This window comes from Aphelocoma coerulescens, unplaced genomic scaffold, assembly GCF_041296385.1.
Source record: "Aphelocoma coerulescens isolate FSJ_1873_10779 unplaced genomic scaffold, UR_Acoe_1.0 HiC_scaffold_143, whole genome shotgun sequence".
NCBI lineage: Eukaryota > Metazoa > Chordata > Aves > Passeriformes > Corvidae > Aphelocoma > Aphelocoma coerulescens.
Genome location: NW_027183494.1, coordinates 428375 through 499084, shown reverse-complemented (window position 1 = coordinate 499084; position 70710 = coordinate 428375). Strand labels below are relative to the sequence as shown.

The window sequence follows — 70710 nt, the reverse complement described above, 5'->3', positions numbered from 1 at the left end:
TCCAGGAACCGGCCAATCACAGCGCGCCTCTCGCCCGGCAGCCAATCATCGCTCCCTTCCGGCTCTGGCTCAGCCTGAGGGCGACCAATGGGAGGAGGGGTCAGGCCGATGCTGGCCAATGAGGAGAGGGGAGGGCGGGGCCAGGCGGGGCCACGCCCCCTGAGGGGCTGAATGGGGAGAGGCGCGGGGGGGCCGGGGGGGATTTGGGGACGATTTGGGGACAATTTGGGGACAATTTGGGGACTTTTGGGGGGCAGGAGGCGCTTGTGGGGCCCCACCCCCCCAGCCGTGACGTCATGGCCGCCCGCGGGGGGGGGAGGGGGGAATTTCGGGGCCTTCCCGTGACGTCACGGTCGGGGGGGTGTGGCCAAGGGGACCCCGCGGCACCCACGGGGAGCGGGAAGGGGACGGGGACAGCGCCGGACACGGCCGGACACGGCCGGACACCGGACAGGACACCGGACAGGACACGGCCGGACACCGGACCGGACACCGGACCGGACACGGCCGGACACCGGACAGGACACCGGACAGGACACCGGACAGGACACGGCCGGACACCGGACCGGACACGGCCGGACATGGCCGGACACCGGACCGGACACTGGACAGGACACGGCCGGACACGGCCGGACACCGGACAGGACACTGGACAGGACACCGGACCGGACACCGGACAGGACACCAGACAGGACACCGGACAGGACACGGCCGGACACCGGACAGGACACGGCCGGACACGGCCGGACACCGGACTGGACACCGGACCGGAGCCCTGGGGGACACGCGCGGGACACGAGAGACCCCCGGACACGCGTGGCCACAGCCAGAGTGACCCCCGGACACTCACGTGTGACCCCAAACACGGCTGAGCACAGCCAGAGTGACCAACAGCCAGAGTGACCAATGACCAGTGACCCACAGCCACACTGACCCACAGATCCATCCCTGACCCACAGCCAGAGTGACCCACAGTCCCCAGTGACCCACAGCCACAGTGACCTATGGCCACACTGACCCACAGCCACAGTGACCCACAGCCACACTGACCCACACTCCCCAGTGACCTGTGGCCACAGTGACCCACAGCCACAGTGACTGACAGTCCCCAGTGACCCATGGCCAGAGTGACCCACGGTCCCCAGTGACCTGTGGCCACACTGACCCACAGCCACAGTGACTGACAGTCCCCAGTGACCAACAGCCAGAGTGACCAACATCCAGCGACCCACGGCCACAGTGACCAATAACCAGTGACCCACAGCCACACTGACCCACAGCCAGACTGACCCACAGCCACACTGACCCACAGCCACAATGACCAACAGCCACACTGACCCACAGCCACAATGACCAACAGCCACAATGACCCACAGCCAGGCTGACCCATGGTCACCAGTGACCCACAGCCACACTGACCCACAGCCACACTGACCCACGGCCACACTGCCCCACGGCCACACTGACCCACAGCCACACTGACCCATGGCCACACTGCCCCACGGCCACACTGCCCCACGGTCCCCAATGACCCACAGCCACACTGCCCCACGGTCCCCAATGACCCACAGCCACACTGACCCACGGCCACAATGACCCACGGTCCCCAGTGACCCACAGTCCCCAGTGACCTGTGGCCACACTGCCCCACAGCCACACTGCCCCACGGTCCCCAGTGACCCACGGCCACAATGACCTGTGGCCACACTGCCCCACAGCCAGAGTGACCCACAGCCACAATGACCCACAGTGACCCATGGCCAGAGTGACCCACAGTCCCCAGTGACCCACAGTCCCCAGTGACCCACAGCCACACTGACCAACAGCCACACTGACCCACAGCCACAATGACCCATGGTCACCAGTGACCCACAGTCCCCAGTGACCTGTGGCCACACTGACCCACAGCCACACTGACCCACAGCCACACTGCCCCACGGCCACACTGCCCCACAGCCACACTAACCCACAGCCACACTGCCCCACAGCCACAATGACCCACGGCCACAATGACCCACGGCCACACTGACCCACGGCCAGAGTGACCCACAGCCACAATGACCCACAGTGACCCATGGCCAGAGTGACCCACAGTCCCCAGTGACCCACGGCCACACTGACCCACAGCCAGACTGACCCACGGCCACAATGACCCACAGCCACACTGCTCCACAGCCACACTGACCCACGGCCACAATGACCCACGGCCACACTGCCCCATGGTCCCCAGTGACCCACAGTCCCCAATGACCCACGGCCACACTGACCCACAGCCAGACTGACCCACAGCCACACTGCCCCACGGCCACACTGCCCCACGGCCAGACTGACCCACAGCCACACTGCCCCACAGCCAAAATGACCCACGGCCACACTGCCCCACGGCCACACTGACCCACAGCCAAAATGACCCACAGCCACACTGCCCCACAGCCACACTACCCCACGCTCTCACCCACGTGTGACCCCAAACACGCGTGACCCCCTCCCCACCCCCCCCCCCCCCAACGTGACCCCACCCGGTCACCCACGTGTGACCCGCGGTCACCCACAACGGCCGTCGCGCCCTCCCCACGCCACGGGGTGACCCCCCCACGCCACGGGGCGACCTCCCCACGCCGCGGGGTGGCCCCGTGCCCGCCGTCCCCGTGCCCGCGGCTCCCTCACCCGTCCCCGCGTGTGCCCCGGGTGCCGCTGGCCCCGCGAGTGCCGGCGCCGCGTCCCCGTCCCCGCGTGGTGACACCGCCTGAGTCACCCCGGCCCCGCGTGGGTGTCCCCTCCCCTCCCCCCCCCCCCCCCCCGGTCCTCCTCCCACGGTGACGTCAGCCGGATGCCCGTGACGGAGCTGGGGGGGGGAGGGGGAATCCCGGAGGGAGGGGAGGGTGGGGGGGAGGGCGGGGGGGGGTGACGACGACACGGGGGATGGCAGGATATTGGGGGGACACTGGTGGGGGGGGGACACGGGGGGGACACGGGGGATGGCAGGATATTGGGGGGACACTGGTGGGGGGGGGACACGGCGGGGGGACACGGGGGGGGGAACTGGGGGACACCGGGGGGAGACATGGGGGATGCCAGGATATTGGGGGGACACTGGGGGGACATGGGGGATGGCAGGATATTGGGGGGACACGGGGGGGGGCACCGGGGGGACACGGGGGGGACACGGGGGGATCCCAGGATATTGGGGGGACACGGGGGGGGGGACACGGGGGGGACACGGGGGGGACACGGGGGGGGGCACTGGGGGATATGGGGGGACACCGGGGGGGCACTGGGGGGAGACACGGGGGATGCCAGGATATTGGGGGGACACTGGTGGGGGGGGACACGGGGGGGACACGGGGGATGCCAGGATATTGGGGGGACACGGGGGGACATGGGGGACACGGGGGTGGGGGACACAGGGGATGCCGGGACACTGGGGGACACCGGGGGAGGGGACAATGGGGGGGACACGGTGGGGGACACTGGGGGGGACACAGGACACGGGACATGGCGGGACAATGGGGGGGACACGGGGGGGACACGGGGGGAGGACACGCGGGGGACACGCGGGGGACACGCGGGGGGACACGGGGGTGGGGGACACGGGGGATCCCGGGGGACACCGGGGGGGAGGACACAGGTCACAGGGGGACACGGGGGGACACGGGGGGACACTGGGGGACAGGGGGGGAAACTGGGGGACACTGGGGGGAGGACACGGGTCACATGGGGACACGGGGGGACACGGAGGGACACTGAGGGACACTGGGGGGACAGGGGGGACATGGGGGGACACGGGGGGACACTGGGGGGAGGACACGGGTCACAGGGGGACACCGGGGGACACTGGAGGACAGGGGGAGAAACTGGGGGACACTGGGGGGAGGACACGGGTCACAGGGGACACGGGGGGACACCGGGGGAGACCGGGGGACACTGGAGGACGGGGGGGGACACCAGGGGACACGAGGGGAGGACACGGGTCACAGGGGGACACGGGGGGACACGGGGGGACACTGGGGGACAGGGGGGGAAACTGGGGGGAGGACACGGGTCACAGGGGGACACTGGGGGACACTGGGGGACAGGGGGACACGGGGGGACACGGGGGGACACCAGGGGAGGACACGGGTCACATGGGGACATGGGGGGACACAGGGGGAGACCGGGGGGACACCCGGGGACACCAGGGGGAGGACACGGGTCACAGGGGGACACTGGGAGACACGGGGGTCACAGGGGGACGGGGGGGACACCGGGGCACACTGGGGGACACCCGGGGACACTGGGGGAGGACACGGGTCACAGGGGGACACTGGGGGACACTGGGGGACACTGAGGGACAGGGGGGGAAACTGGGGGACACCGCGGGGAGGACACGGGTCACATGGGGACACTGGGGGACACTTGGGGACACTGGGGGACACTGGGGGACACTGGGCGACACCGGGGGACAGGGGGGGACACTGGGGGGAGGACACGGGTCACAGGGGGACACCGGGGGACAGGGGGGACATGGGGGGACACGGGGGGACACTGGGGGGAGGACACGGGTCACAGGGGACATGGGGGGACACCGGGGGAGACCGGGGGACACTGGAGGACGGGGGGGGACACCAGGGGACACGGGGGGAGGACACGGGTCACAGGGGGACACTGGGGGACACTGGGGGACACTGGGGGACACTGGGGGACAGGGGGACACGGGGGGACACCAGGGGAGGACACGGGTCACAGGGGGACATGGGGGGACACGGGGGGAGACCGGGGGACACCCGGGGACACCGGGGGAAGGACACGGGTCACAGGGGGTCACAGGGGGACACTGGGGGAGACCGGGGGACACTGGAGGACGGGAGAGACACCAGGGGACACTGGGGGAGGACACGGGTCACAGGGGGACACTGGGGGACACTGGGGGGTCACGGGGGGACACTGGGGGACACGGGGGGAGGACACGGGTCACAGGGGGACACTGGGGGACACTGGGGGGTCACGGGGGGACACTGGGGGACACGGGGGGAGGACATGGGTCACATGGGGACACAGGGGGACACGGGGGGACACTGGGGGAACAGGGGGGTCACAGGGGGACACTGGAGGGAGGACACGGGTCACAGGGGGACACCGGGGGACACTGGAGGACAGGGGGAGAAACTGGGGGACACTGGGGGGAGGACACGGGTCACAGGGGACACGGGGGGACACCGGGGGAGACCGGGGGACACTGGAGGACGGGGGGGGACACCAGGGGACACGGGGGGAGGACACGGGTCACAGGGGGACACTGGGGGACACTGGGGGACACTGGGGGACAGGGGGACACGGGGGGACACCAGGGGAGGACACGGGTCACAGGGGGACACTGGGAGACACGGGGGTCACAGGGGGACGGGGGGGACACCGAGGGACACTGGGGGAGACCGGGGGACACTGGGGGAGGACACGGGTCACAGGGGGACACTGGGGAACACTGGGGGACACTGGGGGGACAGGGGGGTCACGGGGGGACACTGGAGGGAGGACACGGGTCACATGGGGACACTGGGGGACACTTGGGGACACTGGGGGACACTGGGCGACACCGGGGGACAGGGGGACATGGGGGGACACCAGGGGAGGACACGGGGGGACACTGGGGGACAGGGGAACACGGGGGGACGCGGGGGGGAGGACACGGGTCACAGGGGGACACGGGGGGACACCGGGGGACACGGGGGGACACCAGGAGAGGACAGGGGTCACATGGGGATGGGGGGGACACGGGGGGAGACCGGGGGACACCGGCGGGCACCGGGGGACACTGGGGGACACTGGGGGACACTGGGCGGGAGGACACACGGGTCACAGGGGGACACCGGGGGGGACACCGGGGGGGACACGGAGAGGGCACTTGGGGACGCGCGGGGACAGGCAGGGAGAGAGGGACAGACGTGGGGACACGGGGAGGGCACGGACACGCGTGGGGACATGGGGGGGGGGGGGAGAGGGACACCCGAACACCGGGACAACCCCCCCAGGGGTGACACGGGGACACCGGGGGTGACGCGAGGACAGGGAACACCTGGGGACACACCCGGTGACCCCGCGTGACCCCCGCGCGTGACAACCCCCGGCCGCTGTCCCCTCTCGGCCTGGGGACACTGCCCGGGGTGGCCCCGGGGGGTGGGGGTGGGGCAGCGGGGGGGGTGGGGGAGGGGCTGTTGAGTCACCGGTTCCGGTTCCGGTTCCGGAGGAGGCGCCCCCGGGGGTGGGGGAGGGGCGGGTGTGTGACGGGGACAGCGGCGTGACGGGGACACGCGTGGGAGGGGGGGACAGCGGGGGGGGGAGGGAACGGCCATGAGGGGGGGTGAGAGGGTGCTTGGGGTGTGACAGGCGGGTGACGCTGTCCCGGGGGGGTGTGACAGGCGGGTGACACTGTCCTCTGTGTGTGACACTGTCCCGGGGGGGTGTGACAGGCGGGTGACATTGTTCTCTGTGTGTGTGACACTGTCCTCTGTGTGTGACACTATCCTGTGTGTGTGACACTGTCCTCTGTGTGTGACACTGTCCTCTGTGTGTGACACTGTCCCGTGGGGGTGTGACAGGCGGGTGACGCTGTCCCGGGGGGGTGTGACAGGTGTGTGACACTGTCCTGGGGGGGCTACACTGTCCTGTGTGTGTGACACTGTCCCGTGTGTCTGACAGGTGTGTGACACTGTCCTCTGTGTGTGACACTGTCCCGTGGGGGTGTGAGAGGCGGGTGACATTGTCCTCTGTGTGTGTGACACTGTCCTGTGTGTGTGACACTGTCCCGTGTGTCTGACAGGGGTGTGACACTGTCCTCTGTGTGTGACAGGCAGGTGACACTGTCCTCTGTGTGTGTGACACTGTCCTGGGAGAGTGACACTGCCCCGTGGGTGTGACACTGTCCTGTGTGTCTGACAGGTGTGTGACAGGTGTGTGACACTGTCCTCTGTGTGACACTGTCCCATGGGTGTGTGACAGGTGTGTGACACTGTCCTGGGGACGTGACACTGTCCTGTAGGTGTGACACTGTCCTGTGGGTGTGACAGGTGTGTGACACTGTCCTCTGTGTGTGACACTGTCCCGTGGCGGTGTGACAGGCGGGTGACACTGTCCTGGGGGGGTGACACTGCCCCGTGGGTGTGACACTGTCTTGTGTGTCTGACAGGTGTGTGACACTGTCCTCTGTGTGTGTGTGACACTGTCCCGTGGGTGTGACAGGTGTGTGACACTGTCCTGGGGGGGTGTGACACTGTCCCATGGGGGTGTGACAGGTGTGTGACACTGTCCTGGGGGGGGTGACACTGTCTCGTGGGGGTGTGACAGGTGTGTGACACTGTCCTGGGGAGGTGACACTGTCCCATGGGGGTGTGACAGGTGTGTGACAGGTGTGTGACACTGTCCTGGGGGTGTGACAGAGGTGTGACACTGCTGTGCGTCGCTCTGCGCCTGTGCACACCCGGAGACCTGGGCAGGCGCGTGACACCGTCACACCTGGTGGCACACACACACACACCTGTCACACCTGGTGACACACACACACACCTGTCACACCTGGGCACACACACAGAGCCCTGTCACACCTGGTGACACACACACACACACTTGTCACACCTGGTGACACACACACACCTGTCACACCTGGGCACACACACAGAGCCCTGTCACACCTGGTGACACACACACACACCTGTCACACCTGGGCACACACACACAGCCCTGTCACACCTGGTGGCACACACACACACCTGTCACACCTGGTGGCACACACACACACCTGCTGACACACACACCTGTCACACCTGGGCACACACACACACCTGTCACACCTGGTGACACACACACACACCTGGCCTGGTGTCACACCCCTGTCGTACCCTGTGACACACACACCTGGTCACACACACACACACACCTGGTCACACACACACACCTGTGCACGCCCTGTCACACCTGGTCACGCACACCCGCCTGTCACAGCCTGTGACACACACACACCTGTCACACCTGGTGACACACACACACCTGGGCAGGTGTCACAGCCTGCTGTACCCTGTGACACACACACACGCCTGGTGACACACACACACACACACACACACCTGGCCAGGTATCACAGCCCCTGTCACAGCCTGTGACACACACACAGCCCTGTCACACCTGGTGGCACACACACACACACACCTGTCACACCTGGTGACACACACACACACCTGTCACACCTGGTGGCACACACACACACACACCTGTCACACCTGGTGACACACACACACACACACCTGGTGACACACACACAGCCCTGTCACACCTGGTGACACACACACACACACAGCCCTGTCACACCTGGTGACACACACACACACACCTGTCACACCTGGTGGCACACACACACACACCTGTCACACCTGGGCACACACACACAGCCCTGTCACACCTGGTCACACACACACACACAGTCCTGTCACACCTGGTGACACACACACAGCCCTGTCACAGCCTGTGACACACACACACACCTGTCACACCTGGTGACACACACACACACACCTGTCACACCTGGTCACACACACACAGCCCTGTCACAGCCTGTGACACACACACACACCTGTCACACCTGGTGACACACACACACACACCTGTCACACCTGGTGACACACACACAGCGCTGTCACACCTGGTGACACACACACACACACCTGTCACACCTGGTGGCACACACACACACACAGCCCTGTCACACCTGGTGACACACACACACACACCTGTCACACCTGGTGACACACACACACACCTGTCACACCTGGTGACACACACACACACACCTGTCACACCTGGGCACACACACACACCTGTCACACCTGGTGGCACACACACACACAGTCCTGTCACACCTGGTGACACACACACACACCTGTCACACCTGGGCACACACACACACCTGTCACACCTGGTCACACACACACACACCTGTCACACCTGGTAACACACACACACACGCCTGTCACACCTGGGCACACACACACACCTGTCACACCTGGTGGCACACACACACACCTGCTGACACACACACACCTGTCACACCTGGTGGCACACACACACACCTGCTGACACACACACACCTGTCACACCTGGTCACACACACACAGCCCTGTCACACCTGGTGACACACACACACACCTGTCACATCTGGTGACACACACACACACCTGTCACACCTGCTGACACACACACACACCTGGCCTGGTGTCACACCCCTGTTGTACCCTGTGACACACACACCTGGTCACACACACACACACCTGTGCACGCCCTGTCACACCTGTCACGCACACCCACCTGTCACAGCCTGTGACACACACACACACCTGTCACACCTGGTGACACACACACACCTGGGCAGGTGGCACAGCCTGCTGTACCCTGTGACACACACACACACGCCTGGTGACACACACACACACCTGGCCAGGTATCGCAGCCCCTGTCACAGCCTGTGACACACACACAGCCCTGTCACACCTGGTCACACACACACACACACCTGGTGGCACACACACACACACCTGTCACACCTGGTGACACACACACACACACAGCCCTGTCACACCTGGTGACACACACACACACCTGTCTCACCTGGTCACACACACACACCTGTCACACCTGGTGACACACACACACAGCCCTGTCACACCTGGTGACACACACACACACCTGTCTCACCTGGTCACACACACACACACCTGTCACACCTGGTGACACACACACTCACACTCACGCTCACAGGTGCCACACCCTGTCACACCTGAGACACACACAGTCACAGCCCTGTCACACCTGGTCACAGACACATTCACACACAGTCACACACACACTCACACTGAGACAGTCACACAGTCACACTCACAGTCACACACAGTCACACACACTCACACTCACACCCACACAGTCACACACACACACAGTCACACACACACACTGACAGTCACAGTCACACACACTCACACACACTCACACTCACAGTCACACACTCACACACACACACACACACACTGACAGTCACACACTGACAGTCACAGTCACACACTCACAGTCACACACACTGACAGTCACACACAGTCACACGCACAGTCACAGTCACACACACACTGACAGTCACACACATTCACACACACTGACACACAGTCACACACACTGACACACAGTCACACTCAGTCACTGACACATTCTCACTCACACACTCTTGCACACACACTGACACTCACAGTCACACTCACACTCACAGTCACACACTCCTACAGTCAGACACAGTCACACTCTCACAGTCACACAGTCACACACACACAGTCACACTCACACACAGTCACACATACACAGTCACACACAGTCACACTCAGTCACACACACACACACAGTCACACACTCACAGACACACACACTGACAGTCACTCTCAGTCACTTGCACACACACTGACACACAGTCACACAGTCACACACACTCAGTTACACACTCACAGTCACACACTCCTACAGTCACACACACTCACACTCACAGTCACACACACACACACTGACAGTCACAGTCACACACTCATAGACACACACTGACACATTGTCACTCACACAGACACTTACACACTGACACACTCACACTCACACACACACTCCTACAGTCACACACAGTCACACACTCACACTCACAGTCACACACTCACACACTGACAGTCACACTCACACACAGTCACAGTCACACACTCACAGACACACACTCCTACAGTCACACTCAGTCACACACTCACAGTCACACTCACAGTCACAGTCACACACACAGTCACACACTCACTCACAGTCACACACTCACTCACACTCAGTCACACTCACACACAGTCACAGTCACACACTCACAGTCACACACACACTGACACATTCTCACTCACACTCAGTCACTCTTGCACACACTCACACTGACACACTCACACAGTCACACACTCACTCACAGTCACACTCACAGTCACACACTCACAGTCACACTCACAGTCACACACTGACACATTCTCACTCACACTCAGTCACTCTTGCACACACACTGACACAGTCACACAGTCACACACTCACAGTCACACTCACACTCTCACAGTCACACAGTCACGCACACAGTCACACACTCACAGTCAGTCACACACTCCCAGTCACACTCACAGTCACACACACACAGTCACACTCACACTCAGTCACAGTCAGTCACACACTCACCCTCACACACACACACTCACAGTCACACACTCACCCTCACACACACACTCACCCTCACACACACACTCACAGTCACACTCACACTCACACTCTCACACACCCACACACACTCACCCTCACTCTCACTCACTCTCACACACACCCACTCACACTCTCACAGTCACACTCACACTGTCACTCTCACACTGTCACACAGTCACACTCACACTCTCACACTCACTCTCACACTCACTCTCACACTCACTCTCACACTGTCACACAGTCACACTCACACTCACTCTCACACTCACTCTCACACTCACTCTCACGCTGTCACTCTCACACTGTCACACAGTCACACTCACACTCACTCTCACACTCACTCTCACACTCACTCTCACGCTGTCACTCTCACACTGTCACACTGTCACACTCACACTCACTCTCACACTCACACTCACTCTCACGCTGTCACTCACACTCTCACACTGTCACTCTCACTCTCACACTCACTCTCACACTCACTCTCACACTCACTCTCACACTGTCACACTCACACACTCACTCACACTGTCACTCACACACTCACTCTCACACTCACTCTCACACTGTCACTCTCACTCACACTGTCACACTCACACTCTCAGTCACACTCTCACTCACACTCACACTCACACTCACTCTCACACTCACTCTCACACTCACACTGTCACTCTCACTCACACTCACCCCTGTGTGACACCCCCAGCACCTCCCACAACACCTGACCCTGACAGGGTGGGGGAGGGGGCGGGGCCGTGGGGGGAGGGGCCGCGGGGGGAGGGGCACTCACGTGTCCGAGGGTCCGGTGGGTCCGGTGGGGGAGGGGCTACGCGCCAGCCATGGCCGGGGGCTGGGGGAGGGGACGCGGCGTCACTGGGAGCACTGGGAGCACTGGGAAGCCCCTCCCCCCCTCCCAGCGCCATACTGGGACCAGTAGGGCCCAGTGGGAACCGGGGCTGCTGCTCCCAGTATGACCAGTGCCGGTGTTCCCAGTGCTCCCAGTATGACCAGTGCCAGTATCCCCAGTGCTCCCAGTATCCCTAGTGCTCCCAGTATGACCAGTGCCAGTGTTCCCAGTGCTCCCAGTATGACCAGTGCCGGTGTTCCCAGTTCCCAGTATCCCCAGTGCTCCCAGTATGACCAGTGCCGGTGTTCCCTGTGCTCCCAGTATGACCAGTGCCGGTGTTCCCTGTTCCCAGTGCTCCCAGTATCCCCAGTGCTCCCAGTATGACCAGTGCCGGTGTTCCCAGTATCCCCAGTATCCCCAGTGCCGGTGTTCCCAGTTCCCAGTGCTCCCAGTGCTCCCGGTATGACCAGTGCCTGTGTTCCCAGTGCTCCCAGTATGACCAGTGCCGGTGTTCCCAGTATCCCCAGTATCCCCAGTGCCGGTGTTCCCAGTTCCCAGTGCTCCCAGTGCTCCCGGTATGACCAGTGCCTGTGTTCCCAGTGCTCCCAGTATGACCAGTGCCGGTGTTCCCAGTTCCCAGTATCCCCAGTGCTCCCAGTATGACCAGTGCTGGTGTTTCCAGTGCTCCCAGTATGACCAGTGCTCCCAGTACTATCAGTGCTGGTGTTCCCAGTTCCCAGTATCCCCAGTGCTCCCAGTATGACCAGTGCTGGTGTTCCCAGTGCTCCCAGTATGACCAGTGCTCCCAGTACGACCAGTGCTGGTGTTCCCAGTGCTCCCAGTACGACCAGTGCTGGTGTTCCCAGTGCTCCCAGTATGACCAGTGCTCCCAGTATGACCAGTGCCTGTGTTCCCAGTGCTCTCAGTATCCCCAGTGCTCCCAGTATGACCAGTGCCTGTGTTTCCAGCTCCCAGTATCCCCAGCAGCTCCCAGTATGGCCCCCTCCATTCCCAGTACTCCCAGTATGACCAGTACCTGCCATCCCCAGCTCCCAGCATGACCAGTTTGCCACTCTGGCTCCCGTTTCCCAGTATAACCAGTAGCTCCCAGTAAGACCCTTCCCCATCATCCCAAGGCCCCAGTGCTCCCAGTATCTCCCACGCTCCAGTACCACCAGCGCCCACCACACCCAGCTCCCAGTGCTCCCAGTACAACCAGTAGCGGTCGCTCCCAGCCCCCAGTAACACCAGTAACTGTCATTCCCAGTACTCCCAGTATGGATTCACACAGCGTTCCCAGTACACAAACACCTTTGGGCCCAGCTCCCAGTGCTCCCAGTACAGCCCTCACCAGGCTCCCAGTGCTCCCAGTACAGCCCTTACCCAGCATTCCCAGTGTTCCCAGTGCTCCCAGTACAGCCCTTACCCAGCTCCCAGTGCTCCCAGTACAGCCCTTAAACAACTCCCAGTGCTCCCACTACAGCCCTTACCCAGCACTCCCAGTGTTCCCAGTGCTCCCAGTGCAGCTCTTACCCAGCTCCCAGTGCTCCCAGTACAGCTCTTACCCAGCTCCCAGTGCTCCCAGTGCTCCCAGCACTCCCAGTGCTCCCAGCACAGCCCTCACCCACCTCCCAGTGCTCCCAGTACAACCCTTACCCAGCTCCCAGTACTCCCAGTACTCCCAGTGCAGCCCTTACACAGCTCCCAGTGCTCCCAGCACTCCCAGTGCTCCCTGTACAACCCTTACCCAGCTCCCAGTGCTCCCAGCACTCCCAGTACAGCCCTTACCCAGCTCCCAGCACTCCCAGTGCTCCCAGTGCTCCCAGCACAGCCCTTACCCAGCTCCCAGTGCTCCCAGTGCTCCCAGTGCTCCCAGTACAGCCCTTACCCAGCTCCCAGTGCTCCCAGTGCTCCCAGTACAGCCCTTACCCAGCTCCCAGCACTCCCAGTGCTCCCAGCACAGCCTTCACCCCTGCTCCGGGCTCCCCGCCCCCAGCGTTCCCAGTGCCCCCAGCACTCCCAGTGCTCCCAGCACAGCCCACACCCAGCTCCCAGTGCTCCCAGCACAGCCCTTACCCAGCTCCCAGTGCTCCCAGTACAGCCCTTAAACAACTCCCAGTGCTCCCACTACAGCCCTTACACAGCTCCCAGTACAGCCCTTACCCAGCTCCCAGTGCTCCCAGTACAGCCCTTACCCAGCTCCCAGTGCTCCCAGTGCTCCCAGTGCAGCCCTTACCCAGCTCCCAGTGCTCCCAGTGCTCCCAGTACAGCCCTTATCCAGCTCCCAGTGCTCCCAGTACAGCCCTTACCCAGCTCCCAGCACTCCCAGTGCTCCCAGCACAGCCCTTACACAGCTCCCAGTGCTCCCAGTGCAGCCCTTACCCAGCTCCCAGTGCTCCCAGCACAGCCCTTACCCAGCTCCCAGCACTCCCAGTGCTCCCAGCACAGCCTTCACCCTTGCTCCGGGCTCCCCGCCCCCAGCGCTCCCAGTGCCCCCAGCACTCCCAGTGCTCCCAGCACAGCCCACACCCACCTCCCAGTGCTCCCAGTACAGCCCTTAAACAACTCCCAGTGCTCCCACTACAGCCCTTACACAGCTCCCAGTACAGCCCTCACCCACCTCCCAGTGCTCCCAGTGCAGCCCTCACCCTTGCTCCCAGTGCTCCCAGTGCAGCCCTTACACAGCTCCCAGTGCTCCCAGTGCTCCCAGCACAGCCCTTACCCAGCTCCCAGTGCTCCCAGTGCTCCCAGTGCTCCCAGTGCTCCCAGTGCTCCCAGTGCTCCCAGCACAGCCCTTACCCAGCTCCCAGTGCTCCCAGTGCAGCCCTTACCCAGCTCCCAGTGCTCCCAGTGCAGCCCTTACCCAGCTCCCAGTGCTCCCAGCACAGCCCTTACCCAGCTCCCAGTACTCCCAGTGCTCCCAGTACAGCCCTTACCCAGCTCCCAGCACTCCCAGTGCTACCAGCACAGCCCTTACACAGCTCCCAGTGCTCCCAGTGCAGCCCTTACCCAGCTCCCAGTGCTCCCAGTGCTCCCAGCACAGCCCTTACCCAGCTCCCAGTGCTCCCAGCACAGCCCTTACCCAGCTCCCAGTGCTCCCAGTGCAGCCCTTACCCAGCTCCCAGTGCTCCCAGTGCTCCCAGCACAGCCCTTACCCAGCTCCCAGTGCTCCCAGCACAGCCCTTACCCAGTTCCCAGTGCTCCCAGCACAGCCCTTACCCAGCTCCCAGTGCTCCCAGTACAGCCCTTACCCAGCTCCCAGTGCTCCCACTGCTCCCAGCACAGCCCTTACCCAGCTCCCAGTGCTCCCACTACAGCCCTTACCCAGCTCCCAGTGCTCCCAGTGCAGCCCTTACACAGCTCCCAGTGCTCCCAGTGCTCCCAGCACAGCCCTTACCCAGCTCCCAGCACTCCCAGTGCTCCCAGTGCAGCCCTTACCCAGCTCCCAGTGCTCCCAGTACAGCCCTTACCCAGCTCCCAGCACTCCCAGCGCTCCCAGTGCTCCCAGCACAGCCCTTACCCAGCTCCCAGTGCTCCCAGTGCTCCCAGTACAGCCCTTACCCAGCTCCCAGTGCTCCCAGTGCTCCCAGCACAGCCCTTACCCAGTTCCCAGTGCTCCCAGTGCTCCCAGTACAGCCCTTACCCAGCTCCCAGTGCTCCCAGTGCTCCCAGCACAGCCCTTACCCAGTTCCCAGTGCTCCCAGTGCAGCCCTTACCCAGCTCCCAGTGCTCCCAGTGCTCCCAGTACAGCCCTTATCCAGCTCCCAGTGCTCCCACTACAGCCCTTACACAGCTCCCAGTGCTCCCACTACAGCCCTTACACAGGTCCCAGTACAGCCCTTACCCACCTCCCAGTGCTCCCAGTACAGCCCTCACCCACCTCCCAGTGCTCCCAGTGCAGCCCTTACCCAGCTCCCAGTGCTCCCAGTGCTCCCAGTACAGCCCTTACCCAGCTCCCAGTGCTCCCAGTGCAGCCCTTACCCAGCTCCCAGTGCTCCCAGTACAGCCCTTACCCAGCTCCCAGCGCTCCCAGTGCAGCCCTTACCCAGCTCCCAGTGCTCCCAGTGCAGCCCTTACACAGCTCCCAGTGCTCCCAGTGCTCCCAGCACAGCCCTTACCCAGCTCCCAGCACTCCCAGTGCTCCCAGTGCAGCCCTTACCCAGCTCCCAGTGCTCCCAGTACAGCCCTTACCCAGCTCCCAGCACTCCCAGCGCTCCCAGTGCTCCCAGCACAGCCCTTACCCAGCTCCCAGTGCTCCCAGTGCTCCCAGTACAGCCCTTACCCAGCTCCCAGTGCTCCCAGTGCTCCCAGCACAGCCCTTACCCAGTTCCCAGTGCTCCCAGTGCTCCCAGTACAGCCCTTACCCAGCTCCCAGTGCTCCCAGTGCTCCCAGCACAGCCCTTACCCAGTTCCCAGTGCTCCCAGTGCAGCCCTTACCCAGCTCCCAGTGCTCCCAGTGCTCCCAGTACAGCCCTTATCCAGCTCCCAGTGCTCCCACTACAGCCCTTACACAGCTCCCAGTGCTCCCACTACAGCCCTTACACAGGTCCCAGTACAGCCCTTACCCACCTCCCAGTGCTCCCAGTACAGCCCTCACCCACCTCCCAGTGCTCCCAGTGCAGCCCTTACCCAGCTCCCAGTGCTCCCAGTGCTCCCAGTACAGCCCTTACCCAGCTCCCAGTGCTCCCAGTGCAGCCCTTACCCAGCTCCCAGTGCTCCCAGTACAGCCCTTACCCAGCTCCCAGCGCTCCCAGTGCAGCCCTTACCTAGCTCCCAGTGCTCCCAGTGCAGCCCTTACCCAGCTCCCAGTGCTCCCAGTGCTCCCAGTACAGCCCTTACCCAGCTCCCAGTGCTCCCAGTGCAGCCCTTACCCAGCTCCCAGTGCTCCCAGCACAGCCCTTACCCAGCTCCCAGTGCTCCCAGTACAGCCCTTACCCAGCTCCCAGTGCTCCCAGCACAGCCCTTACCCAGCTCCCAGTGCTCCCAGCACAGCCCTTACCCAGCTCCCAGTGCTCCCAGCACAGCCCTTACCCAGCTCCCAGCGCTCCCAGTGCTCCCAGCACAGCCTTCACCCTTGCTCCGGGCTCCCCGCCCCCAGCGCTCCCAGTGCCCCCAGCGCTCCCAGTGCTCCCAGTACAGCCCTTATCCAGCTCCCAGTGCTCCCAGTACAGCCCTTACCCAGCTCCCAGCGCTCCCAGTGCTCCCAGCACAGCCTTCACCCTTGCTCCGGGCTCCCCGCCCCCAGCGCTCCCAGTGCCCCCAGCGCTCCCAGTGCTCCCAGTACAGCCCTCCCAGTGCTCCCACACCCGCCTTATCAGGAGGCCGCGCCCAGCCCAGCCCAGGGCGCCCCGGGGAGGGGGGGGAGGGCAAGGGGGCCCAGGTGCATTTTGGGGGGTCCCAGGTGCGTTTTGGTGGTCCCAAGTGCATTTTTGGGGGTCTCAGGTGCATTTTTAGGGGGGTCCCAGGTGCATTTTGGGGGGGTCCAGCTCTGTTTGGGGGGTCCCAGGTGCATTTTGGGGGGGTCCCAGGTGCTTTTTGGGGGGTCCCAGGTGCATTTTTGGGGGTCTCAGGTATGTTTTGGGGGGTCCCAGGTGTTTTGGGGGGGGGTCCCAGGTGCTTTTTGGGGGGTCCCAGGTGCGCTTTGGGGGGGTCCCAGGTGCTTTTTGGGGGGTCCCAGGTGCATTTTTGGGGGGCCCAGGTGCATTTTGGGGGGGCCCAGGTGTGTTTGGGGGGGGGCCCAGCTGCATTTGGGGGTCCCAGGTGCATTTTTTGGGGGGTCCAGCTCTGTTTGGGGGGTCCCAGGTGCATTTTGGGGGGGTCCCAGGTGCATTTTGGGGGGGTCCAGCTCTGTTTGGGGGGTCCCAGGTGCATTTTTGGGGGGTCCCAGGTGCATTTTTGGGGGTCTCAGGTGCTTTTTGGGGGGTCCCAGGTGCATTTTTGGGGGGTCCCAGGTGCGTTTTGGGGGGTCCCAGGTGCGTTTTTGGGGGGTCCCAGGTGTGTTTTGGGGGGTCCCAGGTGTTTTGGGGGGGGGTCCCAGGTGCTTTTTGGGGGGTCCCAGGTGCGTTTTGGGGGGGTCCCAGGTGCATTTTTGGGGGTCTCAGGTGCTTTTTGGGGGGTCCCAGGTGCATTTTTGGGGGGTCCCAGGTGTTTTTGGGGGGGGTCCCAGGTGCATTTTTGGGGGTCCCAGCTGCATTTGGGGGTCCCAGGTGCATTTTGGGGGGTCCCAGGTGCGTTTGGGGGTCCCAGCTGCATTTGGGGGTCCCAGGTGCTTTTTGGGGGTCCCAGGTGCATTTGGGGGGGTCCCAGGTGTTTTTGGGGGGGTCCCAGGTGCATTTTGGGGGGGTCCCAGGTGCATTTGGGGGGGGGTCCCAGGTGTTTTTTGGGGGGTCCCAGGTGCATTTTGGGGGTCCCAGGTATTTTTTGGGGGGTCCAGCTCTGTTTGGGGGGTCCCAGGTGCATTTGGGGGGGGGTCCCAGCTCTGTTTGGGGGGTCCCAGCTGCATTTTGGGGGTCCCAGCTCTGTTTGGGGGGTCCCAGCTGCATTTGGGGGGGTCCCAGATTTTTTTGGGAGGTCCCAGCTATTTTTTGGGGGGTAAAGAAGGGGCTACACCCCCCCCCTGGACACCCCAAAACCCCTCAGACACCCCAAATCCTCCCTTAACGACCCCTCAACCCCCCCCGGTAGCCCCAAATCCCCCCCCGAGCCCCCCCAGACCCCCCTGAGCCCCCCCAACCACCTCAACACCCCCAAATCCTCTCCTGACACCCCAAACCCCCCCCCAAAGCCCCCCCAGACCCCCCAAATTCCCCCCAGCTCCTTCCTGACACCCCCAAACCCCTCCCCAGAGCCCCCCCCAAACCCTCCCTGAGCCCCCCCAATTCACCCCAAAGGGGTCAGGACCCCCCCAATTCACCCCAAAGGGGATTAGACCCCCCCCAATTCACCCCAAAAGGGTCAGGACCCCCCAATTCCCCCCAAAAGGGTCAGGACCCCCCCCAATTCACCCCAAAAGGGTCAGGACCCCCCCCAATTCACCCCAAAGGGATCAGACTCCCCCCAATTCACCCCAAAAGGGTCAGGACCCCCCCCCATTCACCCCAAAGGGATCAGACCCCCCCAAATTCACCCCAGAGGGATCAAGACCCCCCCAATTCACCCCAAAAGGGTCAGGACCCCCCCAAATTCACCCCAGAGGGGTCAGGACCCCCCCAATTCACCCCACGGTGGTCAGGACCCCCCCCAATTGACCCCAAAGGGGATCAGACCCCCCCAATTCACCCCAGAGGGATCAAGACCCCCCCAATTCACCCCAAAAGGGTCAGGACCCCCCCAATTCACCCCAAAGGGATCAGGGCCCCCCACAAATTCACCCCAAAGGGGTCAGGACCCCCCCAAATTCACCCCATGGGGGTCAGGACCCCCCAAATTTACCCCAAAAGGGGTCAGGACCCCCCCCAAATTCACCTGAAAAGGGTCAGGACCCCCCACAATTCACCCCAAAGGGTCAGGACCCCCTCTAATTCACCCCATGGGGGTCAGGACCCCCCCCAATTCACCCCAAAGGGAATCAGACCCCCCCCAAATTCACCCCAGAGGGGTCAAGACCCTCCCAGTTCACCCCAAAGGGGTCAAGACCCCCCCCAGATTATCCCTAAAGGGGTCAGGACCCCCCCAGTTGACCCCACGGTGGTCAGGACCCCCCCATTTCACCCCATGGGGGTCAGGACCCCCCCAAATTCACCCCAAAGGAGTCAGGACCCCCCCAAATTCACCCCATGGGGGTCAGGACCCCCCCAATTCACCCCAAAGGGGTCAGCACCCCCCCAATTCACCCCAAAGGAGTCAGGACCCCCCCAATTGACCCCAAAGGGGATTAGACCCCCCCAATTCACCCCATGGGGGTCAGGACCCCCCCTAATTCACCCCAAAGGGATCAGACCCCCCCCAATTGACCCTAAAGGGAATTAGAACCCCCCCAATTCACCCCATAGGGGTCAGGACCCCCCCAATTCACCCCAGAGGGATCAAGACCCCCCCAATTCACTCCAAAGGGATCAGGACCCCCCCAAATTCACCTGAAAAAGGTCAGGACCCCCCCAATTCACCCCAAAGGGTCAGGACCCCCCCCAATTGACCCCAAAGGGATCAGGGCCCCCCCCCCCAAATTCACCCCAAAGGGATCAGGACCCCCCCAATTCACCCCATGGGGGTCAGGACCCCCCCAAATTCACCTGAAAAGGGTCAGGACCCCCCCCTAATTCATCCCAAAGGAGTCAGGACCCCCCCCAATTCACCCCAGAGGGTCAGCACCCCCCCAAATTCACCCCAAAGGGATCAGGACCCCCCCAATTCACCCCATGGGGGTCAGGACCCCCCCAAATTCACCTGAAAAGGGTCAGCACCCCCCCAAATTCACCCCAAAGGAGTCAGGACCCCCCCAATTCACCCCACGAGGGTCAGGACCCCCCCCAAATTCACCCCAAAGAGGATCAGCACCCCCCCAATTCACCCCAAAAGGGTCAGGACCCCCCCAAATTTACCCCAAAAGGGGTCAGGACCCCCCCAGTTCACCCCAAAAGGGGTCAGGACCCCCCCAGTTGACCCCAGAGGGGTCAGGACCCCCCAATTGGCCTCACCCCAAATGACCCCCCCCCCAATCCACCCCAGGGCCATCAGAACCCCCCCAAATCACTTTTGGGAGGGGGGGGAGGAAGGGCAGACCCCCCCCCAAAATTCAAACACATCAATTTGAACTTAAATTTGACCCCCCCAAAATTCACCTGAGACCCCCCCCAATTCACCTCAGCTTTCACCCCAAAAATGGACCCCCCCCAATTTATCCCCCAATCCCAAAACCCCCCCATTTCACCTCAAATTTGACCCCCCCCCCCAAATTTTAATCACCTCCCCCCCCCCCCAATTCCCCTCGACCCCCTCCAGGTGAGAACCCCCCCCCCCCAAATTCACCTCAGTTTCCCCCCCCAGACCCCCCAAATTTCACCTCAAACCCCACCCCCCCCAGCCCAGACCCCCCCCACTTCACCTCACTTTTAACCCCCCCACCCCAAAATCGCCCCCAACAGCACCAGACCCCCCCCCAATTTCACCTCAGCTCTGAGACCCCCCCAATTTCACCTCAGCTCTGAGACCCCCACCCCAATTTCACCTCAGTTCTGACCCCCCCACCCCAATTTCACCTCAGTCCTGACCCCCCCACCCCAATTTCACCTCAGCTCTGACCCCCCCCACCCCAATTTCACCTCAGTCCTGACCCCCCCACCCCAATTTCACCTCAGCTCTGACCCCCCCCACCCCAATTTCACCTCAGCTCTGACCCCCCCCCAATTTCACCTCAGTTCTGACCCCCCACCCCAATTTCACCTCAGCTCTGACCCCCCCCCCAATTTCACCTCAGCCCTGAGACCCCCACCCCAATTTCACCTCAGCTCTGACCCCCCCCACCCCAATTTCACCTCAGTCCCCCCTCCCCCCAACCCCAGACCCCCCCCAATTCCCCCTCAGGTCCCCCCCCCCCCCCCAAAACCCCTCACTCTACCCCAGACCCCCCCTCCCCAAAATCCCCCTCAGCTTTAACCCCTCCCCCCTCCCCAAATCCCCCTCAATCCCCCTGACATCCCCCTCCCCCCCCCACCCCAACAAGGCCGGACCTCCCCCCCCAATTTACCTCAGCTCTGCCCCTCCCCCACCCCCAGACCCCCCCCATCTCCCCTCAGCCCTCACGACCCCCCCCTCCCCCCCCACCCCTCAATTTTACCTCAGTTTCCCCCTCACGACCTCACCCCCCCCAATCCCCCTCACCCCCGACCCCCCCCACCCTAAACCCCCCCTTTTACCTCAGCCCCCCCCTCATTCCCCCTCTAACCCCCCTCCCCCACCCCAACCCCCCCCCTCATTCCCCTCACGCCAAACCCCCCCCCCTCCAAATCCCCCCTCAGCTTTAACCCCCCCCCCCCCACCCAGGACCCCTCACGTCTCCCCCTCCCCACCGCGGACCCCCCCCCCCAATTCCCCTCAGCTGACACCCCCTCCCCCCCTCAGACCCCCCCCCCCCTTTCACTTCTCCCCTCACACCTCCCCCCCCCCCCCCTCTCTCTCTCTCTCTCTCTCTCCCTCAGGAGGCCGCGGCCCGGCCGCCCCGGCCGCGCTGTCCCCGCCGCTCCCCTGGCGGTACCTGCGGCGCTGCCGGTGCCGTTGTGTCCGCGGGGTGCCGGAGGGGTCCCGGCTGGTGCCGGGTGCGGGGGGGTCCCGGGGGTCCCGGGGGGTCCCGGCCCGGCCCCGGCGCTGCGGCGGCTCCGCGGCTCCGGCCTCGCTCAAACAAAGGACCCGAGAGCCGCGCGCCCCGCCCGCCCCGGCCCCGCCCCCCGGCGGGAATGGACACGCCCCCCGCCCTTGGCCACGCCCACCGCCCCTTGGCCACGCCCACCCGGGGCAAGCGCCGCCTCCTGATACGCCCACGGCGAGGCGAGGCCACGCCCACCGAGGGGGGGGAAAGGGGTTGAGGCGGTGTTTGGCCGCGCCCCCCCGGGAGGGGAATGGGAATGCCCATATATGGAGATGCCACGCCCACCGGCTCGCGACACGCCCCCCCCATCTCTCGGCGGGCGGGAGGGAGTGGGAGGGACTGGGAGGGAGTGGGAGGGACTGGGAGGGAGTGGGATGGACTGGGATGGGACTGGGAGGGAGTGGGGTGGGACTGGGAGGGACTGGGGGTGGGATGGGAGGGACTGGGGGGGACTGGGAGGGACTGGGAGGGAGTGGGATGGACTGGGATGGGACTGGGGTGGGATGGGATGGGACTGGGAGGGAGTGGGGTGGGACTGGGAGGGACTGGGGGTGGGATGGGAGGGACTGGGGGGGACTGGGAGGGACTGGGAGGGAGTGGGATGGACTGGGATGGGACTGGGGTGGGATGGGATGGGACTGGGAGGGACTGGGAGGGACTGGGATGGGACTGGGAGGGAGTGGGGCGGGATGGGATGGGACTGGGGTGGGATGGGATGGGACTGGGAGGGACTGGGAGGGACTGGGAGGGAGTGGGGTGGGACTGGGAGGGACTGGGGGTGGGATGGGAGGGACTGGGGGGGACTGGGAGGGACTGGGAGGGAGTGGGATGGACTGGGATGGGACTGGGGTGGGATGGGATGGGACTGGGAGGGACTGGGAGGGACTGGGATGGGACTGGGAGGGAGTGGGGCGGGATGGGATGGGACTGGGGTGGGATGGGATGGGACTGGGAGGGACTGGGAGGGACTGGGATGGGACTGGGATGGGACTGGGAGGGAGTGGGGTGGGACTGGGAGGGACTGGGGGTGGGATGGGAGGGACTGGGGGGGACTGGGAGGGACTGGGAGGGAGTGGGGCGGGATGGGATGGGACTGGGGTGGGATGGGATGGGACTGGGAGGGAGTGGGGTGGACTGGGGCGGGATGGGATGGGACTGGGGTGGGATGGGATGGGACTGGGAGGGACTGGGAGGGACTGGGAGGGAGTGGGGTGGGACTGGGAGGGACTGGGGGTGGGATGGGAGGGACTGGGGGGGACTGGGAGGGACTGGGAGGGACTGGGAGGGACTGGGAGGGACTGGGATGGACTGGGATGGGACTGGGGTGGGATGGGAAGGCACTGGGACAGCACTGGGATGGACTGGGATGGACTGGGAGGGATTGGGAGGGACTGGGAGGGACTGGGAGGGACTGGGGTGCGATGGGAAGGCACTGGGACAGGACTGGGAGGGACTGGGGTGGACTGGGAGGGACTGGGAGGGACTGGGAGGGACTGGGATGGGACTGGGCTGGGACTGGGAGGGACTGGGATGGACTGGGAGGGACTGGAAGGGACTGGGAGGGAGTGGGATGGACTGGGATGGGACTGGGGTGGGATGGGAAGGCACTGGGGCGGTACTGGGATGCACTGGGAGGGACTGGGGTGGGATGGGAGGCAACTGGGACAGCACTGGGATGGACTGGGATGGACTGGGAGAGACTGGGAGGGACTGGGGTGGGATGGGAAGGCACTGGGGCGGTACTGGGACAGAACTGGGATGGACTGGGATGTACTGGGAGGGACTGGGAGGGACGGGGGTGGGATGGGAAGGCACTGGGACAGCACTGGGATGGACTGGGAGGGACTGGGAGGGACTGGGATGGACTGGGAGGGACTGGGGTGGGATGGGAAGGCACTGGGGCGGTACTGGGGGGCACTGGGAGAGACTGGGGTGGGATGGGAGGCAACTGGGACAGCACTGGGATGGACTGCGAGGGACTGGGAGGGACTGGGGTGGGATGGGAAGGCACTGGGACAGCACTGGGATGGACTGGGATGGACTGGGGTGGGATGGGAGGGGAATGGGGGGATGGGGGTGGGATGGGAGGCAACTGGGATGGACTGGGGGGGGGCACTGGGAGGGACTGGGGGGGACTGGGATGGACTGGGATGGACTGGGATGGACTGGGAGGGGACTGGGGTGGGATGGGAGGGGACTGGGAGGGACTAGGATGGACTAGGATGGACTGGGAGGGACTGGGAGGGGAATGGGGGGGACGGGGGTGGGATGGGAGGCAACTGGGATGGACTGGGGGGGGCACTGGAAGGGACTGGGGGGGACTGGGATGGACTGGGAGGGACGAGGGTGGGATGGGAAGGCACTGGGACAGCACTGGGATGGACTGGGAGGGACTGGGACGGACTGGGATGTACTGGGAGGGACTGGGAGGGACGGGGGTGGGATGGGAAGGCACTGGGGTGGTACTGGGGGACACTGAGATGGACTGGGGGGGACTGGGAGGGACTGGGAAGGGATGGGAAGGCACCGGGCCGGTACTGGGGCAGTACTGGGATGGACTGGGACAGCACTGGGATGGACTGGGATGGACTGGGAGGGACGGGGGTGGGATGGGAAGGCACTGGGGTGGTACTGGGGGGCACTGGGAGGGACTGGGAGGGACTGGGATGTACTGGGAGGGACTGGGAAGGACTGGGATGAGAGAGCACTGGGAGGCGCTGGGAGCTGGAAGCACTGGGACCAGTACAGAATCACACTGGAATGTACTGGGACCAGTACAGGGCAGCACTGGGACTGGGAGGCACTAGGACCAGTATAGCCCAGTATGGGACCAGTATAACCCAGTACGGGACCAGTATAACCCAGTACGGGACCAGTACAGGGTGGCACTGGCACTGGGAGGCACTGGGACCAGTATAACCCAGTACTGGGACCAGTACAACCCAGTATGGGACCAGTATAACCCAGTATGGGGCCAGTATAACCCAATATGGGGCCAGTATAACCCAGTACAGGACCAGTATAACCCAGTATGGGACCAGTACAACCCAGTATGGGACCAGTATAACCCAGTACGGGACCAGCACAGGGCGGCACTGGGAGGCACTGGGACCAGTATCACCCAGTACAGGACCAGTACAAACCAGTACAGGACCAGTATAACCCAGTATGGGACCAGTACAACCCAGTATGGGACCAGTACAACCCAGTATGGGACCAGTATCATCCAGTACTGGGACCAGCACAACCCAGTACAGGACCAGTATAACCCAGTATGAGACCAGTATAACCCAGTACGGGAGCAGTATAAACCAGTACGGGACCAGTATAACCCAGTATGGGACCAGCATAACCCAGTAGGGGACCAGTATAGCCCAGTACGGGACCAGTACAGGGCGGCACTGGGAGGCACTGGGAGGCACTGGGACCAGTATAACCCAGTACGGGACCAGTACAACCCAGTATGGGACCAGTACAACCCAGTATGGGACCAGTATCATCCAGTACTGGGACCAGCACAACCCAGTACAGGACCAGTATAACCCAGTATGAGACCAGTATAACCCAGTACGGGACCAGTACAACCCAGTATGGGACCAGTACAACCCAGTATGGGACCAGTATCATCCAGTACTGGGACCAGCACAACCCAGTACAGGACCAGTATAACCCAGTACGGGACCAGTATAACCCAGTACGGGAGCAGTATAAACCAGTACGGGACCAGTATAACCCAGTATGGGACCAGCATAACCCAGTAGGGGACCAGTATAGCCCAGTACGGGACCAGTACAGGGTGGCACTGGGAGGCACTGGGAGGCACTGGGACCAGTATAACCCAGTACGGGACCAGTATAACCCAGTATGGGACCAGTATAACCCAGTACGGGACCAGTACAGGGCGGCACTGGCACTTGGAGGCACTGGGACCAGTATAGCCCAGTATGGGACCAGTATAACCCAGTACGGGACCAGTACAGGGCGGCACTGGAACTTGGAGGCACTGGGACCAGTATAACCCAGTACGGGACCAGTATAACCCAGTACGGGACCAGTACAGGCCGGCACTGGCACTGGGAGGCACTGGGACCAGTATAACCCAGTACAGGACCAGTATAACCCAGTATGGGACCACTATAACCCAGTACGGGACCAGTATAACCCAGTACTGGGACCAGTATAACCCAGTACGGGACCAGTATAACCCAGTACTGGGACCAGTACAACCCAATACGGGACCAGCATAGCCCAGTATGGGACCAGTATAACCCAGTACTGACACCAGTATAACCCAGTACGGGACCAGTATAACCCAGTACTGGGACCAGTACAACCCAGTACTGGGACCAGTACAACCCAATACGGGACCAGCATAACCCAGTACGGGACCAGTATAACCCAGTACTGGGACCAGTATAACCCAGTATGGGACCAGCATAACCCAGTAGGGGACCAGTATAGCCCAGTATGGGACCAGTATAACCCAGTACAGGACCAGTACAGGGCGGCACTGGGAGGCACTGGGAGGCACTGGGACCAGTATAGCCCAGTACGGGACCAGCATAACCCAGTACGGGACCAGTATAACCCAGTACTGGGACCAGTACAGCCCAGTACGGGACCAGTATAACCCAGTATGGGACCAGTATCACCCAGTACTGGGACCAGCACAACCCAGTATGGGACCAGTATAACCCAGTATGGGACCAGTATAGCCCAGTACGGGACCAGTATAACCCAGTACGGGACCAGTACAGGGCGGCACTGGCACTGGGAGGCACTGGGACCAGTATAACCCACTACGGGACCAGTATAACCCAGTATGGGACCAGTATAACCCAGTATGGGGCCAGTATAACCCAGTACGGGACCAGTATAACCCAGTATGGGACCTGTACAGGGCGGCACTGGAACTGGGAGGCACTGGGACCAGTATAACCCAGTACGGGACCAGTATAACCCAGTATAGGACCAGTATAACCCAGTATGGGACCAGTACAGGCCGGCACTGGCACTGGGAGGCACTGGGACCAGTATAACCCAGTACGGGACCAGTATAACCCAGTACGGGACCAGTATAACCCAGTATGGGGCCAGTATAACCCAGTACGGGACCAGTATAACCCAGTACGGGACCAGTACAGGCCGGCACTGGCACTGGGAGGCACTGGGACCAGTATAACCCAGTACGGGACCAGTACAGGCCGGCACTGGCACTGGGAGGCACTGGGACCAGTATAACCCAGTACAGGACCAGTATAACCCAGTACGGGACCAGTATAACCCAGTACCGGGACCAGTACAACCCAGTACCGGACCAGTACAACCCAGTACGGGACCAGTATAACCCAGTACAGGACCAGTACAACCCAGTACGGGACCAGTATAACCCAGTACCGGACCAGTATCACCCAGCGCTGGCCCTGGGATACCCTGGAACCAGCAGGGGGCGCCCTGCCACGCCGAGGGGCGGGGCCACGCTTGCCCCCCCCCCCCCCGCGCTCCAGCCAATAGCAGCGCCCCCCTCCCACCGCCAGCCAATCGGAGCGCGGCGGCTCCTCCCAAGCCCCGCCCCGCGCTCCCCCCTCCCCTCGGGCAGCGCGCGGGACCGCACGTGCCCAGCGGGGGGCGTGGCCTCGCCGCCCCTGGCCCCGCCCCCTTCGCTCTGGCCCCGCCCCCTTCGCTCTGGCCCCGCCCCCTTCGCTCTGGCCCCGCCCCCCCGGGAGGCCGCAGCCGGGGTGGGGGAGGGGCGCGGGGGGGGGCGGTTTTGAGCGCGGTGTCCCCGCGTGCCCCTGGGGGGGGGGGGAGGGGCCCCTCGGGAATTTGGGGGTTTTTGGGGAGGAAAATTTGGGGGTTTTGTGAGGGAATGTGGGGGGTTTGTGAGGGAATTTGGGGGTTTTGTGAGGAAAATTGGGGTTTTTGTGAGGAAATTTGGGTTTCTGTGAGGAAATTTGGGGTTTGAGTGAGGAAATTTGGGGGTTTTGTGAGGGATTTTTTGGGTTTGGGGAGGAAATTTGGGGTTTTTGTGAGGAAATTTGGGGTTTCTGTGAGGAAGTTTGGGGGTTTTGGGAGGAAATTTGGGATTTTATGGGGAAATTTTGGGGGATTTGTGAGGAAATTTGGGGTATTTGTGAGGAAATTTGGGGTTTTATGGGGAAATTTGGAGTTTCTGTGAGGAAATTTGGGGGTTTTGGGAGGAAATTTGGGGGTTTTGTGAGGAAAATGGGGTTTTATGTGGATATTTGGGGGTTTTGGGAGGAAATTTGGGGTTTCTTTGAGGAAATTTGGGGGTTTTGTGAGGAAATTTGGGGTTTTTTTTGAGGAAATTTGGGGGTTTTGTGAGGAATTTTGGGGGTTTTGTGAGGGAATTTGGGGGTTTTGTGACGAATTTTGGGGGTTTTGTGAGGAAAATTGGGGTTTTTATGGGGAAATTTGGGGGTTTTGTGAAGAAATGTGGGGGGGTTGTGAGGAAATGTGGGGTTTTTTGAGGAAATTTGGGGGTTTTGTGAGGAAATTTGGGGTTTTTGGGAGGAAATTTGGGGGGGTTGTGTGGGAATTTGGGGTTTCTTGAGGAAATTTGGGGGTTTTGTGAGGAAATTTTGGATTTGTGAGGAAAATTTGGGGGGTTTTAGAGGAAATTTGGGGGTTTTGTGAGGAAATTTGGGGGTTTTGTGAGGAAATTTGGGGTTTTGTGAGGGAATTTGGGGGTTTTGGGAGGAAAATTGGGGTTTTGGGAGGAAATTTGGGGTTTTTAAAGGAAATTTCGGAGTTTTGTGAGGAAATTTGGGGTTTGAGTGAGGGATTTTTTGGGTTTGGGGAGGAAATTTGGGGGTTTTGTGAGGAAATTTGGGGTTTTAATGGGGAAATTTGGGGGTTTTGTGAGGAAATTTGGGGTTTGAGTGAGGAAATTTGGGGGGTTTTGTGAGGAAATGTGGGATTTTTGTGAGGAAATTGGGGTTTGTGTGAGGAAGTTTGGGGTTTTGTGAGGGAATTTGGGGTTTCTGTGAGGAAAATTGGGGGTTTTGGGAGGGAATTTGGGGTTTTATGGGGAAATCTGGGGTTTCTGTGAGGAAATTTGGGATTTTTAGAGGAAATTTGGGGTTTTTTGAGGAAATTTGGGGTTTGCACGAGGGTCACGTGACCCTTTGCACGAGGACCCCCCCCCGGGGCTTGGGGGGGGGGGAGTCACGAGGTCACGTGGCCCCCGCGTGCGCTCCCCCCCCACACCCCACGTGACCCCCCTCAGCAACAACGGCCGAGCCGCGCTCTGATTGGCCGGCGCCTCCGTGACGTCACGGCAGGGCGCGCCGGCCCGTTGCCATGGCAACAGCGGGAGCTGAAGGGGGGGGGAGGTGGAGGCCTCGGAAAGGGGGGATTTGGACCCAAAAAAAATGACAAAAAACGGCCCCAAAATGGGGGCGGGGCACCGCAAAGAGAGCTTTTGATTCTCAAACTCCGAATCTGACCCTAAAAATGACGATTTTCGACCTAAAAATGAGGGGTTTGGTCCTAAAACCAGAGAGTTTGGCCTTAAAATCGAGGGGTTTGCCTCCCAAAAAGGAGGGGTTTGGGCCTAAAACCGGCGGGTTGCGCCTAAAAATGGGGTGTTTGACCTTGAAAATGAGGTTTTTCTACCCCCAAAAGAGCAGGAATGGGCGTGAAAATGAGGATTTCTGAGCTCAAAAGGAGCTTTTGGCCCAAAAACGAGGGATTTGTGCTAAAAACAGGGGCTAAAAATGAGTGTTTTTAACTTTAGGAGAAGGATTGGACCCTAAACTTGAGCCTCGAGCCAAAAGTGAGGCTTTCGACCCTAAAAAGGGGCTTTAGGCACCAAAAACGGGGTCTGAAATACTAAAAATGAAATTTTTTTGTCCCAAAAATGAGGTTTTAACCCTCAAAACGAAGCTTTGGTCCTAAACCGGCGGCTTTTGGCCCGAAAATTCGGGCTCGAACCCTCAAACTGCGCATTCCTACCCAAAAAGAGAAGGAAAATGAACCCTAAAAATGTGGGGTTTAACCCCAAAATGGGAATTTGGGTCCTACGAGTGAAGAGGCTGCAAAACGGCCCTCAAAAATGCCATTTCAGGCCCCGAAATTCCGATTTTTGGGGCCCAAACGAGGGATTTCAAGCCCCAAACCGGAGGTTTGCTCATTAAAAGGGGGGTTCAGGCCTCCAGAAGGAGGGAAAACGCAGCTTCGGAGCGGAAATTGAAGTTTTTAACCCCAGAAACGTGGGTTTGGACCCTGAAAGGGGGCTTTGAACCCCAAAAAATGCAGGTTTTGGTTCAAAAATGGGGATTTTTGGTGCCTTAGAATTGAAACTTTGGCGGATAAAAGTTAAACGCGGAGCTTCGAAGGCGTCGCAGGAATTGCGGATTTCACCCCAAAACGGGGCTTTTTCTCGAATGAAGGCTCGGGGGGGTCCAAAAAGAGGCATCGGGGCGCTAAAAATGACTTTTTTTCCCCCCAAAAATGAGGATTTGGGACCCTAAAATCGACCCTAAAATCAAGGCTCGGGCCTGGAGAATTCGGCCCCCAAAACCAAGGGGTTGGAGCCCAAAATGAGGAGGCCGGGAAGGGGAAATTCCGGCTTTTTTGGGGGGAAAAAAGAGGATTTTGGGGCTTTAAAGGGGGGGGGTGACAGGAGTGACACCTGGCACGTGACCCCTCCCCTCCCCCCACCTCCAGCCCCTCCCCCACTTCCGGGAAGGGAGGGGGCGCACCAGCAGCCGGCAGGGGGCGCCACACCCAGGTCTCCAAGGCAACGCCCTCCAGGGGGCGCCAAACACCCCCCTCCCCCAAGCCCCGCCCACCCCGCGTTTGATTGACAGGAAGGGGGCGGAGCCTTTGCACACAACGCTCTAATCAGCAGCGGGAGCACGCGCAGGCCACGCCCACCCCCCCCCGCGCGGGCGTCACGCAGGAAGTCCCGCCTCCCCCGTCGCCGTGACGTCACTTCCGGCACGTCGGGACGGCGGCCACCATGTTGCTGTGAGAGGGGGGGGAAAAAAGCCCCCGCCCCCTTTGCCTTTTGGGGGCGTGGCCAAAGAGCTCCACCACGCCCCCCAGGGGTGGGCGGGGCTTATGGGTGGCCAATGGGAGCGCAGCAATTCCGAGCCCCGCCCCTTTTCCCGGGGGTGACGCCTCAAAGCCGCTGAAGCTCCGCCCCCCCTGGTGAGACCACGCCCACCCCGGAGGCCACGCCCACCAAACAGGCCACGCCCCTCCCACGTGCCGGGACACGTGGCTCAGGCCACGCCCCTTGGGAGGGCCCCGCCCCCTCCGGGCCACGCCCCCCGGCCAAGCCCCACCCCTTGCTGAGGCCCCGCCCACCGGCTCCCGGCGTTCTCCCCCCCCTCCCCCCCCCCCGCGGATTCATTTTGGGGCAAATTCCTCCCTTTTTTGGGCTCCTTCACCCGCTTCGCCCCGAGGGGGGCGGGGCTTCAGGGCGGGGCGTGTCCTTCTGGGGTTTTTTTTTTGGGGGGGGGGGGTTCTCCCCTTTTTTTTGGGGTCCCGCCCCTCCCCCCCCCCTCCCCACCCCATCCTCATACCTTGTAGTAGGCGGGGGGGAGGGGCGGCGGGGGGGAGGGGCAGCTCGCGCAGGGGGTGGGCGGGGCCGTGGGGGCGGGGCCGGGCTCCCCCCGCCCCTCCCCCACCCCGCGGGGTTTTGGGGGGTCTCCGGGGGCGCCGCCGCCACCACCACAGGGCCCCCCCCGCCCCCACCAGCGCCAGCAGCGCCGCCCCTCCCCCCGCGCCCCCCAGCACCGCCCCCCCCCGCGCGGGGGGCGGGCCCGGCCCGGGCGGGCTCGTCTGATTGGCTGAGTCTGGGTGGGGGGGGGAGGGGATGGCGGAGGGGGGGTCAGGGGGGAGGGCTCAGGTGGGCAAAGCCCCCCCCCCCCCTCCCCCCCTTGCCCCTCCCCCCCACCTTTACCTGTCCCGTCCTGGTCCAGCGGCGGCTCCGCGCCGGGGCCTGGGGGGGGGGGGGGAGGGGAGGGTGAGGGGTGGGGTGGGGGAGGGGTGGGGGCGGGGTGGGGGAGGGGAGGGGTCACTCACGCTGTCCCACGCGCAGGGTGACCCTCATGGCCCGGGTCAGGCAGGCCCCGCCCTGGCGATTCTCCAGCCCCTCGGGGGTCCCGTCCGAGGTGGCTGCGGAAGGGGGGGGGGGGGAAGGAGGGGGCCGTGACGTCATTCGGTGACGTCATCGCCTCCCCCGTGACGTCAGGGCTTCCCCATGACACCCCCCGCCGCGTCAGGCGCCGATGCCGTCACAGTGACGTCACTCCCGTCCTATCCCGCTGTCGCCTCCCCACGGCATCACCCCGCTGCCGATGACATCACCACCGCGGTGACGTCACGCCGAAACGCCCTCATGACGTCACCAGGGACCACCCGCGACGACAACACCCACCCCCAACCCCCCCCCCCCCCCCCATTTCCACCTCCCCACCCCCATCACCCCCCATCCCCCCCCCCCCGGCCCCTCTCCCCCCCCCATGACGTCACCGCCCTCCCCGCCCCGCCCCCCGGCGGCGCTGACGTCACGGCTCACTGATGATGTAATAGTCGTGCTGGCGGCGGAACTCGTGTCCCCAGAGGTTGGGGCTGAACTCCTGGAACTTGATGGTGAAGCGCACGTCGCGCTGGGGGCGGTCGCAGGTGAGCAGCAGGGTGGGGGCGGGGGGCACCTGGCAGCGCCGCGCCTGCGCCCCCCCCCACCAGGTACAGCTTGTAGTACTCGTAGGCCGCGCCCCCCGGGCACACCAGGTCCAGGCGGTCGCCGATCTGAGGGTACAGCACGTAGCCACCGGCCGCCAGGAAACTGCCAGGGGGGTGACGGTGTCACGGGGTGTGTGTGACAGTGGGGGTGTGTGTGTGTGACACTGGGTGTGTGTGTGTGTGTGACACTGGGGGGGGTGTGTGTGTGTGACACTGTGTGTGTGTGTGACACTGGGTGTGTGTGACACTGGGTGTGTGTGACACTGGGTGCGTGACACTGTGTGTGTGTGTGTGTGACATTGTGTGTGTGTGAAACTGTGTGTGTGTGTGTGACACTGTGTGTGTGACTGTGTGACACTGGGTGTGTGTGTGACATTGTGTGTGTGTGAAACTGTGTGTGTGTGTGACACTGTGTGCGTGACACTGGGTGTGTGACACTGAGGGTACAGCACGTAGCCACCGGCCGCCAGGAAACTGCCAGGGGGGTGACGGTGTCACGGGGTGTGTGTGACAGTGGGGGTGTGTGTGTGTGTGACACTGGGGGGGTGTGTGACACTGGGTGTGTGACACTGGGTGTGTGTGTGTGTGTGTGACAGTGTGTGTGTGTGTGACACTGGGTGTGTGTGACACTGTGTGTGTGTGACACTGGGTGTGTGTGACACGGGGTGTGTGACACTGGGTGTGTGTGACACTGGGTGTGTGACACTGAGGGTACAGCACGTAGCCACCGGCCGCCAGGAAACTGCGAGGGGTGTGACGGTGTGTGACACTGTGTGTGTGTGTGTGTGACACTGTGTGTGTGTGTGACAGTGTGTGTGTGTGACAGTGTGTGTGTGTGTGTGACACTGGGTGTGTGTGTGACACTGGGTGTGTGACACTGTGTGTGTGTGTGACACTGGGTGTGTGTGTGACACTGGGTGTGTGACACTGTGTGTGTGTGACACTGTGTGTGTGTGACACTGTGTGTGTGACACTGTGTGTGTGTGTGTGTGACAGTGTGTGTGTGACACTGTGTGTGTGTGTGTGACAGTGTGTGTGTGTGTGACACTGGGTGTGTGACACTGTGTCTGTGTGTGACACTGTGTGTGTGACACTGTGTGTGTGACACTGTGTGTGTGTGTGACACTGTGTGTGTGTGACACTGTGTGTGTGTGTGACACTGTGTGTGTGTGACACTGGGTGTGTGTGTGTGTGACACTGGGTGTGTGACACTGGGTGTGTGTGACACTGTGTGTGACTGTGTGTGTGTGACACTGGGTGTGTGTGTGACACTGGGTGTGTGACACTGAGGGTACAGCACGTAGCCACCGGCCGCCAGGAAACTGCGAGGGGTGTGACGGTGTGTGACACTGTGTGTGTGTGTGTGTGACAGTGTGTGTGTGTGACAGTGTGTGTGTGTGTGTGACAGTGTGTGTGTGTGTGTGTGTGACACTGGGTGTGTGACACTGGGTGTGTGTGACACTGTGTGTGTGTGTGTGTGACAGTGTGTGTGTGTGTGACACTGTGTGTGTGACACTGTGTGTGTGTGACACTGTGTGTGTGTGTGACAGTGTGTGTGTGACACTGTGTGTGTGTGTGTGACACTGGGTGTGTGTGTGACACTGGGTGTGTGACACTGTGTGTGTGTGTGACACTGTGTGTGTGTGTGACAGTGTGTGTGTGTGTGTGACACTGGGTGTGTGTGTGTGTGTGACACTGGGTGTGTGTGTGTGACACTGGGTGTGTGACACTGTGTGTGTGTGACACGGTGTGTGTGTGACACGGTGTGTGTGTGACACTGTGTGTGTGTGACACTGTGTGTGTGACACTGTGTGTGTGTGTGTGTGACAGTGTGTGTGTGACACTGTGTGTGTGTGTGTGTGACACTGTGTGTGTGTGTGTGACAGTGTGTGTGTGTGTGACACTGGGTGTGTGACACTGTGTGTGTGTGTGACACTGTGTGTGTGTGACACTGGGTGTGTGTGTGACAGTGTGTGTGTGTGACACTGGGTGTGTGTGTGTGACAGTGTGTCTGTGTGTGACACTGTGTGTGTGACACTGTGTGTGTGTGTGACACTGTGTGTGTGTGACACTGGGTGTGTGTGTGACAGTGTGTGTGTGTGTGTGACACTGGGTGTGTGACACTGTGTGTGTGACACTGCGTGTGTGTGTGTGACACACAGGGATGTGTGACACTGTGTGTGTGTGTGTGACACACGGGGATGTGTGACACTGTGTGTGTGACTGTGTGTGTGACACTGTGTGTGTGTGTGTGTGACACACGGGGATGTGTGACACTGTCCCAGGCTGGGTGACACAGCGGGGGTGACACAGTGACGCGTCGACACAGCAGGGACGTGTGACACCATCACCACGACAGGAGTGACACCGTGTGACACCGCAGGAGGGTGACACAGTACCAGACTTGGGGACACGGTGACACCCCCGTCAGGCACCCCGGCTCCCCCCCGCGGGGTTGGGCAGCCGTTGTTGTCACCGTGGCAACGGCGCCGCTGCGCCTCCCCCACCCGCTCTGTGGGGGGCCGGGGGGGGGGGGAGGGGACGCAGCAGGGGGGACCCGGGGCCAGGGGCACCCAAGGGGGGGAGAGCGTCTGGCTGTGGCTGTCACCGTGTGATTGTCACCCTGTGATTGCCACCGTGTGCCTGTCACCAGGTGATTGTCACCCTGTGGCTGTCACCGTGTGATTGTCACCCTGTGATTGTCACTGTGTGCCTGTCACCAGGTGATTGTCACCATGTGCCTGTCACTCTGTGGTTGTGGCTGTGACCCTGTGATTGTCACCCTGTGATTGTCACTCTGTGATTGTCACCGTGTGGCTCTGGCTGTCACCCTGTGATTGTCACCCTGCGATTGTCACTCTGCGATTGTCACTGTGTGCCTGTCACCATGTGATTGTCACCATGTGGCTGTCACCGTGTGATTGTCACCGTGTGATTGTCACCCTGTGATTGTCACCATGTGGCTGTCACCGTGTGGCTGTCACCGTGTGATTGTCACCCTGTGATTGTCACCCTGTGATTGTCACCGTGTGGCTCTGGCTGTCACCCTGCAATTGTCACCCTGTGATTGTCACCCTGTGATTGTCACCGTGTGGCTGTCACCATCACACACCCCGGGTGTCACCCAGTGCCGCCTCCCCGTGACGGTGCCACAGCCGCTCAGTGTGTCACCCACCCCCGCCGTGTCACCCTCACTGTGACAGCGTCACGCTCAGTGTCACACACAGCCATGCTGTTACAGTGTCACCCTCATGGTGTCACCCGGTGTCACCCACAGTGTCACCCACACAGCCACGGTGTCACGGTGTCACCCTCACGGTGTCACCCTCACTGTGTCACCCACAGTGTCACCCACACAGCCACGGTGTCACAGTGTCACCCACACAGCCGCGGTGTCACGGTGTCACCCTCACAGTGTCACCCTCACGGTGTCACCCACAGAGCCATGGTGTCATGGTGTCACCCACAGTGTCACCCACACAGCTGCCGTGTCACAGTGCCACCCTCACGGTGTCACCCTCATGGTGTCACCCACAGTGTCACCCACACAGCCACAGTGTCACTGTGTCACCTTCACGGTGTCACCCGGTGTCACCCACAGTGTCACCCACACAGCTGCAGTGTCACAGTGTCACCCTCACGGTGTCACCCTCATGGTGTCACCCACAGTGTCACCCACACGGTGTCACCCACAGTGTCACCCACAGAGCCACGGTGTCACAGTGCCACCCTCACGGTGTCACCCACAGTGTCACCCACACAGCCGCGGTGTCACGGTGTCACCCTCACAGTGTCACCCTCACGGTGTCACCCACAGAGCCATGGTGTCATGGTGTCACCCACAGTGTCACCCACACAGCTGCAGTGTCACAGTGCCACCCTCACGGTGTCACCCGGTGTCACCCACAGTGTCCCACACACAGCCACAGTGTCACCCTCACGGTGTCACCCACAGTGTCACCCACACAGCCACAGTGTCACTGTGTCACCCTCACGGTGTCACCCGGTGTCACCCACAGTGTCACCCACACAGCCATGGTGTGATGGTGTCACCCTCACGGTGTCACCCACACAGCTGCAGTGTCACTGTGTCACCCTCACGGTGTCACCCTCATGGTGTCACCCACAGTGTCACCCACACAGCCGCGGTGTCACGGTGTCACCCTCACAGTGTCACCCTCACGGTGTCACCCACAGTGTCACCCACAGAGCCATGGTGTCATGGTGTCACCCACAGTGTCACCCACACAGCTGCAGTGTCACGGTGTCACCCTCACGGTGTCACCCACAGTGTCCCACACACAGCCACAGTGTCACCCTCACGGTGTCACCTACAGTGTCACCCACACAGCCACGGTGTCACTGTGTCACCCTCACGGTGTCACCTGGTGTTACCCACAGTGTCACCCACACAGCCGTGGTGTCACGGTGTCACCCACAGTGTCACCCACACAGCCACAGTGTCACTGTGTCACCCTCACGGTGTCACCCGGTGTCACCCACAGTGTCCCACACACAGCCACGGTGTCACCCTCACGGTGTCACCCAGTGTCACACACGGCTCTGTCGTGTCACCCCTGCAGTGTCACCTCTCAGAGTGTCACCCGCTGTCACCCCTCCTCCCGGTGTCCCTCCCCCCACGTGTCACCCCCACCCTCCCGGTGTCACCCACACACCAACAGCGTCAGCGTCACACCCGGTGTCACCCACACACCAACAGCGTCACACCCGGTGTCACACACGCACGCACCGGTGTCACCCCCGTGTCCCCATCCCCCAGTGTGGCCCGGGGGGGGGGGTGACAACACCCCCAACACCCCCCAAGACCCCCTCAGAGCCCCCCCCGACTCCCTCCAGACCCCCCCAAAAGCCCCCCCGGACCCCCCCAAACCCCCGGGGTCCCCCCGGGTCCCCTCTGCCCCCAGGACCCCCCCCCACCCTCTCAAGACTCCCCCGACCCCCCCCCTCCCCTCAGCCCCCCCTGAACCCCCCAGACCCCCCCAGATCCCTCAAGACCCCCCCAGAACCCCCCAGATCCCTCAAGACCCCCCCCCAGAACTCCCCAATCCCCTCGAGACCCCCGGTTCCTCAAGACCCCCCAGACCCCCCCGTCAGACCCCCCAACCCCCTCAGCCCCCCAAGACCCCCCACTCCCTCCCAACCCCCCGGACCCCCAAAATCCCTTCCCCTCCAGACCCCCCCAACCCCTCCCCCACACCCCCTGCTCCCCCAAGCCCTGCGAACCCCCAAATCCCCTCAAGACCCCCCGAGACCCCCTCAGCCCCCTGGGTCCCCCCAAGACCCCCCGCTCCCTCCCAACCCCCCGGACCCCCAACTCCCCTTCTCCCCCAGACACCCCCCAACCCCCCTCAGCCCCCCCAGACCCCCCACTCCCCCCAACCCCCTCGACCCCCTGCTCCCCCCCAGCCCTGCGAACCCCCAAATTTCCTCAAGACCCCCTCAATCCCCTCCCCCCCCAACTCCCCTTCTCCCCCAGACCCTCCCCCCGACCCCCTCAGCCCCCCCAAGACCCCCCGCTCCTCCCCAACTCTCCTTCTCCCGCAGAACCCCTGCTCCCCCCAGCGCCCCCAACCCCCTCAGCCCCCCCAAGACCCCCCACTCCCCCCCAACCCCTCCAAGACCCCCCAGAACCCCGCTCCCCCAACCCCCCCACTCCCCCCCAACCCCCTCAGCCCCCCCAAGACCCCCCACTCCCCCCCAACCGCCTCAGCCCCCAAGACCCCCGGCTCCCCCCAGCCCCTCCAAGAACCCCCAGACCCCCCGCTCCCCTCAGCCCCCCAAGACCCCCCACTCCCCCCGACCCCCTCAGGCCCCCCACTCCTCCCCAACTCCTCTTCTCCCCCAGACCCCCCGCTCCCCCCCAACCCCCTCAGCCCCCCCAAGACCCCCGGCTCTCCCCAGTCCCCCCAAGACTCCCCCAAGACCCCCCGCTTTCCCCCAACCCCCTAAGCCCCCCCAAGACCCCCCGCTCCCCCCAGCCCCCCCAGCCCCCCTCAGCCCCCCCACTCCCCCCTCCCCGGCCCCCCCCCCGCGCTCACCGCCGGTTCCCCGTGTGCCAGACCACCGGCTCCAGGCTCAGCCCCGCGGCCCCCGCGCCCAGCACGGCCACGAGCAGCGCCGCCGCCCTTCCCGCCATCGCCCCCCAGCCCCCGGGGGCTGCAGACCCCGGCCCCGGCCCCGGGCAGCGGCGGGACCCCCGCCCGCACTCCCGGCCCCGACCCCCGGCCCGGCCCGGACTCGAACCCGGGTCCCCGCGGGGCCGCCCCGGCTGCGACCGCGACGGCTGCGGGGGGGGGGGGCGGGGCTTGGGAGGGGCGTGGCCACGGAGGGGGGCGTGGCTTGGAGAGGAGGGGGCGTGGTCACCGGTGGGTGGGGTGGTCGGGGGGCGTGGCCACGGGTGGGTGTGGTCGTGGTTGGGAATAGGAATGGGCGTGGCTTGGAGTTTAAAAGGGGGCGTGGTCTGTGGTGGGCGTGGCCTTTGGAGGGCGTGGCAGTCAAGGGGGCGTGGCCTGGAGTCAATTAACGGGCTAAAAGAGGGCGTGGCCACCAGGAGGGGGCGTGGCCACCGTTACCCCCCACCACCTGACCAAGGGGGTGGGCGTGGTCACCGCGATGGACGTGGCCACAGGAAAGGGGGCGTGGCCCCAGGAAAGGGGGCGTGGCCAGCAGCAGCACCCCACCGCGGCCACGGTGACGTCACACCCCGCCGTTGCCATGGCGACGGTGAAGCTGCTTAGGAACAGACCCCGCCCCCTTTTTTTGGGTGGGGGGGGTCGCTCTTAAAGGGGCAACGCCGGAATTGGAGGGTGGGGACCACCCCGGGGGGGGGGGGTGGGGAAGATTTTGGGGGTGCGGGGGGCGAGGGGGGGGTGGGGCAGCTCTGCTCTGCACCCCCGCCCGCGATGGCCACACGGGTGACAGAGGGTGACAGTCACAAGGTCTTTAGTACAACCGGGGCCTGCGGGTGACAGCCGGGGGTCCCCAGTGGGGCTGGGACCCCCCGAGGGGTCAGCGCTGGTGTCCCCAGTGCCGCTCTCGGTGTCCCCAGTGTCCCTCTCGATGTCCCCAGTGTCCCTCTCGGTGTCCCCAGTGCCACTCTCGGTGTCCCCAGTGGGGCTGTGACCCCCCGAGGGGTCAGCGCTGGCATCCCCAGTGTCGCTCTCGGTGTCCCCAGTGTCCCTCTCGGTGTCCCCAGTGTCGCTCTTGGTGTCCCCAGTGGGGCTGGGACCCCCCGAGGGGTCAGCACCGGTGTCCCCAGTGTCACTCTCGATGTCCCCAGTGTTCCTCTCGATGTCCCCAGTATCGCTCTCGGTGTCCCCAGTGTCCCTCCCGGTGTCCCCAGTGTCGCTCTCGGTGTCCTCAGTGCCACTCTCTGTGTCCCCAGTGTCGCTCTTGGTGTCCCCAGTGGGGCTGTGACCCCCCGAGGGGTCAGTGCTGGTGTCCCCAGTGCCGCTCTCGGTGTCCCCAGTGTCGCTCTCGGTGTCCCCAGTGCCACTCTCGGTGTCCCCAGTGGGGCTGGGACCCCCCGAGCGGTCAGCGCTGGTGTCCCCAGTGTCCCTCCCGGTGTCCCCAGTGTCCCTCCCGGTGTCCCCAGGGGTGACCGTCACCGTCCCTGGGCTGGGTCACAATCGGCGTCCCCAGCGCCGTCACCCCTGGCTGAGGTGGGGGGGCTGATTCCGCTGTCCCCGGGGAGGTGACACTGGGGGCTCCCATAGAGGTGACACTCGGTGGTCTTGGTGTTCCCCAGGAGGTGACACTCAGTGCCCCCAGGAGGTGACACTCGGTGATCTTGGTGTCCCTGAGGAGGTGCCAATCAGTGCCCCCCAGGAAGGTGACACCCGGTGGTCTCGGCACCCTCCAGGAGGTGACACTCAGGGGTCTCGGTGCCCCTCGGGAGGTGACACTCGGTGCCCCCCTGGAAGTGACACTCGGGGGTCTGGGTGTCCCAGGGGGTGTCCCAGCTGTTGTCCCCGGGCAGGTGACACTCGGTGGTCTCCGTGCCCCCCTGGAGGTGACACCCGGGGGTCTGGGTGTCCCCGGGGTGGTCCCAGCTGTTGTCCCCAGGGAGGTGACACTCGGTGCCCCCCCAGAGATGACACTCGGTGGTGTCCCAGCTGTTGTCCCTGGGGTGGTCACACTCGGTGGTCTCGGTGCTCCCATAGAGGTGACACTCGGGGGTCTTGGTGCCCCTTGGGAGGTGACACTCGGTGTCCCCGGGGAGGTGACACCCGCTGGTCTCAGTGCTCCCCAGGGGTGTCCCAGCTGTTGTCCCTGGGCGGGTGACACCCGGTGGTCTCGGTGTCCCCAGGGAGGTGACACCCAGGGGTCTCGGTGCCCCTCGGGAGGTGACACTCAGTGTCCCCAGGCAGGTGACACCCGGTGGTCTCGGTGTCCCAGGGGGTGTCCCAGCTGTTGTCCCTTGGCGGGTGACACCCGGTGGTCTGGGTGCCCCTTGGGAGGTGACACTCGGTGTCCCCGGGCAGGTGACACCCGGTGGTCTTGGTGCCCGCTGGGAGGTGACACTCGGTGATCTTGGTGTCCCAGGGGGCGTCCCAGCTGTTGTCCCCGGGCGGGTGACACCCAGTGGTCTCGGCACCCTCCAGGAGGTGACACCCAGGGGTCTCGGTGCTCCCATAGAGGTGACACTCAGTGGTCTGGGTGTCCGTGGGGTGTCCCAGCTGTTGTCCCTGGGCGGGTGACACTCGGTGGCCTCGCTGTCCCTGAGGAGGTGCCAATCAGTGCCCCCCAGGGAGGTGACACCCGGTGGTCTCGGCACCCTCCAGGAGGTGACACTCGGTGGTCTTGGTGTCCCCGGGGGTGTTCCAGCTGTTGTCCCTGGGCGGGTGACACCCGGTGGTCTCGGTGCCCTCCTGGAGGTGACACTCGGGGGTCTCGGTGCCCCTCGGGAGGTGCCAATCAATGCCCCCCAGGGAGGTGACACTCGGTGGTCTGGGTGTCCCCAGGGGTGTCCCAGCTGTTGTCCCCGGGCGGGTGACACTCGGTGGTCTCGGTGTCCCTGGGGAGGTGCCAATCAGTGCCCCCCAGGGAGGTGACACCCGGTGGTCTCGGCACCCTCCAGGAGGTGACACCCGGTGCTCTCGGTGCCTGCTGGGATGTGACACTCGGGGGTCTGGGTGTCCCCGGGGGTGTCCCAGCTGTTGTCCCCGGGGAGGTGACAATGGGTGCTCCCACAGAGGTGACACTCGGTGGTCTTGGTGTCCCTGGGGTGGTGACACCTGGTGGTCTCGGTGCCCCCTGGGAGGTGACACTCAGCGCTCTCGGTGCCCCCCCAGAGGTGACACCTGGGGGTCTGGGTGTCCCCGAGAGGGTCCCAGCTGTTGTCCCTGGGGTGGTCACACTCGGTGGTCTCGACACCCTCCAGGAGGTGACACCCGGTGGTCTGGGTGTCCCAGGGGGTGTCCCAGCTGTTGCCCCCCTGGAGGTGACACTCGGTGGTGTCGGTGCCCCTCGGGAGGTGACACTTGGTGTCCGCTGGGAGGTGACACTCGGTGATCTTGGTGTCCCAGGGGGTGTCCCAGCTGTTGTCCCCGCGCGGGTGACACCCGGTGGTCTCGGCGCCCTCCAGGAGGTGACACCCAGGGGTTTCGGTGCTCCCATAGAGGTGACACTCAGTGGTCTGGGTGTCCCCGGGGGGTGTCCCAGCTGTTGTCCCTGGGCGGGTGACACTCGGTGGCCTCGCTGTCCCTGGGGAGGTGCCAATCAGTGCCCCCCAGGGAGGTGACACCCGGTGGTCTCGGTGCCCCCCTGGGGGTGACACCCGGTGGTCTCGGTGCCCTCCAGGAGGTGACACCCGGTGGTCTCGGTGCCCTCCTGGGGGTGACACCCGGTGCTCTCGGTGTCCCCGGGGGTGTCCCAGCTGTTGCCCCCCCTGGGGGTGACACCCGGTGGTCTCGGTGCCCCCCCAGAGGTGACACCCGGTGGTCTCGGTGCCCCCCCAGAGGTGACACCCGGGGGTCTCGGCGCCCTCCTGGGGGTGACACCCGGTGCTCTGGGTGTCCCCGAGGGGGTCCCAGCTGTTGTTCCCCTGGAGGTGACACCCGGTGGTCTGGGTGTCCCTGGGCGGGTGACACTCGGTGGTCTGGGTGTCCCCGGGGGTGTCCCAGCTGTTGTCCCTGGGGTGGTCACACTCGGTGGTCTCGGTGCCCCCCCAGAGGTGACACCCGGTGCTCTGGGTGTCCCCGGGGGGGTCGGGTCCCCACCACCAGAGCTGCAGCCGGATGTCCCCCCCCGGGGGGGGCCCGTCCTCCTCGGGGCCGTCGCCGTCGCTGTCCCAGGGCGCCGGGAAGAGGCGCTGGCCCGAGGCCGTGGCCAGGAGAGGCAGAGCGGGGTGCAGGCTGCGGGGATCGGGGGAGATTTGGGGGATTTGGGGGGGATTTGGGGGGGATTTGGGGGATTTGGGGGGGATTTGGGGGGGATTTGGGGCGTTTGGGTGGGAATTTGGGGGGAATTTGGGGGGGATTTGGGGGGTTTGGGGGGAATTTGGGGGATTTGGGGGGGATTTGGGGGGGATTTGGGGCGTTTGGGTGGGAATTTGGGGGGAATTTGGGGGGGATTTGGGGGGTTCGGGGGGAATTTGGGGGATTTGGGGGGAATTTCGGGGATTTGGGGGGGATTTGGGGGGAATTTGGGGGGTTTGGGGGGGATTTGGGGCATTTGGGTGGGAATTTGGGGGGAATTTGGGGGGAATTTGGGAGATTGGGGGGGAATTTGGGGGGTTTGGGTGGGAATTTGGGGGGATTTGGGGCGTTTGGGTGGGAATTTGGGGGGAATTTGGGGGGAATTTGGGGGGGATTTGGGGGGTTTGGGGGGAATTTGGGGGGTTTGGGGGGGATTTGGGGCGTTTGGGTGGGAATTTGGGGGGAATTTGGGGGGGATTTGGGGGGTTTGGGGGTAATTTGGGGGATTTGGGGGGAATTTGGGGGATTTGGGGGGGATTTGGGTGGGATTTGGGGCGTTTGGGTGGGAATTTGGGGGGAATTTGGGGGGAATTTGGGGGGTTCGAGGGGAATTTGGGGGGTTTGGGTGGGAATTTGGGGGGAATTTGGGGGGAATTTGGGGGGTTTTGGGGGGAATTTGGGGGATTTGGGGGGGATTTGGGGGGGATTTGGGGGGTTTGGGTGGGATTTGGGGCGTTTGGGTGGGAATTTGGGGGGAATTTGGGGGGAATTTGGGGGGAATTGGGGGTTTGGGGGAGTTTGGGGAGAATTGGGGGTGATTGGGTGGGAATTTGGGGGATTTAGGGTGGGAATTTGGGGGGTTTGGGGGAGTTTGGGGGGAATTTGGGGGAGCTCGGGTGGGAATTTGGGGGATTTGGGTGATTTGGGGTGGGGATTTGGAGGCATCTGGGGGGGTTTGGGGTGGGAATTGGGGGGATTTGGGGGGAATTCGGGAGATTTGGGTGGGATTTGGGGCGTTTGGGTGGGAATTTGGGGGGAATTTGGGGGGGATTTGGGGTTTTGGGGGGAATTTGGGGGGTTTGGGGGGGATTTGGGGCGTTTGGGTGGGATTTGGGGGGAATTTGGGGGGGATTTGGGGGGTTTGGGGGGAATTTGGGGCGTTTGGGTGGGAATTTGGGGGGAATTTGGGGGGTTCGGGGGGGAATTTGGGGGATTTGGGGGGAATTTGAGGGGTTTGGGTTTTTTTGGGTGTTTTTCTTTTATTTAGGTGGGGGAGGGTTTTTTTTGGGTGGGGAGTTCTTTTTGGGGTGGGGGGGTTTTTTTGGGTGGGGTTCTTTTGGGTGCGGTTTTCTTTTGGGGGGGTTTTTTGGGTGGGAGATTTTTTTTGGGTGGGGGGGGTTTTTTTGGGTGGGGTTTTTTTGGGGTGGTTTTTTTTTTTAGGTGGGGGAGGGTTTTTTTGAGTGGGGGTTTTTTTTTGGGTGGGGGGGTTTTTTTGGGGGGGTGGGGGTTTTTTTTTTGAGTGGGGTTTTTTTTTTGGGTGGGGGAGGTTTTTTTTGGGTGGAGGTTTTTTTTTGGGGGGGGTGAGGGGGTTTTTTTTTGGGTGGGGTTTTTTTTTGGGGGTTTTATTTTTTTTTAGGTGGGGGAAGTTTTTTTTGAGTGGGGTTTCTTTTTTTTTGGGTGGGGGCTTTTTTGGGTGGGGGTTTTTTTTTGGGGTGGGGTTTTTTTTTGGGTGGGCTTTTTGGAGTGGGGTTCTTTTTTCGGCTGGGGAGACTTTTTTTGGGTGGGGGGGTTTTTTTTGGGGTGGGGGTTTTTTTGGGGTGTTTTTTTTTTTTGGTGGGTGGGTTTTTTTTATGCGGGGGGAGATTTTTTTTTGAGGAGGGGCTTTTTTTGGGTGGGGGGGTTTTTTTGGATGTTTTTCTTTTATTTAGGTGGGGGGAGGGGTTTTTTTGGGTGGGTTTTTTTTTTTTTTTTGGGTGGGGGGGATTTTTTTTTTTTTTGGGGGTGGGGGCTCTCCCCAGATTCCCCAATTTTTTCGGGGGGGGGGGGGTGCGCCAGGTTTTGGGGTCCCCGGGGGTACCTGGTGCCGTTGACGCAGTCGCGGAGGGCGCGGAAGCGAAGGAGGGGGGGCAGCTCGGGGGGGTCCCCGGGGCCGGGGGGGGCCAGCGTGTCCCACACGGAGACGAAGCCGTCGGTGTCACCGCTGACCACGAAGCGCCCCGAGCTGGGGGGGCACCGGGGGACACCCCAAAAGGTGACCCAGGGGTCTGGGAACCCCAAAAATCCACCCTAAAAGTGACCCGGGATTCCCCCCAATTCCACCCCAAAAGGTGACCCGGGATTCCCCCCAAATCCACCCCAAAAGGTGACCCAGGGGTCTGGGATCCCCAAAAATCCACCCCAAAGGTGACCCAGGACCCCCCAAATTCATCCCAAAAGTGACCCAGGACCCCCCAAATCCACCCCAAAAGTGACCCGGGATCCCCCCCAAATCCACCCCAAAAGGTGACTCAGGACCCCCCAAATCCACCCCAAAAGTGACCCAGGATTCCCCCCAAATCCACCCCAAAAGTGATCCCGGATTCCCCCCAAATCCACCCCAAAAGTGACCCGGGACCCCCCAAATCCACCCCAAAAGTGACCCGGGATTCCCCCCAATTCCACCCCAAAAGTGATCCCGGATTCCCCCCAAATCCACCCCAAAAGTGACCCGGGACCCCCCAAATCCACCCCAAAAGTGACTCAGGACCCCTCAAATCCCCCCTAAAAGTGACCCCGGACCCCCCAAATCCCCCCTAAATGAAACCAAGGGGTCTGGGAACCCCAAAAATCCACCCCAAAAGGTGACCCAAGTGTCCCGGACCCCCAAATCCACCCCTAAAAGTGACCCAGGGGTCTGGGAACCCCAAAAATCCACCCCAAAGGTGACCCAGGACCCCCCAAATCCATCCCAAAAGTGTCCCAGGACCCCTCAAATCCCCCCTAAAACTGACCAAAGACCCCCCCAAATCCCCCCCAAAAGTGACTCAGGATTCCCCCCAAATCCACCCCAAAAGGTGACCCGGGATTCCCCCCAAATCCACCCCAAAAGTGACCCAGGATTCCCCCCAATTCCACCCCAAAAGGTGACTCAGGACCCCCCAAATCCACCCCAAAAGTGACCCAGGATTCCCCCCCAAATCCACCCCAAAAGTGATCCCGGATTCCCCCCAAATCCACCCCAAAAGTGACCCGGGACCCCCCAAATCCACCCCAAAAGTGACCCGGGATTCCCCCCAATTCCACCCCAAAAGTGATCCCGGATTCCCCCCAAATCCACCCCAAAAGTGACCCGGGACCCCCCAAATCCACCCCAAAAGTGACTCAGGACCCCTCAAATCCCCCCTAAAAGTGACCCCGGACCCCCCAAATCCCCCCTAAATGAAACCAAGGGGTCTGGGAACCCCAAAAATCCACCCCAAAAGGTGACCCAAGTGTCCCGGACCCCCAAATCCACCCCTAAAAGTGACCCAGGGGTCTGGGAACCCCAAAAATCCACCCCAAAGGTGACCCAGGACCCCCCAAATCCATCCCAAAAGTGTCCCAGGACCCCTCAAATCCCCCCTAAAACTGACCAAAGACCCCCCCAAATCCCCCCCAAAAGTGACTCAGGATTCCCCCCAAATCCATCCCAAAAGGTGACCCGGGATTCCCCCCAAATCCACCCCAAAAGTGACCCGGGATCCCCCCCAAATCCCCCCCAAAAGTGACTCAGGATTCCCCCCAAATCCACCCCAAAAGTGACCCGGGATCCCCCCCAAATCCCCCCCAAAAGTGACCCAGGACCCCCCAAATCCACCCCAAAAGTGACTCAGGATTCCCCCCAAATCCACCCCAAAAGTGACCCGGGATTCCCCCCAAATCCACCCCAAAAGGTGACACAGGATCCCCCCCAAATCCACCCCAAAAGGTGACCCGGGATTCCCCAAATTCACCCCAAAAGTGACCCGGGATTCCCCAAATCCACCCCAAAAGTGACCCGGGATTCCCCAAATTCACCCCAAAAGGTGACCCAAGATCCCCCAAAATCCACCCCAAAAGTGACCCGGGATCCCCCCCAAATCCACCCCAAAAGGTGACCCAGGGGTCTGGGATCCCCAAAAATCCACCCCAAAGGTGACCCAGAACCCCCCAAATCCATCCCAAAAGTGACCCAGGACCCCTCAAATCCCCCCTAAAAGTGACCAAAGACCACCCCAAATTCACCCCAAAAGTGACCCAGGATTCCCCCCAAATCCACCCCAAAAGGTGACCCAGGGGTCTGGGATCCCCAAAAATCCACCCCAAAGGTGACCCAGGACCCCTCAAATCCACCCCAAAAGTGACCAAAGACCACCCCAAATTCACCCCAAAAGTGACCCAGGGCCCCTCAAATCCCCCCCAAAAGTGACCCAGGACCCCCCAAATCCACCCCAAAAGTGACCCAGGACCCCCCAAATCCCTCCCAAAAGGAACCCAGGACCCCCAAAATCCCTCCCAAAAGTGACCCAGGTGTCCAGGACCCCCCAAATCCCCCGAAAAGTGACCCAGGACCCCCCAAATCCCCCCAAAATTGACCCAGGACCCCCCAATTCCCCCCCCAAAAGTGACCCAAGGACCCCTCAGAAATCCCTCCCAAAAGTGACCCAGGACCCCCCAAAAACCCCCCCAAATGTGACCCAGGACCCGCCAATTCCCTCCCAAAAGTGACCCAGGACCCTCCAAAAATCCCCCTAAAAGTGACTCAGGACCCCCCAAATCCCCCTTAAAAGTGAGCCAAGACCCCGCAAATCCCCCCAAAAGTGACCCAGGACCCCCCAAATCCCCCCCAGAAGTAACCAAGGACCCCCCAAATTCATCCCAAAAGTGACCCAGGTGTCCAGGACCCCCCAAATTCCCCCTAAAAGTGACCCAAGACACCCCAAATCCCCCCAAAATTGACCCAAGACCCCCCTAATCCCCCCTGAAAGTGACCCAGGACCCCCCAAATCCCCCCTAAAAGTGACCCAAGACCCCCCAAATCCCCCCCAAAGTGACCAAGGACCCCCAAAATCCCTCCCAAAAGTGACCCAGGACCCCCAAAATCCCCCCCAAAAGGGACCCAGGACCCCCAAAATCCCTCCCAAAATTGACCCAAGACCCCCCAATTGCCCCCCCAAAAGTGACCCAGGACCCCCCAAATCCCCCCCCAAAGTGACCCAAGACCCCCCAAATCCACCCCAAAAGTGACCAAGGACCCCCAAAATCCCTCCCAAAAGTGACCCAGGTCTCCAGGACCCCCCAAATCCCCCCAAAATTGACCCAAGACCCCCCAAATCCCCCCAAAAGTGACCCAAGACCCCCCAAATCCCCCCCAAAGTGACCCAGGACCCCCCAAATCCACCCCAAAAGTGACCCAAGACCCCCCAAATCCCCCCTGAAAGTGACCAAGGACCCCCAAAATCCACCCCAAAAGTGACCCAAGACCCCCCAAATCGACCCCAAAAGTGACCCAGGACCCCCCAAATTCACCCCAAAAGGGAATCAGGGGTCTGGGAACCCCAAAAATCCACCCCAAAAGTGACCCAAAACCCCCCAAATCCCCCCCAAAAGTGACCCAAGACCCCCCAATTCCCCCCCCAAAATTGACCCAAGACCCCCCAAATCGACCCCAAAAGTGACCCAGGACCCCCGAAATCCCCCCCAAAATTGACCCAAGACCCCCCAATTGCCCCCCCAAAAGTGACCCAGGACCCCCCAATTCCCCCCCCAAAAGTGACCCAGGACCCCCCAAATCCCCCCAAAAGTGACCCAGGACCCCCCAAATCCCCCCCAAAATTGACCCAAGACCCCCCAAATCCCCCCCTAAAATTGACCCAAGACCCCCCAAATCCCCCCCAAAAGCCGCCCCAGGCGTCCCGGCCCCCCGCCCCCCCTCCCCCCACCCCCAAAGGCTCCCCGGTATTTTTGGGGAGGGGTCACTCACGGGTCGAGGTCAAAGGTCACGCGCTGGTTGGTGGCCACGCGGCGCGGCAGGGCCAGCAGCGGCCGCTCGGGGGCCCGGAGGTCCCAGCACAGGATCTGCCGGTCCTGGGGGAGGGGGAGGGGGGCGAGGGGAAGGGGGAGGGGCCAAGGGTTGGCCACGCCCACCAGGCCCAGGGCCACGCCCACAAACCGCAAAGCCCCGCCCCCAAAATGGCGCGGGCTCCACCCCCCGGGTCAGAGCCACGCCCACTTTGGGGTGGCCACATCCACAAGCAAATAGCCACGCCCATTTGCTGGTGGCCACACCCACAAACATGAAGCCACGCCCTCTTATTGGTGGCCACACCCACAAACACACGGCCACGCCCACTTCCTGGTGACCACGCCCACTTTTGGGTGGTCCGATCCACCAAACATGAAGCCACGCCTACTTCGTGGTGGTCACGCCCCCAAACGCAAAGCCACGCCCAGTTATTGGTAGTCACACACCCCAAACATGAAGCCACGCCCACTTCCTGGTGGCCACGCCCACTTTTTGGTGGTCACACCCACAAACACATAGCCATGCCTACTTGTTGGTGGCCACACCCACCAAACATGAAGACACGCCCATTTGCTGGTGGCCACACCCACAAACACATAGCCACGCTCACTTTTGGGTGGTCACACCCCCAAACATGAAGCCACGCCTACTTCCGGGTGGCCACACCCTCTTATTGGTGGCCACACCCACCAACACAAAGCCATGCCTACTTGTTGGTGGCCACGCCCCCAACCACACAAAGCCCTGCCCACTTCCTGGTGGCCACCCCCCAAACATGAAACCACACCCACTTCCTGGTGGCCACGCCCACACCCCAAGCCCCTCCCACCTGGCACCCACAGGCTGCTCCCACCAAGTGGCCACGCCCACCCCTCCGGTGGCCACGCCCACCCCTCCGGTGGCCACGCCCACCCTCCAGTGGCCACGCCCACCAAGTGGCCACACCCACCCTCTAGTGGCCACGCCCAAGTGGCCACACCCACCTCTCTGGTGGCCACGCCCACCCCTCCAGTGGCCACACCCACCAAGTGGCCACGCCCTCCCCACCAAGTGGCCACACCCACCCTCCAGTGGCCACACCCAAGTGGCCACGCCCACCCCACCAAGTGGCCACACCCACCCCTCCAGTGGCCACGCCCACCGAGTGGCTACGCCCACCCCTCCAGTGGCCCCGCCCACCGAGTGGCCAACCCACCCCTCCAAGTGGCCACACCCACTCGTCCGGGGGCCCCGCCCACCGAGTGGCCACACCCACCCCACCGGTGGCCATACCCACCAAGTGGCCACGCCCACCCCTCTGGTGGCCCCGCCCACCAAGTGGCCACGCCCCTCCAGTGCCCCCGCCCACCAAGTGGCCACGCCCACCCCTCCAAGTGGCCACGCCCACCCCTCCGGTGGCCATGCCCACCAAGTGGCCCCGCCCACCCCTCCGGCTGCCCCGCCCACCAAGTGGCCACACCCACCCCACCAAGTGGCCACACCCACCCCTCCAGTGGCCACGCCCAACCCTCCGGCGGCCCCGCCCACCGAGTGGCCACACCCACCCCACCAAGTGGCCCCGCCCACCCCTCCGGCGGCCCCGCCCACCGAGTGGCCACACCCATTCTCCAGTGGCCACACCCACCCCTCCGGCGGCCCCGCCCACCGAGTGGCCACACCCACCCCTCCAAGTGGCCCCGCCCACCCCTCCGGCGGCCCCGCCCACCTTCCTGCCGCCGGCGTAGAGCCGCGTCCCGCAGGGGCTGAAGCGCAGCTGGGTGGGCGCGGCCGGGAGGCGGGGCCAGAAGGCCACGGCCCCGCCCCCTTCCAGGGGGTACAGCCCCAGGCTCCGCCCATAGGAGCCGCAGGCCAGCAGCGATTGGCTGGGGCTGACGGCCAGGCAGCCAATCAGGCCCCGCTGCGCCCGCCCGCCGTCTGCCGAGGGGGGCGGGGACAAGGGTTAGGCCACGCCCACCCGGCCGCGAGGCCACGCCCACTTCGGCTCCACCCGGCCAAGCCACGCCCACCCCCCCGGCCACGCCCTCGGATGCCCCGCCCATTTTGAGGCCATGGCTCCGCCCCTTCCGGCCACCCCGTCTAAGCCACGCCCCCTTCTGTGCGACCACGCCCCCTCCTCTTTAAGTCACGCCCCTTTCTCCCCAGTTCTCCCACCAAAACCCCGTTTTTTACCCCAAAATTAAGGGGGGAATCGCCCCCTCCCCACCCCAGACCCCTCCCCTTTAGGCCACGCCCCTTTACCCCCAGTTCTCCCACCAAAACCCCCTTTTCCCCCAAAATTAAGGGCAGGAATCGCCCCCTCCCCACCCCAGCCCCACCCCAGCCCCCTCCCCTTTAAGCCACGCCCCCTCCCCTTTAAGCCACGCCCACTTCCCTTTAAGCCACGCCCCCTCCCCTTTAAGCCACGCCCACTTCCCTTTAAGCCACGCCCCTTTCACCCCCAGTTCTCCCACCAAAACCCCTTTTCCACCCCAAAATTAAGGGGGGAAATCGCCCCCTCCCCACCTTCTGACCCCTCCCATTCCCCTTTAGGCCACGCCCCTTTCAACCCCATGCTCTCCCACCAAAACCCCGGTTTTTTCCCCAAATAAGGGGATGGGAATTGCCCCCTCCCCACCCCAGACCCCTCCCCTTTAAGCCACACCCATCCCCTTTAAGCCACGCCCCCTTAAGCCACGCCCATTTCCCGTTAAGCCACGTCCCATTAAGCCACGCCCCCTCCCCTTTAAGCCACGCCCCTCCCCTTTAAGCCACGCCCCCTTTAAGCCTCGCCCGTCCCTTTAAGCCACGCCCCACCCCCTCCCCACTTCTCCCACCAAAACCCCATTTTTTCCCAAAATTAAGGGGTGGAATCGCCCCCTCCCCACCCCAGACCCCTCCCCTTTAAGCCACGCCCCTTCCCCTTTAAGCCACGCCCCTTTCTCCCCACTTCTCCCACCAAAACCTCTTTCCCCCCCCAAAATAAAGGGGGGGGAATCGCCCCCTCCCCACCCCAGACCCCTCCCCTTTAGTCCACGCCCCCTTTAGTCCACACCCCCTCCCCTTTAGTCCACGCCCCCTCCCCTTTAAGCCACGCCCCGTCCCTTTAAGCCACGCCCCTTTCTCCCCACTTCTCCCACCAAAACCCCTTTTCCCCCCAAAATTAAGGGGGGGAATCGCCCCCTCCCCACCCTCAGACCCCTCCCCTTTAGGCCACGCCCCCCCTTTAAGCCACGCCCCTTCCCTGCTAAAGCCAAGCCCATTGCCCTTTGAGCCACGCCCATTTCCCTTTAGACCACGCCCCTCCCTTTGAGCCACGCCCCTTTTCACCCCAACTTCTCCCACCAAAACCCTTTTTCCCCCCAAAATTAAGGGGGGAATCGCCCCCTCCCCAGCCTCTGACCCCTTCCCTTAAGCCACGCCCCTCCCCTTTAAGCCACGCCCCCTTCACCCCTACTTCTCCCACCAAAACCCCGTTTTTTTCCCCAAAATAAAGGGGGGGAATCGCCCCCTCCCCACCCCAGACCCACCCCCAGACCCCTCCCCTTTAGGCCACGCCCCTCCCCTTTAAGCCACGCCCCTTTCTCCCCAGTTCTCCCACCAAAACCCCGTTTTTTCCCCCAAAATTAAGGGGAGGAATCGCCCCCTCCCCACCCCAGCCCCACCCCCACCCCCAGACCCCTCCCCTTTAAGCCACGCCCCCTCCCCTTTAAGCCACACCCCTCCCCTTTAAGCCACGCCCATTCCCTTTAAGCCACGCCCCTTTCTCCCCACTTCTCCCACCAAAACCCCTTTTCCCCCCAAAATAAAGGGGGGGAATCGCCCCCTCCCCACCCCAGCCCCTCCCCCAAGCCCCGCCCCACAGGCCCCGCCCCCTTTAGGCCCCTCCCCCTCATGCCCCGCCCCTTTAGGCCCCGCCCCTTTAGGCCCCGCCCCTCACGCCTCAGGGCTCTCTCGTGCCCGCTCCGGCCGGGCCGCTCGGTCGGGAACTCTCGGACGGCGCCGTCGAAGCCGCCCAGGAGCCGGGAGCCGTCGGGGGCGAAGGCCAGCGAGTGGGGGGCCACCGGCTCGTCCTGGGGGACCCCGAAAGCCCCGTCAGGGGGACCCCAAAACCCCCGCACCAGGGGCACCCCAAAAACCCCCCCTGGGGCACATCTGGGACCCCAAAACCCCCCTGGGGCACATCTGGAACCCCAAAACCCCCCCTGTGGCATCATCTGGGACCCCAAAACCCCCCCCGGGGCATCTCTGGGACCCCAAAATCCCCACGTCAGGGGGACCCCAAAACCTCCACATCAGGGGGACCCCAAAACCCCCGCGTCAGGGGGACCCCAAAACCCCCCCGGGGCACATCTGGGACCCTAAAACCCACGCATTGGGGGCACCCCAAAAACCTCGTGTCAGGGGGACCCCAAAACCTCCCCGTCAGGGGGACCCCAAAAACCCCCGTCAAGGGGACCCCAAAAACCTTGTGTCAGGGGGACCCCGAAACCCCCGTCAGGGGGACCCCAAAAACCCCCCCTGGGGCACATCTGGGACTCCAAAGACCCCCATGTCAGGGGGACCCCGAAACCCCCGCACCAGGGGCACCCCAAAAACCCCCCCTGGGGCACATCTGGGACCCCAAAGACCCCCATGTCAGGGGGACCCCGAAACCCCCGTGTCAGCGGGACCCCAAAAACCCCCGTCAGGGGGACCCCAAAAACCCCGCATCAGGGGGACCCCAAAAACCTCCACGTCAGGGGCACCCCAAAACCCCCGTGTCAGGGGGACCCCAAAAACCTCGTGTCAGGGGGACCCCAAAAACCTCCACGTCAAGGGGACCCCAAAACCCCCGTGTCAGGGGCACCCCAAAACCCCCGTGTCAGGGGGACCCCAAAACCCCCCCTGTGGCATCATCTGGGACCCCAAAACCCCCCTGGGGCACATCTGGGACCCCAAAACCCCCGCGTCAGGGGGACCCCAAAAACCCCGCGTCAGGGGGACCCCGAAACCCCCGTCAGGGGGACCCCAAAACCCCCCCTGGGGCACATCTGGGACCCCAAAGACCCCCATGTCAGGGGGACCCCAAAACCCCCCCCGGGGCATCTCTGGGACCCCAAAACCCCCCCTGGGGCACATCTGGGACCCCGAAACCCCCGCGTCGGGGGGACCCCAAAACCTCCACATCAGGGGGACCCCAAAAACCCCCCCTGGGGCACATCTGGGACCCCAAAAACCCCCGTCAGGGGGACCCCAAAAACCCTGCATCAGGGGGACCCCAAAAACCTCCACGTCAGGGGCACCCCAAAAACCTCCACGTCAGGGGGACCCCAAAACCCCCCGGGGCATCTGTGGGACCCCAAAACCCCCCGTGGGGCACATCTAGAACCCCAGTTCCCCCTCAGTGCCCTCCCAGTCCCTCCCAGCGCTCCCAGTTGCCCCCCAGTTGCTCCCAGTGCCCTCCCAGTCCCTTCCAGTGCCCCCAGTGCTGTCCCAGTCCCTCCCAGTCCCTCCCAGTCCCTCCCAGTGCTCCCCCAGTTTCCTTCCAGTTTCCTCCCAGTCCCTTCCAGTGCCCCCCCAGTTGCTCCCAGTGCCCTCCCAGTCCCTCCCAGTGCTCCCAGTTGCCCCCCAGTGCCCCCCCAGTTGCTCCCAGTGCCCTCCCAGTCCCTCCCAGTGCTCCCAGTTGCCCCCCAGTGCCCTCCCAGTTGCTCCCAGTCCCTCCCAGTGCTCCCAGTTGCCCCCCAGTGCCCTCCCAGTTGCTCCCAGTCCCTCCCAGTGCTCCCAGTTGCCCCCCAGTGCCCCCCCAGTTGCTCCCAGTGCCCTCCCAGTCCCTCCCAGTGCTCCCAGTTGCCCCCCAGTGCCCTCCCAGTTGCTCCCAGTCCCTCCCAGTGCTCCCAGTTGCCCCCCAGTGCCCTCCCAGTTGCTCCCAGTCCCTCCCAGTGCTCCCAGTTGCCCACCAGGTGGTTGTGGGCGCGGAACGACCCCCGCAGGCTCCCGTCGAAGGCGTCCCAGAGGTGCACGGGGTTGTCCCGGCTGCTGGCGGCCACCCTGCCCAGTATGCACCAGTATGGACCAGTATGGACCAGTATGCACCAGTATGGACCAGTATGGACCAGTATGGACCAGTATGAACCAGTATGAACCAGCATGCGCCAGTATGAACCAGTACACAGCACTATGAACCAGTATGGACTAGTATGCACCAGTATGCACCACGACACACCAGTATGGACCAGTATGCACCAGTATGCACCAGTATGCACCAGTATGCACCAGTATGAACCAGTATGAACCAGTACACAGCACTATGAACCAGTATGGACCAGTATGCACCAGTATGCACCAGGACACACCAGTATGGACCAGTATGGACCAGTATGCACCAGTATGCACCAGTATGAACCAGTACACAGCACTATGAACCAGTATGGACCAGTATGCACCAGTATGCACCAGGACACACCAGTATGGACCAGTATGCACCAGCATGAACCAGCATACACCAGTGCGCACCAGTAGGAACCAGTACACACCAGTATAGACCAGTATGAACCACTATGCACCAGTATGAACCAGTACGAACCAGTACAAACCAGCATACACCAGCATGCACCAGTACACACCAGTATGCACCAGTACGCACCAGTATGAACCAGTACGCACCAGTATGAACCAGTACGCACCAGTACGGGCCAGTAGTGACCTCCCAGCAGCCCCCCCGTGTCCCCCAGTTCATCCCAGTAACAACCAGTGACCCCCCCCCAGAGATCCTGGAGCCCCTCCCAGCATCCCCATCTAAGGCGCCCAGTTCTCCCAGTTCATCCCAGTAACAACCGGTGCAATCCCAGTGCTTCCAGTCCCCTTCCAGTAACCCTCCCAGTGCCCTCCCACTATGATCCAGTCCCCTCCCAGTACCTCCCAGTCCATTCCCAGTGCCCTCCCAATCTCTCCCAGTCCCTTTTCAGTGACCCCCTGGGTGCCCCCAGTGCCCCCCAGTCTCTCCCAGTGCCCTCCCAGTACATCCCAGCGCCCCCCAGTCTCTCCCAGTGCCCTCCCCGTCCCTCCCAGTGCCCCCCAGTCCCTCCCAGCCCCTTCCCAGTTCCCTCCCAGTAGCTCCCAGTGCCCCCCAGCCCCTCCCAATTCCCTCCCAGTCCCTCCCAATATATCCCAGTCCCTCCCAACCCCTCCCAGTTCCCTCCCAATCCCCTCCCAGTAGCTCCCAGTTCCCTCCCAGTACCTCCCAGTCCTTCCCAGTCCCTTCCATCCCCCTCCCAGTTCTCTCCCACTCCCTCCCAGTGCCCTCCCAGTTCCCTCCCCGTCCCTCCCAGTGCCCCCCAGTCCCTCCCAGTCCCTCCCAATCCCTCCCAGTCCCTCTCAGTCTCTCCCAGTCCCTCCCAGTCCCCTCCCAGTCCCTCCCAGTCCCTCCCAGTGCTCCCAGTAGCTCACAGGCAGCTGGGCGGCTCCGTGGAGTCCATCAGGGGGTACCAGGCGAAGTCGTAGATGGTGTCACCCTCGGGCACCCGCAGGGCCGGGGCCTGGGAGCCCGAGTGACCCCTGAGTGACCCCTGAGTGACCTCTGAGTGACCCTGAGTGACCCCTGAGTGACCCCTGAGTGACCCCGAGTGACCCCGAGTGACCCTGAGTGACCCCTGAGTGACCCCTGAGTGACCCCTGAGTGAGCTCTGAGTGACCCCTGAGTGAGCTCTGAGTGACCCCTGAGTGACCCCTGAGTGACCCCTGAGTGCCCCCTGAGTGACCCCTGAGTGACCCCGGAGTGACCCTGAGTGACCCCTGAGTGAGCCCTGAGTGAGCCCTGAGTGACCCCGGAGTGACCCCTGAGTGAGCTCTGAGTGACCCCTGAGTGACCCCTGAGTGACCCCTGAGTGACCCTGAGTGACCCCTGAGTGAGCTCTGAGTGACCCTGAGTGACCCCTGAGTGACCCTGAGTGACCCCGAGTGACCCCTGAGTGACCCCTGAGTGACCCCTGAGTGACCCCTGAGTGAGCTCTGAGTGAGCCCTGAGTGACCCTGAGTGACCCCAAGTGACCCCTGAGTGACCCCTGAGTGACCCCTGAGTGACCCCGGAGTGACCCCTGAGTGACCCCTGAGTGACCCCTGAGTGACCCCGGAGTGACCCCTGAGTGACCCCTGAGTGCCCCCTGAGTGACCCCTGAGTGACCCCGGAGTGACCCTGAGTGACCCCGGAGTGACCCCTGAGTGACCCCGGAGTGACCCCTGAGTGAGCTCTGAGTGACCCCTGAGTGACCCTGAGTGACCCGGAGTGACCCCTGAGTGAGCTCTGAGTGACCCCTGAGTGACCCCTGAGTGACCCCTGAGTGACCCCTGAGTGAGCCCTGAGTGACCCCTGAGTGACCCTGAGTGACCCCTGAGTGACCCCGGAGTGATCCTGAGTGAGCCCTGAGTGACCCCTGAGTGACCCCGGAGTGACCCTGAGTGAGCCCTGAGTGAGCCCTGAGTGACCCCTGAGTGACCCCGGAGTGACCCCTGAGTGAGCTCTGAGTGACCCCTGAGTGACCCCTGAGTGACCCCTGAGTGACCCCTGAGTGAGCCCTGAGTGACCCCTGAGTGACCCTGAGTGACCCCTGAGTGACCCCGGAGTGATCCTGAGTGAGCCCTGAGTGACCCCTGAGTGACCCCGGAGTGACCCTGAGTGAGCCCTGAGTGAGCCCTGAGTGACCCCTGAGTGAGCTCTGAGTGACCCCTGAGTGACCCCTGAGTGACCCCTGAGTGACCCCGGAGTGATCCTGAGTGACCCCTGAGTGACCCCTGAGTGAGCTCTGAGTGACCCCTGAGTGACCCCTGAGTGACCCCTGAGTGACCCCGGAGTGATCCTGAGTGACCCCTGAGTGACCCCGGAGTGACCCCTGAGTGACCCCTGAGTGACCCCTGAGTGACCCCTGAGTGACCCCTGAGTGAGCTCTGAGTGAGCTCTGAGTGACCCTGAGTGACCCCTGAGTGACCCCTGAGTGACCCCTGAGTGACCCCCAGCCCCCCCAAACCCTCCCAGGATCCCCCAGGACCCCCAAAGTGACCCCAAAGCCCCCCCAGGACCCCCAGAGTGACCCCAACCCACCCCACAGTGACCCCCAAACCCCTCAGGACCCCCAAAGTGACCCCAGACACCCCCAGGACCCCCCAAAGTGACCCCCAGGCCCCCTCAGGACCCCCCAAAGTGACCCCAAACCCCTCAGGACCCCCCAAAGTGACCCCACAGTGACCCCCAGACCCCCTCAGGACCCCCAAAGTGACCCCCAGGCCCCCCCAGGACCCCCCTGAGTGACCCCCAGGCCCCCCAAACCCCTCAGGACCCCCAGAGTGACCCCCCCAGACCTCCCCAGGGTGACCCCAACCCACCCAGAGTGACCCCAAACCCCTAAGGACCCCCCCAAAGTGACCCCCCCAGATCCCCCCAGGACCCCCAAAGTGACCCCAAACTCCCCCACGACCCCCCAAAGTGACCCCAACCCACCCCACAGTGACCCCCAGACCCCCCCAGGACCCCCAAAGTGACCCCAAACCCCCCCAGGACCCCCAAAGTGACCCCCAGGCCCCCCCAGGACCCCCCCAAACTCCCCCAGACCCCCCCAGGACCCCCCAGAGTGACCCCAAAGCCCCCCTAGGACCCCCCAAAGTGACCCCAAACTCCTCCAGGACCCCCCAGAGTGACCCCAAAGTGACCCCCCCAGACACCCTCAGGACCCCCCAAAGTGACCCCCAGGCCCCCCAAACCCCACAGGACCCCCACAGTGACCCCCCAGACCCCCCCAGGGTGACCCCAACCCACCCAGAGTGACCCCCAGACCCCCCCAGGACCCCCAAAGTGACCCCCAGGCCCCCCCAGGACTCCCAGAGTGACCCCAAAGCCCCCCCAGGACCCCCCAAAATGACCCCAAACTCCTCCAGGACCCCCCAGAGTGACCCCCCAGACCCCAAAGTGACCCCCAGGGCCCCCCAGGACCCCCCAAAGTGACCCCAAAGCCCCTCCAGGACCCCCCCAGAGTGACCCCAAACTCCCCCAGACCCCCCCAAACTCCCCCAAACCCCCCAGGACCCCCCCAGAGTGACCCCCCCAGACCCCCCCCAGGCCGCCCCTCCCCCCCCAGCGCCCCTCACCCACCAGCTCGGGGAGGGGCAGCCCCGGGGGGGGTCCCGGGGGGAGGGGGAGGTCGAAGACCCTCAGGGCGTTGTCGGCGCTGCAGCTCAGGAGGCAGGAGCCGTCGGGGGCCCTGGGGGGGGACACCCCAAAACTGACCCTGGGCACCCCAAAACTGACCCGGGAACCCCAAAACTGCCCCTGGGCACCCCAAAACTGACCCGGGCACCCCAAAACTGACCCAATGGGGGACACCCCAATGGACACCCCAAAACTGACCCTGGGCACCCCAAAAATGCCCCAATGGGGTCCTGGGGGGGGGACACCCCAAAACTGACCCAATGGACACCCCAAAACTGACCCTGGGCACCCCAAAACTGACCCTGGCACCCCAAAACTGACCCGGGGACCCCAAAACTGCCCCAATGGGGGACACCACAAAAATGCCCCCAATGGGCACCCCAAAACTGCTCCTGGGACCCCAAAACTGCCCCGATGGGGTCCTGTGGGGGGGACACCCCAAAACTGACCCTGGGCACCCCAAAACTGCCCCAATGGGACCCCAAAACTGACCCTGGCACCCCAAAACTGCCCCTGGGCACCCCAAAACTGCCCCAATGGGGGACACCCCAAAACTGCCCCTGGGCACCCCGAAACTGCCCCGGGAACCCCAAAACTGCCCTGGGAACCCCAAAACTGACCCGGGGACCCCAAAACTAACCCGGGGACCCCAAAACTGACCCTGGCACCCCAAAACTGCCCCTGGGCACCCCAAAACTGACCCAATGGGGGACACCCCAAAACTGCCCCTGGGCACCCCGAAACTGCCCCGGGAACCCCAAAACTGCCCTGGGAACCCCAAAACTGACCCGGGGACCCCAAAACTAACCCGGGGACCCCAAAACTGACCCTGGGACCCCAAAACTGCCCCTGGGCACCCCAAAACTGACCCGATGGGGTCCTGGGGGGGGACACCCCAAAACTGCCCCGGGAACCCCAAAACTGCCCCAATGGGGACCCCAAAACTGCCCCAATGGGACCCCAAAACTGACCCTGGGGACCCCAAAACTGCCCCGGGAACCCCAAAACTGCCCCAATGGGGACCCCAAAACTGCCCCAATGGGACCCCAAAACTGCCCCTGGCACCCCAAAACTGACCCGGGGACCCCAAAACTGACCCTGGCACCCCAAAACTGACCCGGGGACCCCAAAACTGACCCGATGGGACCCCAAAACTGACCCTGGCACCCCAAAACTGCCCCGGGAACCCCAAAACTGACCCTGGCACCCCAAAACTGCCCCTGGGCACCCCAAAACTGCCCCAATGGACACCCCAAAACTGCCCCGGGAACCCCAAAACTGCCCCGGGGACCCCAAAACTGCCCCAATGGGACCCCAAAACTGCCCCTGGGCACCCCAAAACTGACCCGGGAACCCCAAAACTGCCCCGGGGACCCCAAAACTGACCCGGGGACCCCAAAACTGACCCGGGAACCCCAAAACTGCCCCGGCACCCCAAAACTGACCCTGGCACCCCAAAACTGACCCGGGGACCCCAAAACTGCCCCGGGAACCCCAAAACTGCCCCAATGGGACCCCAAAACTGACCCTGGGACCCCAAAACTGCCCCGGGAACCCCAAAACTGCCCCAATGGGACCCCAAAACTGACCCTGGGACCCCAAAACTGACCCGGGGACCCCAAAACTGACCCGGGAACCCCAAAACTGCCCCGGCACCCCAAAACTGACCCTGGCACCCCAAAACTGACCCGGGGACCCCAAAACTGCCCCGGGAACCCCAAAACTGCCCCAATGGGACCCCAAAACTGACCCTGGGACCCCAAAACTGCCCCGGGAACCCCAAAACTGCCCCTGGCACCCCAAAACTGACCCTGGGCACCCCAAAACTGCCCCGGGAACCCCAAAACTGACCCGGGGACCCCAAAACTGACCCGGGGACCCCAAAACTGCCCCAATGGGGGACACCCCAAAACTGCCCCCGGCACCCCAAAACTGCCCCGGGAACCCCAAAACTGCCCCGGGGACCCCAAAACTGACCCTGGGCACCCCGAAACGGCCCCGGGGACCCCAAAACTGACCCAATGGACACCCCAAAACTGACCCTGGCACCCCAAAACTGCCCCGGGGACCCCAAAACTGACCCTGGCACCCCAAAACTGCCCCTGGGCACCCCAAAACTGCCCCAATGGACACCCCAAAACTGCCCCGGGAACCCCAAAACTGCCCCGGGGACCCCAAAACTGCCCCAATGGGACCCCAAAACTGCCCCTGGGCACCCCAAAACTGCCCCGGGAACCCCAAAACTGCCCCGGGGACCCCAAAACTGACCCTGGCACCCCAAAACTGACCCGGGGACCCCAAAACTGACCCTGGCACCCCAAAACTGACCCGGGGACCCCAAAACTGACCCGGGGACCCCAAAACTGCCCCAATGGGACCCCAAAACTGACCCTGGCACCCCAAAACTGCCCCGGGAACCCCAAAACTGACCCGGGAACCCCAAAACTGACCCTGGCACCCCAAAACTGCCCCAATGGGACCCCAAAACTGCCCCTGGGGACCCCAAAACTGCCCCAATGGACACCCCAAAACTGACCCAATGGACACCCCAAAACTTCCCCGGGGACCCCAAAATTGCCCCAATGGGGGACACCCCAAAACTGCCCCGGGGACCCCAAAACTGCCCCAATGGGGTCCTGGGGGGGGGGACACCCCAAAACTGACCCTGGGGACCCCAAAATTGCCCCAATGGGACCCCAAAACTGCCCCAATGGGGTCCTGGGGGGGGGACACCCCAAAACTGCCCCGGGAACCCCAAAACTGCCCCAATGGACACCCCAAAACTGCCCTGGGGACCCCAAAACTGCCCCCAATGGGACCCCAAAACTGCCCCAATGGGGTCCAGGGGGAGGGACACCCCAAAACTGCCCCCAATGGGGACCCCAAAACTGCCCCGGGAACCCCAAAACTGCCCCAATGGGGGACACCCCAATGGACACCCCAAAACTGCCCCCAAAGGAGTGATTTTGGGGAAATTTGTGGGCAATTTTAGGGGATTTTGGGGCGATTTTGGTGGGGTTTGGGGTGATTTTGTGGGGTTTGGGGTGATTGGGGGTGATTTTGGGGCGATGTGGGGGTGATTTGGGCTGATTCTGGTGGATTTGGGGGCGATTTGGGGGAGTTATGCTGGGTTTGGGGCGATTCTGGGAGATTTTGGGGTCATGGTGGGTTTGGGCTGATTTTGGGCTGATTGGGGGGATTTTGGGGCGATTTTGGGCTGATTTGGGGCGATTTTGGTGGATTTTGGGCAGATTTTGGTGGATTTGGGGGCGATTTTGGTGGATTTGGGGGCGATTTCGGGGGATTTTGGGGTGATTTCGGGGGATTTTGGGGCGATTTCGGGGGATTTTGGTGGGTTTGGGCTGATTTTGGTGGATTTAGGGGCGATTTGGGGAGATTTTGGGGCAATTTCGGGGTGATTTGGGGCGATTTCAGGGGATTTTCGGGCGATTTTAGTGGATTTTGGGGTGATTTGGGGGCAATTTCGGTGGATTTTGGGCTGATTTTGTTTGATTTGGGGGGATTTGGTGGATTTTGGGGCAATTTTGGGGGGATTATGGGGGAATTTTGGGGGCGATTTTGGGGGGATTTGGGCTGATTTTGGGGCGATTCTGGAGAGGATTTCGGTGGATTTTGGGGCGATTTTATTGGATTTTGGGGCGATTTTGGGTGATTCTGGGCTGATTTTGGGGCGATTTGGGGCGATCTTGTGCTGATTTTGGGGTGATTTTGGGCTGAATTTGGGGCAATTTGGGGTGATTTTGGTGGATTTTGGGGCGATTTGGGGTGATTTCGGGGTGATTTTGGTGGATTTGGGGGCGATTTTAGTGGATTTTGGGCTGATTTTGGGGCAATTTAGGGCGATTTCGGTGGATTTTGTGCTGATTTTGGGGCGATTTGGGGTGATTTTGTGGTGATTTGGGGTGATTTGGGGCTGATTTTGGGGCAATTTTGGGTGATTTGGGCTGATTTGGGGCAATTTTGTGCTGATTTTGGGTGATTTGGGGCGATTTTGGGTGGTTTGTGCTGATTTTGGGTGATTTGGGGCTGATTTGGGGCAATTTTGGTGGATTTTGTGTGATTTGGGCTGATTTTGGGGCGATTTTGGGTGATTTGGGCTGATTTGGGGCGATTTGGGGGCGATTTTGTGCTGATTTGGGGTGATTTGGGGCTGCTTTGGGGTCAATTTTGGGTGATTTGGGCTGATTTTGGGGCGATTTTGTGCTGATTTGGGGCTGATTTTGGGTGATTTGTGCTGATTTTGGGTGATTTGGGGCTGATTTTGGGTGATTTGTGCTGATTTTGGGTGATTTGTGCTGATTTTGGGGCGATTTGGGGCAATTTTGTGCTGATTTTGGGTGATTTGGGGCTGATTTGGGGTCAATTTTGGGTGATTTGGGCTGATCTGGGGTGATTTTGGTGGATTTTGTGTGATTTGGGCTGATTTTGGGTGATTTGGGGCGATTTTGGGCTGATTCTGGGTGATTTGGGGCTGATTTTGGGGCGATTTGGGGCGATTTTGTGCTGATTTTGGGGGGATTTTGTGCTGATTTTGGGTGATTTGGGGCTGATTTTGGGTGATTTGTGCTGATTTTGGGTGATTTGGGCTGATTTTGGGGCGATTTGGGGCGATTTTGTGCTGATTTTGGCTGATTTGGAGCTGATTTTGGGTGATTTGTGCTGATTTTGGGTGATTTGGGCTGATTTTGGGGCAATTGGGGGCGATTTTGTGCTGATTTTGGGTGGTTTGGGCTGATTTTGGGGCAATTTGGGGCGATTTTGGGTGGTTTGGGCTGATTTTGGGTGATTTGGGGCAATTTTGTGCTGATTTTGGGTGATTTGGGGCTGATTTTGGGCGGTTTCAGGCAATTTTGTGCTGATTTTGGGTGATTTGGGCTGATTTTGGGTGATTTGGGCTGATTTTGGGGCTGATTTTGGGGTGATTTGGGCTGATTTTGGGGCGATTTTGGGTGATTTGGGGCTGATTTTGGGATGATTTGGGGTAATTTTGTGCTGATTTGGGGTGATTTGGGGCGATTTTGTGCTGATTTTGGGTGATTTGGGCTGATTTTGGGATGATTTGGGGTAATTTTGTGCTGATTTGGGGTGATTTGGGGCGATTTTGTGCTGATTTGGGGTGATTTGTGCTGATTTTGGGTGATTTGGGGCTGATTTTGGGGCGATTTTGGGTCCCTCACCATTTGCAGCCCCGCAGGAAGTTCTCCGGCCGCCGCGCGAATTCCGCCCGCGCCCCCCAAACCGGCCGGGGGGGGCGCCCCAGAGCGGCCGGGGGGAACCTGGGGGGGTGGGGGAGGGGCCCAAGGGGGTCACAGACCCCCCCGAACCCCCCCCAAAAACCCCAGATCCCCCAAAAGAACCCCAAACCCCCCAAAGAACCCCAAAATTGCCCAAAATCCCCCCAAAGAACCCCAAATCCCCCCCAAGAAAACCCAAAATCCCCCCAAAGAACCCCAAATCCCCCCCAAAAACCCCAAATCCCCCCAAGAACCCCAAAATCCCCCGAAAAAAACCAAAATCCCCCCAAAAAACACCAAAAAACCCCCAAAATCCCCCCCAAAAACCCAGAAACCTCAAAATCCCACCCAAAAACCTCAAAATCCCCCCCAAAACCCAAAAATCCCCCCAAAAACCCACAACCCCCCCCAAAAACCCAAAATCCCCCCCAAAAAACCCAAAATGCTGCCGAAAAACCCCAAAACCCCCCCACAATCCCCCCCAAAAACCCCAAATCCCCCCAAAAAACCCCAAAAACCCCCAAATCCCCCAAAAAACCCCAACCCCCCCCAAAAACCCCTAAATCCCCCCAAAAAACCCAAAACCCCCCGAAATCCCCCAAAACACCAAAATCCCCCCAAAAATCCCCAAGACCCCCCAAGAACCCCAAAATCCCCCCCAAAAAACCCCAACCCCCCCAAAAAACCCGAACTCCCCCCAAAAACCCCAAAATCACCCAAAGAACCCCAAAATCCCCTGACCCCCCAAAACACCCCAAATCCCCCCAAAACCCCCAACCCCCCCCAAAAAAACCCAAATCCCCCCAAAAAAACCAAAATCCCCCCAAAAACCCCTGAACCCCCCCAAAAAACCCAAAACTCCCCAAAAACCCACGACCCCCCCAAAAAACCCACAACCCCCCAAAATCCCCCCCAAACCCCCAAATTCCCCCAAAAAACCCCAAAATGCCCCAAAGAACCCCAAAATCCCCCCAAAAACCCCCAAATCCCCCCCAAAAAACCCCAAACCCCCCCAAAATCCCCCCAAAAAACCCCTAACCCCCAAAAAAACCCCAAATCCCCCCCCAAAAAAACCAAAACCCCCCCAAAATCCCCCCCAAACCCCCAAATTCCCCCCAAAAAACCCCAAAATGCCCCAAAGAACCCCAAAATCCCCTCAAAAACCCCCAAATCCCCCCCAAAAAACCCAAAACCCCCCAAAATCCCCCTAAAAAACCCAAACTCCCCCCCAAAACCCAAAAATGCCCCAAAGAACCCCCAAATCCCCCCAAAAACCCCCAAATCCCCCCAAAAAAAACCAAAAATCCCCCCAAAAAACCGAAAAAAAACCCCAAACCCCCCAATCCCCCCCAAAAACCCCAAAATACCCCCAAAGAACCCCAAATCCCCCCAAAAACCCCCAAATCCCCCCCAAAAAAAACAAAAATCCCCCCCAAAAAACCGAAAAAAAACCCCAAACCCCCCAATCCCCCCCCAAAAACCCCAAAATACCCGCAAAGAACCCCAAATCCCCCCAAAAAAAACCCAAATCCCCCCAAAAACCCAAACTCTCCCCCAAAAACCCCAAAATGCCCCAAAGAACCCCCAAATCCCCCCAAAAACCCCAAAATCCCCCCCAAAAACCCCAGAAATCTCCCCCAAAAAACCCAAAAAAAACCCCAAACCCCCTCAATCCCCCCCAAAAAACCCAAAATCCCCCCAAAGAACCCCAAATCCCCCCCAAAAAACCCAAAATCCCCCCCAAAAAACCCAAAATCCCCCAACCCCCCCCCAAAAAAAACCCCAATTCCCCCCCGGACTCACTCGAGCTCCTCCGAAGCCGCGTCCGGAGGGGTTCGGGGGCACTCGGGCATCTCCGGAGGGGCTGCGGGGGGAGAGGGGGGGGAGGTCAGAGCCCTTCCCCCACCCCCGGCACCCCCCGGGGGGGTCCCCAAATTCCCCCTTCCCCCTCCCCCCCTCGAGGGGGGTCCCCAAATCCCCCCCTCCCCCTCCCCCCCCCTCGGGGGGGTCCCCAAATTCCCCCCTTCCCCTTCCCCCCCCCCCGCGCACCTTCCACCGTGGGCGCCGCCATGACACCGCCAGGCCACGCCCCTTTTCATGGCCACGCCCCTTTTCATGGCCACGCCCCCTCGGCCCGCGGGAGCCGCTCCATTTAAGGCGATTGTGGGCGTGGTCTCGCCTGGCTCCGCCCACAGAGTGGGCGGGGTTTGGGCTGTTCCCGCCAAGAAGGGGGGGAGGGGGCGCGAAGGGGATGGGGAGCCCGAAATGGGAGCCCAAAAACGGGGCCCGAGGGGGGTCTCGGAGGGGGCTCGGAGGGGTTCGGAGGGGTCCGAGGGGGTTCGGAGAGGCCCGGGACCCCCCCCCAAAGTTCACCGGAGGGGTTCGGAGGGGTCCGAGGGGGCTCGGAGGGGTCCGGGACCCTCCCCCAAAGGTCACCGAAGGGGCTCGGAGGGGCCCGAGTGGGGTTCGGAAGGGCCCGGGGGGGCTCCGAAGGGGCCCGAAGGGGTTCGGAGGGGTTCGAGGGGGTTCGGAGAGGTCCGAGGGGGTTCGGAGGGGTCCGGGACCCCCCCCAAAGGTCACCGGAGGGGTTCGGAGGGGCCCGAGGGGGCTCGGAGGGGTCCGAGGGGGTTCGGAGGGGTCCGAGGGGGTTCGGAGGGGCCCGGAGGGGCCTGAGGGGGTTCGGAGGGGTCCGAGGGGGTTCGGAGAGGCCCGGGACCCCCCCCAAAGGTCACCGGAGGGGTTCGGAGGGGCCCGAGGGGGCTCGGAGGGGCCCGAGTGGGGTTCGGAAGGGCCCGGGGGGGTTCGGAGGGCTCCGAAGGGGCCCGAAGGGGTTCGGAGGGGTTCGAGGGGGCTCGGAGGGGTCCGAGGGGGTTCGGAGGGGCCCAAATGGGCTCGGAGGGGTTCGAGGGGGTTCGGAGGGGCCCGAGTGGGGTTCGGAAGGGCCCGGGGGGGCTCCGAAGGGGTCCAAAGGGTCCGAGGGGGTTCGGAGGGGTCCGGGACCCTCCCGCAAAGGTCACCGGAGGGGTTCGGAGGGGTCCGAAGGGGCTCGGAGGGGTCCGAGGGGGTTCGGAGGGGTCCGAGGGGGTTCGGAGGGGCCCGGGACCCCCCCCAAAGGTCACCGGAGGGGTTCGGAGGGGTCCGAAGGGGCTCGGAGGGGCCCGAGGGGGTTCGGAGGGGTTCGAGTGGGGTTTGGAGGGGCTCTGAGGGGGCTCGGAGGGGCTCGGGACCCCCCCCCCAAAGATCACCGGAGGGGCTCGGAGGGATCCGAGGGGGCTCGGAGGGGCCCGGGACCCCCCCCCAAAGGTCACCGGAGGGCTCCGAGCTCTGCAGGACCCCCCCAAAACCGTGACGTCACTGGCGGAGCCCTCTGGGAATCCCGCGGTGGCACCTGCGGGCACAGGTGAGGGGCTGGGGGTACCTGGCTGGGGGTGCCCAGCAGTGCCCAGCCGTGGCCAGCAGTGTCCAGCAGCGCCCACCCATGTCCAGCTGTGCCCAGCAGTGTCCACCCGTGTCCAGCCGTGCCCAGCCGTGCCCAGCAGTGTCCAGCTGTGCCCAGCCGTGTCCAGCCGTGCCCAGCCGTGCCCAGCCGTGTCCAGCTGTGCCCACCCGTGTCCAGCTGTGCCCAGCCGTGCCCACCCGTGTCCAGCTGTGCCCAGCCGTGCCCACCCGTGTCCAGCTGTGCCCACCCGTGTCCAGCTGTGCCCAGCAGTGCCCAGCAGTGTCCAGCTGTGCCCAGGAGCAGCTGCGGGGGTTACTGGGAGCACTGGAGGCCACTGGGAGGCCACTGGGAGCACTGGGAAGGCACTGGGAGCACTGGGAGGGCACTGGGAAGGTGCTGTGAGGGCACTGGGAAGGCACTGGGAAGGTGCTGGGAAGGTGCTGGGAAGGCCCTGGGAGCAGTGGGAAGGCACTGGGAGCACTGGGAGGCACTGGGAGCATTGGGAGGGCACTGGGAGCATTGGGAGGGCACTGGGAAGGTGCTGGGAAGGCACTGGGAGCACTGGGAAGGCACTGGGAAGGCACTGGGAGGGCACTGGGAGCACTGGGAAGGCACTGGGAAGGCACTGGGAGGCACTGGGAGGGCACTGGGAGCACTGGGAAGCACTGGGAGCATTGGGAGGGCACTGGGAAGGGTGCTGGGAAGGCACTGGGAGCACTGGGAAGGCACTGGGAGGCCACTGGGAGCACTGGGAAGGCACTGGGAAGGCACTGGGAGGCACTAGGAGGGCACTGGGAGCACTGGGAAGGCACTGGGAAGGCACTGGGAAGGCACTGGGAGGCACTAGGAGGGCACTGGGAGCACTGGAAGGCACTGGGAAGGCACTGGGGGGCACTGGGAGCACTGGGAAGGCACTGGGAAGGCACTGGGGACTGTACTGGGAGGATCCCAGGAGCAGCTGCAGGGGTTACTGGGTGCAGTGGGAAGGCACTGGGAGCACTGGGAGGGCACTGGGAGGATACTGGGAGCGCTGGGGACTATACTGGGAGGGCTGCAGGGCTTACTGGGAGCACTGGGAATTCACTGGGGGTGACTGGGAGGATACTGGGAGCACTGGGGGCTATACTGGGAGGGCTGCAGGGGTTACTGGGAGGATACTGGAGCACTGGGGGCCATACTGGGAGGGCACTGGGGGTTACTGGGAGGGTACTGGGAGCATTGCAGCGGTTACTGGGAGGTGACTCCGTGCGACTGGACGCATACTGGGAGCACTGGGAGAGTGCGACCACGAGAACTGGGGTTAGAGCACACCAGTGCGGACCAGTACGGACCAGTTACGGACCAGTTCCGGACCAGTACGGACCAGTACGGACCAGTACGGACCAGTACGGACCAGTTCCGGACCAGTTCTGGACCAGTGCGGACCCCAATTACGGACCAGTTATGGACCAGTGCGAACCAGTTATGGACCAATTACGGACCAGTTACAGACCAGTTCCAGCCCAGTGCGGACCAGTTACGGACCAGTTACAGACCAGTTCCGGACCAGTGCGGACCAGTTCCGGACCAATATGGACCAGTTTATTGGACCAGTTCCAGACCAGTTCCAGACCAGTTCTGGACCAGTTCCAGCCCAGTGCGGACCAGTTACGGACCAGTTACGGACCAGTACGGACCAGTTACAGACCAGTTCCAGCCCAGTGCGGACCAGTTACGGACCAGTTACGGACCAGTTACGGACCAGTGCGGACCAGTTACGGACCAGTGCGGACCAGTTCCGGACCAGTTACGGACCAGTTACGGACCAGTTACAGACCAGTTCCAGCCCAGTGCGGACCAGTTACGGACCAGTTACGGACCAGTTACGGACCAGTGCGGACCAGTTCCGGACCAATATGGACCAGTTTATTGGACCAGTTCCGGACCAGTTCCAGACCAGTTCCGGACCAGTTCTGGACAGTTCCGGACCAGCGCGGACCAGTTCCGGACCAGTTCCAGACCAGTTCCGGACCAGTTCCTGGACCAGTTCCAGCCAGTGCGGACCAGTTACGGACCAGTTCCGGACCAGTACAGACCAGTTACAGACCAGTTCCAGCCCAGTGCGGACCAGTTCCAGACCAGTTACAGACCAGTTAGGGACCAGTGCGGACCAGTTACGGACCAGTTCCGGACCAATATGGACCAGTTACAGACCAGTTCCAGCCCAGTGCGGACCAGTTACAGACCAGTTACAGACCAGTGCAGACCGGTTACGGACCAGTTCCGGAC

At 62.6% G+C, this 70710-nt stretch overlaps 2 protein-coding genes and 1 long non-coding RNA gene across 3 annotated transcripts in view; all 3 read right to left on the bottom strand.

Annotated features, from left to right (window-relative positions):
* The window catches only part of LOC138100805 (uncharacterized), a 25437-nt gene extending 3018 nt beyond the window's left edge, over positions 1–22419 (bottom strand). Inside the window, exons 1-3 of the long non-coding RNA XR_011146908.1 lie at positions 22308–22419; positions 12059–12118; positions 1–74 (exon numbers count right to left, since the gene is read on the bottom strand). The exon at positions 1–74 is cut by the window's left edge and continues 16 nt beyond it. This is a non-coding gene — a long non-coding RNA (uncharacterized lncRNA). The remainder of the gene's footprint in view (positions 75–12058; positions 12119–22307) is intronic.
* Positions 22420–31333: 8914 nt separating this feature from the next.
* Positions 31334–39291, bottom strand: LOC138100815 (ephrin-B3-like). Its single transcript, XM_068998677.1, is given in 7 exon segments — positions 31334–31407; positions 32075–32242; positions 32350–32388; positions 32472–32564; positions 32968–33128; positions 33130–33237; positions 39194–39291. Coding segments are annotated over 7 exon segments (741 nt in total).
* A 391-nt stretch (positions 39292–39682) lies between these two features.
* Positions 39683–67074, bottom strand: WRAP53 (WD repeat containing antisense to TP53). Its single transcript, XM_068998676.1, has 13 exons — positions 67053–67074; positions 66807–66867; positions 64947–65045; positions 59692–59800; positions 57000–57088; positions 55511–55601; positions 53512–53644; positions 51301–51509; positions 49554–49657; positions 45651–45794; positions 43376–43510; positions 40108–40772; positions 39683–39933 (listed from the first exon to the last, which is right to left on the bottom strand). Exons 1-13 carry the CDS (start codon positions 67072–67074, stop codon positions 39683–39685), a joined length of 2112 nt encoding a protein of 703 aa, XP_068854777.1.
* Between the last annotated feature and the right edge of the window lie 3636 nt (positions 67075–70710).

Excerpts from the sequence above, each read along its gene's own strand:
- WRAP53 (XM_068998676.1), bottom strand. The coding sequence starts at position 67,074 with ATGGCGGCGCCCACGGTGGAAG. Across the intron at positions 59,801-64,946 it reads TTCCTGCGGGGCTGCAAATG|GGCCCCCGACGGCTCCTGCC; the intron begins GTGAGGGACCCA and ends GTCCCCCCCCAG. Across the intron at positions 39,934-40,107 it reads GCTGTCACCCGCAGGCCCCG|AGCGACCCCCCCCACCCAAA; the intron begins GTTGTACTAAAG and ends TGCCCCTTTAAG.